Source organism: Cajanus cajan, chromosome 3 (genome assembly GCF_000230855.2).
Source record: "Cajanus cajan strain Asha chromosome 3, NIPB_CcT2T_4, whole genome shotgun sequence".
NCBI classification, from domain to species: domain Eukaryota; kingdom Viridiplantae; phylum Streptophyta; class Magnoliopsida; order Fabales; family Fabaceae; genus Cajanus; species Cajanus cajan.
Genome location: NC_138519.1, coordinates 74,017,048 through 74,076,684, shown reverse-complemented (window position 1 = coordinate 74,076,684; position 59,637 = coordinate 74,017,048). Strand labels below are relative to the sequence as shown.

At 30.2% G+C, this 59,637-nt stretch overlaps 2 protein-coding genes, 1 long non-coding RNA gene and 1 pseudogene across 4 annotated transcripts; 1 reads left to right on the top strand and 3 right to left on the bottom strand.

Moving 5' to 3' along the window:
* Nucleotides 1-10,565: 10,565 nt before the first annotated feature.
* On the top strand, nucleotides 10,566-14,967 carry LOC145956599 (uncharacterized). Its single transcript, XR_014432839.1, has 5 exons — nucleotides 10,566-12,166; nucleotides 12,707-12,749; nucleotides 13,139-13,210; nucleotides 13,308-13,385; nucleotides 14,083-14,967. It is a non-coding gene; the product is annotated as an uncharacterized LOC145956599 (long non-coding RNA).
* A 1,572-nt stretch (nucleotides 14,968-16,539) lies between these two features.
* Nucleotides 16,540-19,405, bottom strand: LOC109791378 (adenosine kinase 2-like; annotated as a pseudogene). The gene is made up of 8 exons (XR_014432642.1): nucleotides 18,435-19,405; nucleotides 18,285-18,349; nucleotides 18,163-18,194; nucleotides 17,923-18,076; nucleotides 17,776-17,846; nucleotides 17,625-17,697; nucleotides 17,361-17,544; nucleotides 16,540-16,927 (listed from the first exon to the last, which is right to left on the bottom strand). The product of XR_014432642.1 is annotated as an adenosine kinase 2-like (transcript).
* Nucleotides 19,406-24,015: 4,610 nt separating this feature from the next.
* Nucleotides 24,016-27,544, bottom strand: LOC109816895 (isoleucine N-monooxygenase 1). Its single transcript, XM_083072152.1, has 2 exons — nucleotides 26,024-27,544; nucleotides 24,016-25,023 (listed from the first exon to the last, which is right to left on the bottom strand). Exons 1-2 carry the CDS (start codon nucleotides 26,978-26,980, stop codon nucleotides 24,391-24,393), a joined length of 1,590 nt encoding a protein of 529 aa, XP_082928278.1. The 5' UTR covers nucleotides 26,981-27,544; the 3' UTR covers nucleotides 24,016-24,390.
* A 27,788-nt stretch (nucleotides 27,545-55,332) lies between these two features.
* LOC109816894 (isoleucine N-monooxygenase 1) lies at nucleotides 55,333-58,761 on the bottom strand. The gene is made up of 2 exons (XM_029275127.2): nucleotides 57,532-58,761; nucleotides 55,333-56,081 (listed from the first exon to the last, which is right to left on the bottom strand). The coding sequence occupies exons 1-2, from the start codon at nucleotides 58,486-58,488 to the stop codon at nucleotides 55,455-55,457; spliced, it is 1,584 nt and encodes a 527-aa protein (XP_029130960.2). The 5' UTR covers nucleotides 58,489-58,761; the 3' UTR covers nucleotides 55,333-55,454.
* Between the last annotated feature and the right edge of the window lie 876 nt (nucleotides 58,762-59,637).

Sequence of the window (59,637 nt, the reverse complement as noted above, 5' to 3'; positions counted from 1 at the left end):
TATAAATGTGGATTTTTTTTGGATCACTATAATTTTAGCACGAATTATATTGGATAATAACTAATTTATGTCATTCACCATAAAAATTAATTCCCTATTTGATTGGTAAGAAATAGGTGAAAAATGGGAAAGAGAGAGTAAAAATAGGATTAATGATTTGTGTAACATCCTAAATTATTCTAAGTTAACCAACTATTTATTTATTTACTCCATCTTATTTGATTCAAATGAATTCTTATTATTATTTATTATTAAAAGGAAAATAAAATAAAATTTAAAATTTAAAATATAATAATAAAAAATCACACTCATAATTATATTATACATTTATTTTTACAATTTACTTACATTACAACTGTTCTTACCGGAAATCTGGTGTAGAGTTGATCCGTCAGGTAAGATCGGTGAGCCTCCTTCACGGGTACGCTGGTGCTCCAAGATGGGGGTGGTACCTGCAAAAGAGACTCCGATGCTAAAGTTAGTGTTTGTGGGAGTATGAGTCTCGTATAAATAATGCACGTACCTTTGTGTGAATTAGGATTGTGTTGGGCCTTGGGCCTGAGATCTGTTATGATCTGATTAGATAGTAGATCTCGTCTGGAGCGAGATCCCCGAGATCAATTGTGATCTGATTAGATTGCGGATCTCATCTGGAGCGAGATCTCCGAGATCATTTATGATCTGATTAGATTGCGGATCTCGCTTAGGCCGAGATCTTCTAGTGCGTGCCCGAGGTTATTCCACGCTGTGATACCGAGCTCGAGCTCGGCATGGTAGTACGGATAGTACATTAGCCCCCCGAGCTCCGAAGACCGTAGGTCTTCGGAGTTAAGTCCGAGCTCGTCAAGTGGCTGTGGCCCTTCGCGTACATCTGCCTGTCGAGATGCCATGTGTCATAGCTGTCACCTCGTTCCCATAACGCGTGGGCGGCGCGACGACAATATTGTATTTTTATTTGTGTTGATGGCGTGGCCTTTTTGGGTCGATGTGGTGTTCCGATGTCCATGTCTCACGGTCGAGCTAAGGAGCTCGGCAATAATGAGCTTACTGCTTGGCTAGGCTGGTAAACCTTTGACCGAGTCAGCAGTTTGGTGAAGGAAAAGTTGATAACTCGGTTGGCCAGTACACTTGCCCCCCAAGCACCGAGTGATGTAAGAGCAAAGGGGCTTCTGAGGAGTTCCCAAGTTTGTTGTTTTGAAGGTTCAAATTCGACCTTGTTAAGTAGATGTGATCTCAAGGTTCGGACTCGACCTTGGCAAAATAAGGTTCGTACTCGACCTTGGTTAAGAAAATGTAATCTCAAGGTTCGGACTCGACCTCGGCATAACAAGGTTCGAATTCGACCTTGGTTAAGAAAATGTAATCTCGAGGTTCGGACTCGACCTCGGCATAACAAGGTTCGAATTCGACCTTGGTTAAGAAAATGCAATCTTGAGGTTCGAACTCGACCTCGCATAAGAAGGTTCGTACTCGACCTTGGTTAAGAAAATGCAATCTCGAGGTTCGGACTTGACCTCGGCATAACAAGGTTCGTACTCGACCTTGGTTAAGAAAATGCAATCTCAAGGTTCAGACTCGACCTCGGCATCACAAGGTTCGTCCTCGACCTTGGTTAAGAAAATGTAATCTCAAGGTTCGGACTCGACCTTGGCATAACAAGGTTCGTACTCAACCTTGGTTAAGAAAACGTAATCTCAAGGTTCGGACTCGACCTTGGCATATCAAGGTTCGAACTCGACCTTGGTTAATAAAATGTGATCTCGAGGTTCGGACTCGACCTCGGAATAACAAGGTTCGAACTTGACCTTGGTTAAGAAAATGTGATCTCGAGGTTCGGACTCGACCTCGGCATAACAAGGTTCGAACTCGACCTCGGTTAATAAAATGAGATCTCAAGGTTCGGACTCGACCTCGGCATAACAAGGTTCGAACTCGACCTTGGTTAATAAAATGTGATCTCGAGGTTCGGACTCGACCTCGGCATAACAAGGTTCGTACTCGACCTTGGTTAAGAAAATGTAATCTCAAGGTTCGGACTTGACCTTGACATATCAAGGTTCGAACTCGACCTTGGTTAATAAAATGTGATCTCGAGGTTCGGACTCGACCTCAGAATAACAAGGTTCGAACTCGACTTTGGTTAAGAAAATGTGATCTTGAGGTTCGGACTCGACCTCGACATAACAAGGTTCGAACTCGACCTTGGTTAATAAAATGAGATCTCAAAGTTCGGACTCGACCTCGGCATAACAAGGTTCGTACTCGACCTTGGTTAAGAAAATGTAATCTCAAGGTTCGGACTCGACCTTGGCATAACAAGGTTCGAAATCGACCTTGGTTAAGAAAATGCAATCTCGAGGTTCAGACTCGACCTAGGCATAACAAGGTTCGTACTCGACCTTGGTTAAGAAAATGTAATCTCAAGGTTCGGACTCGACCTTGGCATAACAAGGTTCGTACTCGATGAAAATGCAATCTCGAGGTTCGGACTCGACCTCGGCATAACAAGGTTCAAATTCGACCTTGGTTAAGAAAATGCAATCTTGAGGTTCGGACTCGACCTCGACAAAACAAGGTTCGTACTCGACCTTGGTTAAGAAAATGCAATCTCGAGGTTCGGACTCGACCTCGGCATAACAAGGTTTGAATTCGACCTTGGTTAAGAAAATGCAATCTCGAGGTTCGGACTCGACCTCGGCATAACAAGGTTCGAATTCGACCTTGGTTAAGAAAATGCAATCTCGAGGTTCGGACTCGACCTCGGTTAATAAAATGGGATCTCGAGGTTCGGACTCGGCCTCGGCAAGTCGTCACGATTAATGTGCCAATACCAAAAATGTATGGGAATAAAGTTGTTTTGTTGATTATTTTTGAGGTGTGCCTCGTTAAAACCTTCCTTGGCCAAAAACCCTTTTCTTTAGTGGGAAAAAAGGCTGAGGAGGAAAAAGAGTACGTCACCTGAATTTACAAGTTAAGAGAAATAAAATTTGAGGTGGGTGACATTCCAAGTTCCGAATTTCCCTTCGGAGGGGTCTATTCTTGCCTCTCTCACCCTACCAAACAAGGTCGCCAACTTTAAATGTTTGTGGCCTGACCTTGGTCTTGCTTTCCTTGTGGTTTGTTGCGAACCTGGTCACGAAAAGCAGAGTGCTCTTCCATCTGTATGTACCCGGCAGCTCGGGCACAGAGTTCGTCCATATCAACGGGAGCTCGGCGACACAGGCTGTCCACAAAAGGTCCCGGCTTGAGCGCCATGAGCATGGCGTGTAGGGCGACCTCGGGATTCAAGTTGCGAATCTTCACCGAGATGCCAGCAAAACGTTCCATGAACGTCCGTAGTGGTTCGTCGTCGCCCTGTCTGAGGCTGGCCAGAGCAGCCGACGTTATGAGGTGAGGTCGACTCATTGCATACTGCGCCGTGAATCGTCTGACCAGAGTGCCGAAGCTGTCAATTGACTCGACAGGTAGCTGGGTATACCAATTGAGTGCGGCCCCTTTGAGCGAGGTCGGGAAAACCCTACACAAGATAGCATCATTGTTAGTGTAGAGGTTTACCTGGGTCGTATACAGGTCAATATGTTCATCGGGGTCCGTCGTGCCATCATAGCGATCAAGGTGGAGAGGCTTCCATCTGCGGGGGAGTGGAGTCTCCATGATGCCATCCACAAAAAAATGACGGCGAAAAGTTTCTTGACCCTCTGTGACATGAGTGGGGGCCCTGCTGACATCCTGAGTCGACTTGTGCGTCGGTGCATGAGACCGATGCGTGGCAGGTCGTGGAGTCGGTGCTCTGGTCGTAGTTCGGGGTTTAGAAACCGAATGCCCTTCGTCATCATTTAGGTTACTCTGCAGAGGGGGTTGATCCGAGGGACGCTGAGGGAGTTGGGCACGAATGCGCTCGTTCTCGGCGCGTAGTGCCGCTAGGTCGACTTCATTAGCGGTGCGCATTGCCGCTAGATCAGTTTCGTGCTTGGCACGCATGCTTTGTAGGTCGGCGGCGTGTTGTTGCCGCATCTGTTCGACCTGGTCGATCAGCCTCCTCAACGTTGCTACGTCACTATCCATGGTAGTTGGGTGATCCAGGTCGTCTGTTGCACGTCTGCTGTGGCTTCTGGTGAAAATCATACAGGTGGCCGATAAGAGCTGTCTTGATCGGTCCCACGGTGGGCGCCAAATGTTCTTACCGGAAATCTGCTATAGAGCTAATCCGCCAGGTAAGATCGGCGAGCCTCCTTCACAGGTACGCTGGTGCTCCAAGATGGGGGTGGTACCTACAAAAGAGACTCCGATGCTAAAGTTAGTGTTTGTGGGAGTATGAGTCTCGTATAAATAATGCACGTACCTTTGTGTGAATTAGGGTTGTGTTAAGCCTTGGGCCTGAGATCTGTTATGATCTGATTAGATAGTAGATCTCGTCTGGAGCGAGATCCCCGAGATCAGTTGTGATCTAATTAGATTGCGGATCTCATCTGGAGCGAGATCTCCGAGATCAGTTATGATCTGATTAGATTGCGGATCTCGCTTAGGCCGAGATCTTCCAGTGCGTGCCCGAGGTTATTCCACGCTGTGATACCGAGCTCGAGCTCGGCATGGCAGTACGGATAGTACAACAACCATTATAGTATTCTACTATCTGGACAGTAAGAAACGAGTTTTTATTTATATACATATTTTCCTATGACATATAGCCATTGAACTTTATATGACTAGTAAATGCAGAAACACCAATGGATTCATATATGTGATTGGTGGGGTAAAGGAAGAAAATGACTATTGTAGGTCATTTTAGAATATATGGTTCTTATTATTGAGAAAAAAGTATAAAGGAAGAAAGTATTTGTTCCCTAAAAGGTCCAACATTATTAACAATATTAATATTCCATCTAGTTCTTGGAAATACATTTTGAATCACTAAAAAAAAATGGGTCTAGTATGTTTGGGGGCATCCATATCTATTAAAATTTGTCATCCATTTTATTTTAAATAAGAAAAAAAAACATAAAAGGAGTGATAACAAAAATCATATAGATTAATAAATAAAATAATCATATAACAATACTTTGATATAATATATATTTCATTTTTTATTATATTTAAAAATTAAATCTTCAAGGTCAAAACTTCCATCTACGACTTATCATGAAATCTTTATACTTATAACATGCTTAACCAATAATAATGACTTACTTATTATAATTTAAGAACAATATCTATTATTATAATAATTACTATTTTAATTATTAATATTAATAATAATATTATTATTATCATAAATCCTTATATATATATATATTATAGCATAGAAAAGGAATGGAAAAATAAAAACTAGATATTATTGGTACATCTTTTTTTAATGTTAAATGTATAAATAATTAATATAGTGTTATAGTCCCTTAGCCTCAATTAACTTAAGAGGGGGTGAATTAAGTTTTCTAAATTTTCTCTTTTAAAAACTTTTCCAATTACTTTCTTATCAAATTTAATTCCTTAAATAAATTTATATGTATAGAATGAATAATGATGCAAACTACACAATTACAATTAATAACAAGAAATTAAAAAGTGTAGGGAAAGAAGAATTGCAAACTTGATTTTATACTGGTTCGGCCAATCCTGCCTACATCTAGTCCTCAAGTCTCCCACTTGAGATTTTCACTACTCTTGTAAACCTTACAAGAATTGAATCCTCCAACACTTCGGAACTCCCTTTCCTTATGTTGAGATTCAAACACCAACAAGGAGAAAAACTCTTTCTCCTTTATAGATCCAATGATCTATTGAGTTTTACAGAATGACTCTCTTGAAGAGTAGATATTACAATTTTATGATCTTAAAGAACTCTTTATAGATTTTGCAAATGACTTTTGGCCAAGTAAATTTTGTAAATGATTTTCACAATAAAGTTCGTCACCTTTCTCTGAAAAATTATAGGTATTTATAGACAATTGTTTCTTAGGTTATGTCTTTTCATGAAGAGTTGTAACTTTCTATAATTTTTCAGAAAATAGGCTCTGGTAATCGATTACAAGACTTGGTAATCAATTACAACGGTTTAAGTTCAAAATGTTTGGAACGTTGTATAATTTAAATTAAAATTTTGAAATTTTATCTTCTTGTAATCGATCATAAGGTCTGGTAATCGATTACCAGAACACATTTTGTATTCAGAATTTGAACTTTGAAGTTTCCTGTTCTGGTAATGGATTACAAGGTCTGGTAATGGATTACCAGAACATATTTTTTTATTGTTTCAAAAACTTTTATGTAGAAAACTTCTTTTCAATAATTTCTTTCACAAATCTCTTTTAAGAAATGATTTGAACTATTCTTTAAAGTTTTTGTTAAGTCTTTTGAAAACATTTTTACTTACTTTCAAAAGATTTAAAACTTGTTTAAATTTAAAGATATTAATTTGAGATTTTTGAAAACCTATTCTCAAGGCCAAGCATACTTGCAATTCTAAAAATAATTCTTTTACATTTTTAGCTAAGTTGATAATACTTATATATGTAACACTTGAGATCTTGTTCTTGCATCAACTTGCTTTAGCTCAACCTTGATTATTCTTCAATGCTTTATAATCACTTTGGCATCATCAAAACATTTGTGCATATTTTCTTCCACATATAGTATAAAATAATTTAAGAGATAATTTAAATAAACTTGGCATTGTTTTGGAAATGAGATTTTAAATAAATCATTTGTAAATAAAAAAATAACATACTAGAATGAATTAAAGGATACATATGTAAATAAGTATAAGATGTTAATAAAATTGGTATTAACATTAGCTAGATAACATAAAATAATAAACAAGATGAGATTAGAGATATCTTACCAAACAATTATGATTATATAATCTTTTAAAAATCATAATAAATAAATGTCTCTTTTTCCTATCCTAATATTTGTTAAAAAAATCTCCATTCTTGATAGCAATTTAGGTGATACAAGCTTTTTTTTCTTAACTGAACCACACTTATTGTAAACAACAAGATGTACATGAACTCCACCTTCATTTACTATTTATAGACATACTAATTAACCCTGTGCACCTTTAAAAAAAAAAAAAAATTCCTCATGTAGTTGTCTCACCTTCTCCAGAGATTATCTTCATTAGTTGTACTACATTCTTTTCAAGTTATCTTCTTATTTTCTTTTATATTATTATTCATTTATATATATATGAGGAGGGTTCAAATGACACCGGTGTAACTTTTACTAAGTGTTACACCGTTCAATAACTTTATATTAAATGTGAATTTTGTAAATCCAATCGTTAGATGGAAAGTTCATATCTCTTAGATCATATATGTCAAATTTTGTTAAAATTGAACAACAACTTGAAGGTAATCAAAGTGTTCATATTTTAGTATATTTTGAAATGTATATATTACGTCAATTTTGTTTTATGAGAATGAAGTATCAAATCATCTTAGATTAATATAAAATTTGATATACATGATCTAAGAGATATGAACTTTCAATCTAACGGTTGGATTTACAAAATTCACATTTAATATAAAGTTATTGAGCGGTGTAACACTTAGTTAAAGTTACACCGGTATCGTTTGAACCCTCCTATATATATATATATATATATATATATATATATATATATATATATATATATATTACTTTATCCATTTGTGAATCCTAGTCATTCTTATCTAGTGTATCAAGTTTTCTTTTCATTTTCTTTAAATAAACATCTATATACTAAATAGATGGTTATGTTATATTTATTTATATGAAAAAATTATCCCATAATACAATTAAATATAATTTATATTAATTCAACTTAATAAAAAATAAAAATTTTATTTATAAAAAATAAAAATTTACAACTGAAAATTTAGAATGTTACACTTTACTTGATAAAAAAAACCTAGGGTGAAAGGGCACAAAAATTAGAATGGCTATCGCGTTGTATTTTGCAGCAATTTTTTTTTCTTTTTTCCTGACAGTTTCAAAGCGAAGCATATCATCAATCATTTGCTTTCGAAAGAAATCCGAATAATTTTTTGTTCGAATCCAGCGAGAGCCACTCGTTACCTTAAAATGATTTATTTAATATATATTTTTAAATGTTTTTGGTGAATTTCAACGGTCACAATTATTATTTTATATATTTTTTAATAAATACGGGAAGTTTTGTAACCGCCATTACCTATTAATGCTTTTTTTAATAATTAACACTCACAAAGCATATATAAGTTACCTAAAAATAATTTTATCATAATTGATATTCCATCAAGTATTAATTATATGAATTTGATATACAAATTTTAATTAAATAATTTTAATTTTTAAATATTATAATTATATAATTTTAGTTTTTTTTCCTTTAAAATCTCATAATTTTAAAATTGTAATATATATAGATATAATATTTTAAAATTATGCAATTATTGACTTATTTAAATTATATGATGGTTGATGTATTCAAATTATGTATTTAAAACTTATAATTTTTAACTTATTTAAATTATAAATATTATAATTTTCATTCATGTATCAAATAATATATATATATATATATATATATTATTACTAAATAAATAAAATTTATAATTAATATTATAATATTATTGATAAATTAATATCAATAATATTATTAACATGTTTATAGATAAGTTGATAATTTTATAAATAGAAATTACTATATATTAATATATGTTTACAAAATATCAATATATTAGATAAGATAAGTTTTAGAATAGTGAGTTTGGGTTTAATTCAATCCTACAAAATCAATTTGTAAGCTAAAAGTTATGCAACTTATATATTTTGTAATTATTTCATCTGTAATTGGTGTGAGAGATTTGAGTTTTTTTTTTCTTCTAATATATCTCTTTACATCTAATATTATTGGGCTACATAAATGATGGATGATCCTTTTTAATGATATATGATATGTAAGTCTTTAATTTATTATTATTATTATTATTATTATATATATATATATATATATAAGTAGAAATTTAATTAGAAATACAAATTATTATGTCACCTGTTAGTGGTACATAAATAAAAATTAGAATTTTAATGAGAAAGATTGAAATTGTATAATTACTATATTTGAGACTAAAATTACTTTATTAAACTTTAGAAGATTAAAATTGCATAACTACAATATTTGATAGAACAAAAACATACATAAACCTATTTTATTATATATATATATATATATATATATATATATATATATATATATTTTGTTTTTTTCCTCTCTATTTCTCAACTATTTCTCTCAAATCAAATAAACAATTAAATTTCTACTTTATTTCTTATCTATTTATACTCAATTACTTCTCAATTTATTTTTAATTTCTTTTCACTCAAACTTTCACATATATTTTTTTTCTCAATCAAACACATGGTAAGGGAAAGAACGTGTGTTAGAAAGGAATCATATTGTAAACATTTTATCTGCCTCCCATTTTCTCTCAGCCTCATGTTTGCTGCCGTTCTCTCTCAGCCTCATGTTTGCTGCCGTTCTCTCTCAGCCTCACGTTAGTTTGTTCAATTTAAGTGTACCGGAACACGGTTCATTATTAGCCAAGTTCGGAGGAATGGGGACCAATTTTAAAAATTAGAGTTTATGACATTAAGTTTTATAAATAATATTCATAAATGTTTTTTTTTAAATTCTATAAAAGTATATAATAGAAATTATATTTACACAAAAAAGCCATACGTTTTTTTTAAAGAATTAAAATTACAATTGTGAATTATTAGTTTCACATGTTACCGAGAATATTTTTGAATTAACATAATAAACGTTGCACTACAAAAAAATACAAAATAGCGACCGGAATTTAGCGTTCACACTATTTTGCGACTGAATTTGCGACCGACTAAAATAGCGACCGAATTTTTTTAGTAGCTATTTTGCGACCGAATTAGCGACCGATTAGAGTGGTAGCGAGAAAATCGGTCGCTGTTTAATTATTTTCATGAAAACATAGTTTGCGACCGAATTAGCGACCAACATTGAAAAAATTACGACCGAATTTAATTCGGTCGCTAATCCTAACTTTTGAATTTTTTTAGCGACCGATTACATTTTGGTAGCAATATATAATTAAAACTTAGCGACCGAATTCAAATCGGTCGCTAAATTTTTTGTATTAAATTAGCTAAATTCTTTGTATTAGATTTTGAACGGATGTGGCTTTCCTTTATGAATATAAATATATTTTCACTAAAAGTACACAACCAGTTTCGAACCCTGGTCATGTGAGTGAAGGGCCAAGCACAATACCACTGCGCAAATTTGATTTCTTTGTTTACTACTGAAAGTAATTTATATATAATATATATATATATATATATATATATATATATATATATATATATATATATATATAAAATACAGAAGCTTATGATTTTTATTATCTTATAATTTAATATTGGATTTTTTTTTATTATAAAATATAGCAAATAAAATCTAAAATTTTTTTTGATAAAAATATTTAATAAATTTTAATATATAATAAATTTAATATCAAAATATTTATCTAGATTTAAGTTATAATTATTATAATACTTTGATTTAATATTAGATATCTTTTGATTATAAAATATAATAAATAAAATCTAAAATCTGTAGCAATTTTTTTTATACAAATATTTAATATCAGAATATTTATTATAATTTTAGTTATGATTTTTATAATCTTTTGATTTAATACTGAATTTCTTTTGATTATAATATTTTAATGTGTTTTATTTGAAATATCAATTAAAATATTTTATTATTTTTTCATTTTGATTTATTGTAAAATAATTAGAATATTTAATTTAGTATCATTAAAAAAATAACCATTATGAGATTTAATTTATTTAATTTTATTATTTATTATAATACTTTTAGTCACTGTATTGATAAAAAAAATAATTTTAATTAAAATATATTTTAAAATTTTAGTTAATTCATTATCATTCACTTAGTTTATTAAAAAGTGATAAAATATAATTTATTTTCAATTGATTTAATAAAATAAAAACTTTAAAATATATATTTAAAATCTATAACAATTTCTTAAATAGAAATATTTAATTAATTATAATATATACTAAATTTAATATCAGAAAATTTATTATAGTTATAATTTTTATTATCTTTTGATTTAATATATCTTTTGATTTGTACCCAAAAAAAATGTTCTTAATTTTTTTTTCAATTTATGTTTTTAGACTAAAATTTTTATTTAGTTTTAGTCTTTGAATTTTTTTTTTAATAAACATGTCAAAATTTAAAATGTTAACAGTAGAAAAAATTAAGTAGTAAAAAATCTATATAATTCCTCTTTTTTCATTATTATCATTAAAATTATTGAGATTGCATTGTTTTTAGTCTCTACCTAATTAATTAATGTATTTCTACTTAAGGTTATTCTTATAAAAGTAATTAATGCCACAAATAATTTGGAAAAGATCTTATAAAAAGGATTAAGAAAGTTTTAGGGGAGGGTTTTCTACAAATAAAGGTTGAAATATATGAATTTTATTTTTAATTCTTATAGTGAAAAATATTTCATTTTAGCACCTAATCATATTATTTTTCAATTCTTTTTAATTTTTATATTATTATAAAATTTATCTTTTATTTCCTATAATAAATAGGTGACAGAGATTAAAAGAAAAAAAAATATGTATAAATGACTAAAATTGTTTTTAATTGTAGAAATTGAAAAATAAAATTTATGAAATTACTAAATAGGTATTTAAATCTTATAAAAGTCATTAGGGTAGTATAACACAATTATGGACAATGAATGAGTGCTTGGGTACAAAGGGGCCATGGGCTTTCGGCCCAAATCAGGGAAAAAAAAAAGGAGTTTCGGTTCGAAATTACACTCGTTTCGCTGCGAGAGTGAAGGAGCCAGAAACTGTTGCTTCTCTTCGAAGCTCAAAACTTAAACCCTAGTTCTCCCTCTCTTTCTCTTTTTGCGTCTTCAACCATGTCCGTGATACTGGTAATCTCTCTCTTTCTCTCTTTCACTCTCTCACTCTGTTAAATCGTTCCCCTTTTCCTCTGTTAAATCGTTCCAACGCTCCCTCGCCGGCCACCACACCTCCTCTGTTAAATCGTTCCCCTTTTCCTCTGGAGATTCCATCGCTTCTCGCCTTTTCCTCTTCGCTTCGCCGGCGTTGGAGGGTCAGTAATGTGCTTTTTCTCTCTCTCCTTTTATTTCTTTACCCTAACTTTTAATTTTGATTAAATGTTTGTTGATATCTTGTATTTGTTGAGTGCAGTACATCATGGTTCTTTTATGCCATGTTCAAACTTGAATGTCAATAAAAGGGAGATTGTAATTATTTTAATTCTATAAAACCTGGTTATTAGATTGTTGATAGCTTTTATCCCAATCAACCTTGTAAATGTATTCAGGTGATAATGCCTCAATTGGACTTAAGCTATATGTCAACATGGGTAACGAGTGGAATAAGAAGTGTGTGGTACTCTGATTCTTTTCTTTTTGTTTTTGAACAATCCATATTTTATTGAAAATATCTGGTAGTTGGTAACCTTACTTTATTCAATTTAATGATTATGGTGCATTTAGTTATATTTGCGTTGCTATTACAAAATAATTGCTGCTTGTGTGAACTCTAAGTTTGCAACTTGTGTTTTACGTACTTGAATTCAAATTATCTACTTATCCTCTTATGATTTGTACGTATGTGTGTTGCACAGGTGGAAGAAATAAAATTAAAGCCTGTGATTGCATTTGATTGTGGTAAGTTCTGTTTTGGCATTTTTTTCATTCAGGTGGAATTGTGCTAAAGACCAAATTTATAAATGGAACTTCAGCTAATGACTTGATGTTTATATGAATTGCTTCTTTTGATTTGTTAAAAGCATAAATGAAGTTGAACTGATAAATGATTGATGGTTATATAACCATAGGTTTACACATAGGCTTCTTTTTATAATAACTACTTTAAACATTATAAAAATTATGACTAGTTAGAAATCTTTATACCGACTGTGTATAAATATTAAAATTTTTAAGCATTGACTAATTAGAAGCCTCGCATACAATACTTATGCCAACTTTCTAGAGAAGCTTACATGACAGCTCCTAATTTCTGTGAATTTCGCCAACAAAGTGTTACTATGTTCCAGGGATTTGTCACACAACGAGTTGGAAGGACCTCTGCCTGAATTTCTGGCAGAATTGCCAAAGTTAAAAGTTCTGTAAGTTTGAATCTTTGTTAGAACTACTAAATTGATAATTAATTTTCCCAGCCAGACACTTGGATAACATATAATTTATGATTTATTGTCTTTGCAGTAATCTGACAGGGAACAAGCTTTCTGGTCCAATTCCTAAGGCTCTCAAGGATAAGGCAGATAAAGCTTTGCAATTAAGGTTTGTAGAATAATATTTTATATTGAAGGAATATTATATGATATCTCCAAAATAATTTATTCAAGTAGATAATCCCGCATGTTGTATGTTCTGTTACATACTTAACAATAAAAAGATAATTTATCTGTCATCATTTCTTAGTTCCTTATATATAATACACTTTGTGTATATATTTTTAAATTAATAGACTAACTTACACATAGCCCAGTTTTTTTTAGTTTGTACGCAGAATTAATATTCATTTTTTTTTATGTCAGTTGATGGTGTTGACTATAGATAATGGAATTGTTTAATATTTGCTTCTGTTCCTGGATGTGATGTGTTTGTTGGTAGTCTTACCTTTGTGTATGTTCAGGGGACTCGTGATTTTGCTAAAGAACAAATGACAATTAGAAAGATATTAGAAATTACTATTTTTTTTTAGTATTGTATCTATAATTTGTGATTCTGATTAGTGGTAAAATTTTAACTAAAATTTATGATTTTGAATCAATAATTAAAATTGTTACAGTGAGTGTTCTCTTCCCAATTAATTTTATAACTCTAAGAAGGGTTTAAATATATCAGTTGTGGATTTTGTTGTCTTAAATTATTTGCTGAATTATTTGCTGCAAAATAACAATTATTTGCTGAATTAAAATCAAAGAATATGTTGTCTTGAAATTTTTGTTGAAATAATATTTTTTTATTTTTTTAGAAGAAATATAAGGAGCATCTAATTGAAGTCAAGCAACAAGCTACACAGGATGACATAGAGGGCTCTGCTTCTACTTGTATTAATGATAATGAAGTTTATTTGCAGGTGGTTAAAAAGAATCAGAAGGGAAACTTGTATGGGCTTGCTGGATTGACCGAATGACATAGCAGAAGACCCTTAATTAAGTTTCTTTATTTTACTTGTTTCAGGATATTTTATTGTATTTCACTATTACTTTGTTGAAGTTTAAACGTTTTATGTTATTATTGTGTTTTTAGCATACTATATTGACATAAATATAAATTTACATCGATGAGATTATGTCTTTTAGTATGTTCTAGTTTATTATTATAAATTGTGTAATATATATATTGTTAATTTCATATTCGTTAACAGGTATAAATTTATAATTCAAAAAGAATTTAAAAATACTGGTTAGTATTAGAGATCGAAATAGCGATCAAAAGAATTTGTAGCTAATTCAAGTTTTTCGCGATCGAAATAGCGACCGAAATAATGCGTAGCTAATTTAAGTTTTAGCGACCGAAATAGCGACCGAAATAATACGTAGCTAATTCAAGTTTTTAGCGATCGAAATAGCGACCGAACTAATTCGTAGCTAATACAGCTTTTAGCGATCGAAATAGTGACCAAAATAATTCGTAGCTATTTTTAATTTTTAGCAACCGAATTTATTCGTAGCTATTTCAGTTTTTTAATAACCGATTTAGAGACTGATTTTTAAAATGTTTTTATTAAATAAATAAAAAAAATTAGCGACGGAAATTGCAACCAAATAATTCGGTCGCAAAATTGGTCTCCAAAAGTTAGGAGACCAAAATTTTAGCGACGGATTTTCAATGTCTAGCGACTGATTTTTTGGTCGCTAAATTGCGACCGAAAAAATTTCGGTCGCTATTTAAAATAGAGACCAGGGTTTTAGCGATAGATTTTTTCGGTCGCTATTTCGGTCGCTGAATGTAATAGCGACTGAATTTACCTAAATAGCGACCGATTTTGGTGGTCGCTAAAACTTGATTTTTTTGTAGTGTTGATATTTTGGTAAATATAGATTTTGACTTTTCTTCCTTGTAAAATATAGGATTTTTTTTTTCTTTTACTTCTTCTAGCTTTTTTTTTATTTAATTTCTTCTCTGTAAATAAAATTGTTCCATTTCCATCCTTATCTTTAGACTATCCGTTAAATCATATGGAAAAAAATTATAACAATTATAGAGGATAAAATTTTGAAAAGACCATAATGAAAATAATTAAAATTAAAACAAGTTTATTTCACCGGGACTAAATATCTATTTAAGTTACATTTATAAAATTTAAACCTTAATTCACATTGATATAGAATATTAAAAAAATAATTTTTGTAATTAGTTAAAAATAATTTTAAAAAACTAAACCTTAAATATAAAACTTCATATAAGTCATATAATAACGCAGTCACCTTTTAAGTTGTGAAAGAAATACAATGTGAGGAGCAGAAAAAATAAAACATAAAGTAAGATACATTTCTCATAATAACACAAGCATGAAATAGTAAAGAGGATTTTGCTTAATGTAATGTATAAGTGACATTTGTGTGATATAGAAACGGTGTTAGTGTAATATTGTGCATTCTTGTTTTTGTTTTTTGTTTTTTTATTTATTATTTCATACTCATTTACTATGATTCCACTACAAGAAAACTTGTCTTTAGAAACTAAATTTTTAGTCTTTAAATTAACAAAATCAGTTACTAAACCAATAAGTGACTAAATTAGATACCAATTGTAGAAAGTAGCTAAACAGCTGGTTGCTAATTTTAGCTACCAATCTAGAGTCTGATTTAAAAACTAATTTAATAACCAATTTTTTATGACCAATTTTGTGACTAATTGTATAATAACCAACTTAGTAACTTATTTTACAATGACCAACTTATTGACCAATTTTTAATGACCATCTCATTGACCAATCTTATAGTGACTGTTTTAATTACCAATATTACAGTAACCAATTTAGATACCACTTTTGATAATAACTAATTTAGTAACCTATTTTATAACAACTTATTTTGTAATAATCAATTTAGTAACTGTTATAATAACCAATTCTAAAGTAACCATTTTAGTGACCAAATTTTAAAATAACTAAATTAGTGACCCATTTTTCAATGACTCAAAGTGACTAATATAATATAAAAAAAAGTAGTCACTAAATTTTTTCCTTATTCATCTTTCTTATTTATGCCATTTTCTTTCATATTTATTATCTTCTTTATTCAAATTCACCACATACCTAACTTCAATTATTTTTCTGCTAAAACATAATAATTATTTGAGTATAGCATTAATTATTTATTTACTTCACATATTTATTCTATGTTAAACTATTATGCAAAAGAATCAACATATGCTATATACTAATATGAAAATTAAGAAATTAAATTTTCTAATTTTTTAAAATTGCACATAATATCCTCCAAACATACAATCCTCGCTAGCTGTATTTATAATACTCAAACAATCACTTTCTATAAAATTTCGTTTGACAATAATTAGTTTTAATATAGCAACAAACTGTCTTTAACACTTCCAGTGAACATCAATCAACCAGATGTCTTTCTTTCTCCCCAAAAAAAGAACAACTTAAGAAAAACACAAAAATTTGGAACATTTTCAACAACGAAGTGCATGAAGTTCTTAAAACTGTCTCAAGAAAAAAAAAACACCTGTGAAAAAAATGAGTGAATAAAAAACTTAACATATATCATGAATGTAACATGTCCTTTATCTTGTGCCTGGAACTTTTCTTGTTCATCACATTCTTTTGTTTCTTCTAAAATAGTCATCTACACAAAAAAGTACAAAATAAACAAATATATAATTAATCAAAACAAAAACATGCTATACAAAATTGGAATGAGTACAGAACTGAATCTTGATGAAATGAATTGAAAGTCCCTTATAGTGTTTCATTCCTATTTTATCATCTCTTTTATATATATATATATATATATATATATCCAAAGGTTGAGAGGTACCTTTCTTCAAGGTAAGGACATAATTATGAGAGATTAAATATATATTTAACCAAAGACATGAAAGCTTATTAGCATTTAGATTACAAAAGAATTATATGTGTGAATTCTCTATTAATTTTATCAAATTCTAAATTTTATAACTTGCACGTATTTTATGAGCACACCAAATTCCCATAAACTCAATTGCACATATAACTTGGTTTAATATTTAAATACTAAAAGCAATAGGGTTGTATTATACCTGCTCCATTCGTGTCAACTAATTTCTCTTTAGGTAATAGTATCACAGGATACAACTTAACTTTCCCATCCTTAGCAAGACAAATAGGATTTGCACCTTGTGTGATAACGGTAATCCTTTTGTGTGTTCCTGATGCCTTTGGCCACTAGGAAATCTTTAAAGCTATTTCCTCGACATTATCAATCTAGTCAATAGGAAAAGAGTCAAAATAGATAACAAATTAAAACTTGAAACCAAAACTACAACCCTACAGATCTGTTATGCAATTCCCTCCCAGCCATGAACTTTAGAAAATGTTCTTGCTTCAATCTCATTTCCAAAAATGTAGTCCATATGTCTGAATCCCGGAATGGATATCGGTAAGATCAACATGTAAATTTTTCCTTATTTGAATTTAACAGAAAAGGATCCTTACGGCAAAAATTTCTCCTGTTCATCCTTGAAGAACTCACAAATAAAGGGAGCAGAAAGGTTCATCATGAAGAACTGCATACAGGAATAAAATACTTGATCTCCAAAACTGCTAGTAAAATGGGAATGCCAAGTTCTATTGATATCAAACCTTGTTATTCTTGGTTGCATGTTCAGCAACTAATTGTATCGAATCAGGAGATACAGTAAGGAAAAAGCCAGAAACTCTTCTTCATCTCTTCCCCAAATTTGTCCTTTCCTATGCAACCTATGTAACTTCTGGCACCAAGTACTTGAAGCATCCACTATTATGAGGAGGAGGCAAATGATTAGCTACTTTCACCACAACTACTCCAGACTCAGCTTACTTCATGTAAAAGAAAGTACATACCTAAGCAACCCTGGTAGAATTATGAGTAGCACCTGCCAATAAGGAAATTATAGAAATCATCATATAAAATATGCATTTCCAACTCTTTCATGTTTAAAGATTATCAATTAGACAAGACAAACTTGGAATTTCCTTGACGAGGCCTTTTGGGATCAGCAAACCGAACAATTAGTGGTTGCTCACAACCCTATGTAGAAAAATACAAGATTAACCAAAATGCTTTCTTAAGGAGAATTATTAAAAGGAAAAAAAAATACATAATTTTTTCTTACTCTCATTGTTTTGGTTCCATTAAGTCCATTAATAACTGCAAGAACCATATCTCTGTGAAAGTATTTAAAAAAATCACATCCTTCAACCAAAATAAGAGAAAATATTATATATTCAGTATTGACATCAAACACACATGTATAGAGACAAAAAAATATTTTTATTTTCGTTTCTCAAGTCAATTTTTTCCTGATTAAAACATGACTTCGTATTTTGATATTTGCTAACACTTCAAAAATTGACTTTGTATACATAAAGAACTAATTGAATCTCACTTATGTTAATCTCTTTATAAAGTCCTTGCAAGCCACAACCACTGCCTGAAGCCCTTCATCGCATATCAAATCAAGCACCTGTACAAGAACAACATCCAAACACCAATCTGCCCCAAATCAAAATTCAAATCCACAAGAATACAATCAAAACACACAATGGCATAATATAATCATTAACCAGTATAGCTCAAATGCGGCGGCATAATCCAGCTCTTGATCGAAAACCAGCGCACCCTCCGTAGCACTGAATGAGTCGGTTCCAAGGTGAGTAAGCTACGGAGCCCGAACCATTAACCAGTAAAGCTGAGCCATGAAGACACATCGGTTCAAACGAAGCTTCTTCAAGGAAGGTGACCTAGCCACCAAAGCCTCGAAATTAATAGGACACTCAACGCAATCGAACACAAGAGACTCCATATTGGTTTGGGTCTTGGGAAAACACAAAATCCAATTGACCTCCTCATCATCCTCTACCTCCACCACAGATTCCACAAGCTCAAACACCCTCAGCGACTTAAACATGAGAGTCGAAATTAGAAGGTAAAGGTGAGGGTGAGGGTTTAAAGATGAACACTCCACACGTGGACAAGAAGAAATCGCGGATGCTCCTATATTTGCTCCTATATTCGACGCGTAGTTTCGTTTCTCGTGGAGGCTCTTCGTCTCAAAACGAAAATGTCTTGGTTCATTTTTTTTTTATTTTTTTTCAAAAGGTTTACCTTTGTTCATTATTATTAAATTATTCAGTAGCCCTTGAAGCCCATCTCTTACACGGCTAGATCTTTGATGCTTTAGGTTCTTAATTTGTTTTTTTGGTATATAATTAATCAGATAATAATGGTATCAATATATATTCATGCCATACACTTTAGAAAATTTTGAGTTTTGATAAGTTAGATAAAATATAAATTTAAAGATTAGGCTTTGATAGTTATAAAACAAAATATTATATAAATAATATTAATATTTTAATTTTTTTAATTTTAATTATATACTTAAAAAAATAGTTTCTAAAATGAGTTAAAAATGACAAAAAAATATCAATTTTTAGTGTATTTTAATTAGAGTCTAATTTATCTAAAATAAATTAACAATGAGTGAAAAATTAGTTGTATATTATATTTTTGTATTAGATACTAAAGAAAATCTAAAATGAGCTTATAGTGAATAAAAAATTAATTATTATTTATTAGTGTATTTTAATTAGAGATCAAATATTTTTGTGTCTAAAATAATTTAACAATGACTGAAATATTAGTTTCTTGTTATATTTTTATTAGAGACCAATACATTAGTTTCTAATATAGAACAATTAGATACTAAAAAATGGTATCTAAATTGAGTTAATAGTGACCAAAAAATTAATCTCTAGTAATATTTAAATTAGAAACTAGAAAATTTAGTCTCTAATTTTAGTGCATCTTAAGACTAAAATATTGGTTTCTAAAGTGTTTTAATAATGACAAAAATTTTTGTCTCAAATTATATTTTAATTAGAGACTAAAAAAGTTGTATCTAATTATAAATAATATTTTTTAAACTATTAACTACTAAAAGTTTGGTCTCTAATTACATTAAAAATATTAATAACAATAGAGATTGAATTAAAGACCAACTACAATCAATCTCTAAAATAGTATTTAAATAAGTTGCTAAAGTGACTATATAAATTTGGTCTCTAAATCAGTCTCTATTTAATGAATCTTGTAGTGTTCAATTTGTTATGTCAATCATATATTATGTAAATAGTTCTTCTACTTGTTATATTTTTTTTTATATTGGGAGGGTAATTGTGTGATTCATGTATGACTTTTATGATGTTATGTTCATTTATTTATATATTTTTTTTATAGTCACCAATGCATTTATTGTAGGTATATTTTTTACTCCATATTATTGTATTTCAATATTTAAAAGTTTTATAAATTTGACTCAAATAGATGTTTAGTCCTTATAAAATATGATTATTTTTGTTTTAATTATCATAATTTTTGTTATTTTTATTTTGATCTTTCCAAATTTTAGTTGTTTTTATATAGGTGCTCAAAATTTTAGTCCCAATATTTTTTTTTTATTTTTCTATTTTTCTCCATATAGTTTTCTAACCTTTTTTCTACTAGACTTAGTGTGTGTGTTTGTTTTTCCATTTGCAATATGCAAACATGGATTCATTTAAATTCATTAAGACACACGTTTTTCTATTTTAGTGCTTTGGTACATGCCAATAAATATAAAAAACATAGCCTTAACAGTCAATATTTTTTTTATCGGTAGAAATTACAATGATAATAATAGAATTTAAACTTTAAACCTATGCATATTATCTACTTCTTATCATTAGACCAATTTTAGTTGTTCATTTAACAGTCAATTTGAAAATACTAACAAAGACAAAAATGAAAAAAGAATTGAAGAACAAAATTGAATTGTTTTTAAAAAGGGGTAAAACCAAAAATCCTTATTTTACATGGACGAAAAAGTTATTTAATCTATTTTTATGGAACAATTTAATTAATTATCTATGTCATAAAATATACTATTTTTTTTACGACAATAGTACTCAACTACTGTTGAAAAATAAAAACTGGATTACCAAGTTATATATACAACATGTATACATGCACTTGATGGTAGAGCCTCACAAAAAACGAAAAAAGGAAGTAGAAACTTTCAAGAGAAAAATCAATTTTGAAATGTTCAAGATAAGTTTCGCATTCTTTCAAATAGGTTGGTTGAGTTTCTGCTTCCTTAATTTTACACTACAATAAATGTTACATATAATGACATGCAAAAAATATCATTAAGTATAATATATGTAAGTATATATTAATTTGACATATATAATTACACACAATTTTAGTGTTGATTTTGAATGAGATTTAACGACATATTGTGTGTCACTATAGCCTATACTCCCATACTTTTTTAACAATATACTAACATATATTATATTTATTATGTAAGTAAAAATAATTTTTAGTGACAATTTCTATGTTACTGTAAGGTATGTATCACTATATAACAATTTTCTATGTTACTGTAAGGTACGTACGTATATTAGTATCATCATTCGGCACACGATACAGGAATATCCCAAGTTTGATCTCGGGGAATACCTAAAGTTGGGTCTCTACATTATAACAAAATTTATTATTACCGATAATTATTTAACGGTAATAAATTAATTGTCTTTATTTTATTATTTAATACAAATATTAATGACTACTAAAAATGTATTTACATCACACCAAACTTTACTAATAGCGACAATTATTTATTGAAAAAAACTTAAGTCCCACAATAACTAGAAATAAAATATTTAAAGAGTATATAAATGGATGATAATTCTCACTTTACAAGTTTGTTTTGTATGGTTGAATTAAACTTATAACTTACTATTCTAAGCTGTATTAGATTACTCACCATTACCAAACTTAATAGGAGATAAGACAATTAAAAAAAAATTAAAGAATATATAAGTAGAAGACAACATTCCTCTTACAAGTTTAGCTCATATCGACTAGAAATAAGATAATTAAAGAGTATATGTATCTTACAAGTCTCACATCGACTAGAAATAAGGTAATTAAAGAGTATTTGTATCTTAGAAGTCTCACATCGACTAGAAATAAGGTGATTAAAGAGTATTTGTACTCATCTTACAAAGTTTCACATCGACTAGAAAATAAAAAAATAGTACAAAAAGTTATATACTTTTTTCGACTATTATAAGGGTTTTTAAAGAATATTAGTAATAATTTTTATTACCACTAAAAATTATATTAAATATCACTAATAAAAACTTATTTTATTGTAGTGCTGGGATTAACAGTTACTGCTCTTTCATCTTATGTAAGCAAAATGTCTATCACGATCTTGTGGGATCGTAGATCATAGGGAGTTTAAGATTTTTTGAAAAAGACAAAAATAGGTATAGGGTATGATTAATGTTATTTTTTTTTAATCAGAATTGAAAATTTATAATACAGATCTTATTAATATATATATTCACATACATTATAAAAAAATTTGTAATTTTGATAAAAAAAAATAATGTCAATCATACATAAGGATTTCTCCTTCCGGAAAAGCTTTCCCTTGACTCAAAGTAGAAGGATTAACATTAAGACTAAGTCCGGAATTTTGATGACTTCTGAAAAAAGTTTATAAGGGTTAGGGTTTTCTCAAACAACGTGTCTATGGTGAAAATGAAAGTTATGATCGGATGATGATTCGTCACTAGTTTCAGGAAACCAAGAGTTCATTCTACGTCCCTAGTTTGGATGAAAATTAACAAGAAGTGACACACTAGGTTCTACAATTGGGTAATAATGAACATCTTCGGGGAGGAACACTGAAACAACAACTAGAGGCCAGTCGATCGTAAAAAGGAGGGCGATTAATTAGGTTTTGAGTCATGACTTATGTTACCAAAACTGGCCTATCATTGCGATTGCGCGATGCCATCTTTTGAAAAGCAGAATTGGGAAAAAGAAGAACAATAACTGCGAGGAAGGAAAATATAAAACCATAATGAAATAGAATAATAGAAGAATATAAGAAAACTTGAAAGACAAATGTGGAGCAAAAAATGAAGAGTTGGGCCAAAAATGGGGGAAAAAGGCAAGGAGTGCTAGCTCAATAAAGAAAACATGTGATTAAACCATTTTTTTTTATAAAAAAATAACTACAAATAAGAAGAGATCGTGTACAGGCAAAATTCCAAATTTCAAAAGAAAATACACGGTGATAATGTCCCAGAAAGAGGTTACACATGTAACAAAGTTGTTGATTAAGATGAATCCTCAATTATTTACGAAGGTTTACTTTGGTACATTATTCTCTTTTAAACTCAGTTTTGATTCATATAAAATTTTATGGAGTTCAAAAACTCTTAAGTTGACATTACTTTTGCAAAATAACACTGACTTGTGTCCGATCTTTCTCCTTTTAAGATATAGCTAGTCTGATTTTAGCTAGGGTTTGTTCCATCTAAAATTAGACTTGAATTTTATGTTAAATGTAAAATACTTGGTACATGTGCATAAGTAATAATGGCGACGGCTACGTGGCATTTCTATATAAAGGTGACCCCTACACTGAGGTACGCATTGACTCTAATTTCAATATACACATCCCAACAAATACTAATCACTTAATTCTTGTAGATGCTATACCACCGGAGCTTGATATTGCTGTCACATTGTCACTGAACCATTGTGGCATCAATGTTGGAAACCGAGTTAAATCCTTTACTCTACTTCACAAAAAGTGAAAATATTATTATTAATTGTTATATATAACTAATGTTAAAATTTTAACAATAAACATTTAACAGATTAAAACTGTGAATTTTATAAAATTGGATGATTAAATTTACACACTTTAAAATTGAGAAATTAAAATGACAAATATTAATATAGAGAGATAAAAAAAATACAATTTAACCTATTTTTAATTATAATAACTAACAAAAAGAAGTTCAAACACATGTTTGTTATACTGTACATTATAGTTACTTGAAATCGACTAATAAACTAACATTTTGCGTCCTTATTTATGCTTCACAGTTCATGATATTGAGTTAATTACATGACCCTCTGATTCGCTGATTCATTCGCCTTATGTGTAAACATCAGTGTTGCTCCATGGCTTTATACATGAGGTTACCTCTAATAAATGTTCACTTGGTGTGGTATAATTCTGCAGGTAATCTTGGTCTTGCTACTGCGACTAGTGGCTGAGCAAGAAACATATCTGCTTTGGACTCAGCAAGATTGATGATTGACACATTAGGAGGTGCAGTCCAAGTGAAGCCATGGAGCAACCTAGCCAACAACATTACAGTTATTGTGGTGCCAAGCATTATTCCAGGACAACCGCGCCTTCCTGTGCTGAATGAAATGAACCTTAAATTTGGCTCTGTCATAACTACATCTGACCCATCACTCTTGAGGTGGCGTTCTGGTTTGAATTTGAGGGGTTCCTGCCACACTTTTGGATTTCTTCCAAGACCACTTCTACTCAGTAGTATATGACTACCCTTTGGGATCAAGTAATCAGCAACCACTGTATCCTCCATACAAACATGAGGAATAGTGAAAGGCACAACGGGATGAAGCCGAAAAGTTTCTTTCACGCAAGCCTTCAAAAAGCTGAGCTTAGGAATATCTGATTCTTGAACTAGTCTCTTTAGACCTACCACGTTGTCCAATTCTTCCATGGCTCGTTCAAGCAATTTTGGCTGGTTTATCATTTCTGCTAGTGCCCATTCAGATGCCTGTGTTGGATTGTCCACCACTGCCATCATCAACTCCTACAACAAGTTTAATTAAGTGTATATACTTTTAATTAATATATTAGACAAAAAATTGCATCTTACACACACGCATACATGTGTATATATATATATATATATATATGGAGGGATCTGTTTATTTTAAGAATAAATCTTCCTAGACTTACTATGTATAATAACTCAAGTTTTATATCAAATTTCAACGATTTAATCGTTGAATTTAAAGTTCTTAATGTATAGATCAAGTTTGTAAATTTTTAAAAAATTTGAAAATCGTTTGATACGTACTTCATTTCATTAATTCAAATTGACAGATAATCCTAAAATTATTTTATACATTGATTTAATTAATGAAATGAAGTATCAAACGATTTTTAAATTTTTTTAAAAATTTAAATATTTGATCTATGTATTAAGAACTTTAAATTCAACGGTTGAATCGTTAAAATTGATGTAAACCAATATATCATGAATTCTACATTTAAATGTGTAAAATACATTTTGTTAAGAAATTTGTGACCGAACATTCCTTATCTAACTGGTTCCGCCACAAATTTCATTGTACATATTTATTAAACGAACTAAATAGAGAACATTATTTATTACTATTGTTGTTTTATATATTCGAAACAGAAAGGATAAATTAGTTAAAAAAAGTTGTGGTTGTTGGAGCATAATCGTAATAGACAAAGGACATACTGTGAAGTATTTATACCTACACATAAAGAAAATATTTCATTTGATAACTTTATTTTTAGTTTTTTTTTTTTCTTAGATATCTTTATAATTTGGTTTCCGTAATTTCTAAGATGATCACTTACTCTCCGTATAAACAAAACACTCACTTTCAATTATTTGTACAGTTACTTTCAAATCTTAATATTTTTTCTTTTTCTCTTGCAACTACCTTTCCAAAACTATTTTGCTAAAAAGTAATAGTTCCTATAATGGGAAAATGCATGTGTTGGTGTGCATGAGTGAAAAATAAAATGAAGAAAGGGAAAGAGTGAAGTATTACTATAATTTGCGCCTTGATTTCCTTGACCGTCAACAATGGATTATCATTGACATCCTTGAGTGAGATCATAACATCCAGCAAGTCCTCTTCAACGGTCTTTGATCCATCTTTCCATTGCTTGATTCTCTCTTCAATGATGGGATCATGATATTTCTTCATGATCTTCATAGCATTCTTCAGCTCGCCCTTATGGCCATCCAAATCAAAGATCCTCAAAAATGGGATATAATCAGAAACGTAAAAGGCATAAACGTGTTTAAGCAAAGTGAAAATGGCATCTACATGCTCTACTTCTTCTAAACCAGCCCCTCCATCTTCCCTACCCTTTCCAAAATACCTTTTATTTAAAATTAATTTCCTAATCACATTACCACCATAATGCTGAGAAGCATTCCTAACATTTACAAGACTACCATCATTCGGATTTTTGCATTTGTTGAAGAGGGAAAACATAAGGTTGTCAGCTTCTTCATTCCTTTTGTCTTGGAGCCACTGATGCCTAAGGGGAGAGAACAAATCATTGACTATGATTTTCTTCATTTTTTTCCATTGTTCACCAAAGGGTACAAGAGCTGTTGTCACATATCCACTAGAGATGATACGCGTGGCTATACTTATTGGTCTTGATGCAAAAGGAGCATCATGTTTTCTTAGAAATTCACGTGCAATGATGGGGCATGTCACTGGGATTACGTGGACATTTCCTAAGCGGATACATGCAATTTCGGTGTCAATTTCTTTCATAAGATTATGTATCCACCTAAATACAGGTTTGTTTGTAAGCATTTCAGGGAGGTTACCAATTATAGGCCAAGGTTTGGGACCTGGGGGCAGTTTTTGTTTCTCAATTATGTGAGATCTTAAGGCTTTGATAGTAGTAAAGCCAGAAATCATAATAAGCAAACAAGACCAAAAGGATACAAGGTGTAACCAGGAAAAACCAAGAGACCAACTCATGGCTAAAACTGTATTTAAATAAAAGAAATGATCGAGTTGGGTTCAAAGACAAAAATGTATGAAGTTGATAAATGAGAAGTACGATGGCAGCCTATTTATAAGTGTGATGAGTGACATGGATGGAAGAAAGATCATCGGGGGAAAAAAACAAAAAATATTTAATTGTATTTTTGTCATATATTTCATAATTTTTTTTTTTGAATTTTCTCACTTAATTTTTGAATGTATTTATTCTGTCATCCTATTTTTAAAATTTATTATTTTATTATACTTATTAGTCCACTATTAAAATGACACATCGATTATTTAGTTATTATATAACACATTATGTCAATCATCAATATGTTATGTTAATGATAATTAATGATATTAGATGATTAATTTATGATTTGATAAAATGTGTAAAATTTTTAAAATTGATTAACAAATATTTAAATTTAAAATTTTGATAACAAAATTTGTGAAATATAAACGACAAAATCCAAAATTAAGCCACCAAAAAAAGGAAAGAGAAAACTAAAAGTTGAGGCGTGAAGATTATAAAATTCTATTATCTTTATATTTCGTCTTTCTAAAATTTTCCAATTGTTTTAGTCCTTTAAATATATATATTTTTTATTTTATGCTGACCCTTATAATTTAATGTTTTTTTGTCTCATTATTATTTATATAACACTTTATAATAAACAATAATATATAAGTAAAATATGAAAAATGTAATACATTTTTTTTAAATTGATTAACATTACATCATTTATTTAATGTAATAAAACATTTATTTCTAATTAAAATATTTATTTTTATGTTATAAATATTTAAATTTTAAAATATTTATATATAACAACTCATATTTTTCCTTTCATCTAGAATTCATGAAATATTACTCATAGACAAGTTCCAAACAATCTAATCCTAAAATTTGGTCTTGGTCTTGAAACTACTTTTCATATATCTTTGATGCCTTATGAAATTCATTTTGAATTTAGCTGGCTGGCGTTCCGGAGAGTATTAAATGAGAATTTAAATTTTGGAAATGTAAATATGTACGAACCGTTCTTCGTATAGATGCACAAGCCTTTGTTTTCAGTCAAATCAAGTTTTACATCCTTTTTAAGGCTTAATTCAGATCATTGCATTTTGTACACTAATATATCGTGCGTTAAAATACAAATGGAATGTTGAATTGCTTAATTTCATTTTATGCCATCTAAATTTTTACTTATTCGCGAATTTCACCCCAAATATTTTTTTTTCGAAATTTGCTCTCAATTTTTAATAATTTTTTGGAATTATAACTCTATGTTAATTAGTCTATACTTAATATGATTGTAAATGATATATTTTTTTTAATTTGTATTAGTATTCATATATGATAGATATTAATAATATAGATATTTTTTTAAATGATATAAATATTACATATATATCATAGATATTAATAATATAGATACAATTTTCTTTTATTAAAAAGAGTGAGAGATATGGGATGACACCACCATGTCTAAGGCAATGAGTTAATGACATATATATTAGCGGATATTTAAACTAAATACCATCGTTTATTTATTAGTAGTTAATTAAAACTTAATATCTAATTTAATTTAAAATTTACTTATAGAACTAAGGGTTAGTAAAGACTCACTAAAAAGATTTTATCTCTAATATTAAGGATTTTTTTAAGTAAATATATTCATTAAAAAAAGATTTTAATAGTCACAAAGAATGTCAAATTCACATAATGAAAAATGCAAATTGAGGCCAATTTTTTTTGAAACATTTGTATCAACAATAACTAATACAACTACAACTTATATGCATATAATTTCATTAATACAAACTCATATGAATACGATATATGAATATGTTAATAAAAATGAGTATGTTAACATTTGGGGTGAAAATAAATAGGCATTGATTAAAAATACATTACCTGAGTTTGGTTTGTTTAATTATTATAGTTTTCTTTTGTTCAAGACATGATGTGGCCTACATATATAAAACTTTGATTTTTGACTTACAATCTTGTTTAGAGTGTAATAATTTGATACCAAGAGAAAAAAAAATAGATATATTAGGTTTTATAAGCATATTTTTATGGTTTAATATATGACATTAATGACGATGAGTTATTTAAAAAAAAAATATACATTTTACAATAAGATATTGAAATAAGACATTATGCTTAATGTTCTTCAAAAAAAAAAGTATGATTTTAATACATTACAATAAATTTGGTATAATAATAGTGAATGTGTTTTCATCTCTTAAGTATATTAATTATCTAATTTTAGTTTATTAAATTTTAATCAAGTAATTTTAGTTTTTTAAGTATCGCAATTGTGCAATTTTGATCTCTTAATTTTAATTTACCACTTTTAGTCATTCAAGATCTACAATATGATTTTAGCCTCTAAGACCCTATAATTTTTATAAATTAGGAAGATAATGATGATTTTATTTTATTTTAACAGTTTTTATTTTATTTATTTTAATAAATTTAATCATTAAGAGGAGAATTAGAAATAATTAAAAATAATGGGTTTATCGGGAGCTATATATTAAAAGAGAGGCAGAGAAAGGATGGTATATTTTATCTTCACGTCCTTTGACGCTCATGTACTTTGAATAGAACACATCTAGAGAGTAAGGAGAAGGGATCATCGGAGAGGAGGTAGAAACTTAAATTTCATACGTTACATCACTCCAGATAAGGGGAGTGAGAACACTCATCTCTCATAATTGGGTGTATGCATGAAGGATAGAGAGATTGATCCCAATCCCATAAATATTATGTTTGATGAAATTTTGTGTACATTTGATGTGGTTTGTCGAGTAGATTTTTGAATATGAATTTTATTTGGTGATCTGATGTTTCTAAGGTAATTAATTGAGTGCTTTATAAAAAAAGGGTTAAAACCCTAAGGGAAAAGAATTGATGAATTTTAGGGATAAGAGTCGTAGACGTTTAATTGGATGAATCCACATTAAACGGTGAATTTTCTAGACTAAAACGAGTTCTGACTATTTAGATTTTTCTATGATCGTTTATCATGATGTTTGTTTGAGATTATTGTTCTAATGATGGTGTGATTCGGTGTTGGATTGCACGGGACACCGAGCTCGAGTGCTTGACGTCGGGCGTGCCTTGCGTGCCTTCATGTGCATGAAGGCATTGCCCAGACATACTGGTGTCAAGCATGAAAATGTCCATGTCGGGTGTGAAGTGATTAGGATGCTTTCTATCTCAGCTTAAAGTCGGGCATGGATTTGTTAAGCCGGATGTGAGAAGATTAGGATGCTCTCTATTTTAATTTAGAGCCAGGCGTAAGTTTCCAAGTATAATATTCTAAATTTCTAATACAATATTATATAATTTTAGTATTCTCAATTTTATTATTATCTTATTCTTAAAATAATAATATAAATTTTTAGTGACCATATTTTAAAATAAAAATTAAGTACAATGCTTTTATATAATTTTAATACATTAAATTTTTTATTACAATATTTTCAATAAATTAAAATGAAAATATATAATATTTAATTATAATATTTTAAAATCTTATTTATAATATTTTTTAGAATAAATTTGTTATTATGAAGTATAAATATTTAAATTGTTAAACATTAAATGTTTAATATAAGTAATAAAATTATTTTAAATTCTTTATAATATAGGTAATTAGAAGGAAGAGGAAAAAAATACTGTAGCAGATAAAATTTGCAACAGTATACGAACCTCTATCCTTAAGTGAAGGACTTTAGCTCTAACAAAGTGAGATTAGAATTGGTCATTCAATTCTAACTAAATGAAAGAAAAAAAATTGGTAATCATTACCAATTTGCCTATAAATAGGCATCGATGGGGGTGGGGGAGATGTTCAAGGGAAATTGAGAAAGGAAGAAGAGAAAGAGCACTTAAGTTATCTCTAATCAATTTTATGTTTCTACTAAGGTATAAGGGGAAGGGACTTTTATCTCTTTTAAATTTTCTATATTATTATATTTATTTATTTTATGTTACATGTAACGTAGTTAGTAGACTGGATCGGGGCGTTCCCAGATTGGAACGGATCGTTCCAAACTACTAAAATAAGGATGATTTAGTAGCCCAGAACGGGTCATTCCCAAATTGGAACGGGCCGTTCCAAACTACTAAATAGGCCTATGAATCTTGGACTGGAACGAGCCGTTCCAAAATGGTCATTGTGAGTTAAATTCAACTCTAGAACGGGCCGTTCTAGACGTGTTAGAATGGGCTGTTCTGGTTTCAGAGCGGGCCGTTCTGCATGTGAATTTTACACATGACGAAGGAGCTTAGAACGGGCCGTTCCAGATTTGGAACGGGCCGTTCTGGCCAGCTTCAGATTTCTATAAATAGAGGTTGTGCAGTTGAGGAGAAGGGGGGTTTTTAGAGAGAAGGACTCTAGATTAGGAAGCTTGTTTTGGGTGGATTGAAGTCTCGGGTTGAGCTTCGGAAAGGGAATTCCGCTTCTTCTCAGTTCTTGACTATTCTGAGCCAATCTTCAGGTGAGGGAAGCTAGAATGTAGGTTATTTAATTTCAGGAGAGTTAGGGAAGCTTTACGCATGGTGTTCTTTTGTTGAAATAGTTGAGTTGTTAGGTGCTTAAGTTGATTTATGCTGTTTATATTGTGTAAGTTGACATGATAGATGAATTTTAAATATATTGTATATTGCTGAAGTTGTTTATAAAGTTGTTAAGTTGCATTAAGTTGATATTGTAATGGCTATAGTTGTTTAATTAAGTTGTTTGCATGTTGTTAAAATTATTAAAGTTGCATAGTTGTATAATTGAATAAGAAGTTGTATAATTACATTGAGATGTATGATGAATAGAAAGTGAAATGAAGAGATGCATGTTGAGTACAGAGTTGTATGTTGCTATAAAGTTGTATGTTGTGCCATGTGTTGAAAATATATTATTTTATGATGATTGAGTCGTAAATTATGAGTTGAGCTAATAAGCTGTTGAGTTGATTGTGTTGTTTAAAGTTGAAATGAGATGTTGTGTTGTTAAAATGTGTTGTTAAACAATTTGTGATGAGTTGTTGTGCTGATAAACTATGTTATTCAAGTTGAATGTTGATTGAGATGATGAGTTAAAAAGTTGTATGTTGTTTAAGTTGTTAAGTTGATTAAGTTGTGATAATGAGTTGTGATCACTAGGACTAGGGGAAATGTTTCCGAAGTTTCTCATCCTATTGTGTGGATTGAGATAATTGCGGTGTTCTGAGAGCCCAATTTGTTGAAAAATCCTCCTTGAGAAGTTGTCCCTTGGAGTAGACGTTGTGTTGTTCTCCTCTAGGACTTAGTTGATCCCGTGTGTGGGCAAAGTCGAGGCACACGTGTACAAAGCGACCACGGTATAGGGGCCAGGCCGAGCTATACCGATTATAAGCGGCCAAATGTTTATTGTTGTAAAGTTGTTATGGTTTCTATTGTTGTAAAGTTGAAAAGTTGGGGACATATGGTGAAGATATATGTCCTATGTTGAGATACATAGTACTAATTAAGGAGATAAGTTGAAAGTTGTTTTAAAGTTGAATCCCTTAGTACTGTGTGGGAGACATGGAAGTAGTCGATCCATGTCATGGTTAAATAACCAATTTGAGTAAGGTATCTAGTTAGAGATGTAGTCTTTGACTAGGTACTAGAGGGTGCGTGGTACTTGGAGGATAGTGGGTGGGCTAACTCCATATGTGGATTGGTGATGCTAGCCAAGGTCGTGGTAGGCTCATACCCAAACCCTTCTGTCCTACAGTAGTACTGGACCTCCGAGTCTAAGTGGCACACCTGAGCAATCGCCTATTGTTGTCTATACTTGGTTCTCTTCGGAGTTCCTAATGTTGTTCTATACCTGACCTGGTTGAGATAGGTCAAACGCTAGATTCGGTAGGGTTTATGCCACCTAGACTCTCAACCTCAGTTGTTGGAGATCTCCGAGTTGAGATGCGTGACGACGTATAAGTTGTTGATGAGTTGATTTGTTGTTGATAAAAGTTGTATCTATGTTGTTATGTTGTTAAGTTGTGATTGTGTTGTATGTTGATCCTGTTGAGGATGATGATAGTGTTGTTATGTTGTAAGTTGCTTAATTGTAATCAAGTTGAAATGATGTTAAGATGTGTAATATATGTATTGATTATCTGTTGTGTCGGATGTGAAGATGATTATATAGCTGTGTTTCATATTTGATATTTATGAGTTATTTATTGTCTCTAGCTTACCCTTGCGTGTTTCCATGTGGTTTGGGCTGCGATGATCATACGTTGGTATGGGAGTAGGGCAGGGATAGGCTGGGAGATAGCTACTAGAGGCCACAAGAGGTGCCTGGAGATGGATATTTTTTTGTAGGCTACCTTATAGTAACATATTTTGTTGTATATAACTGGTTGCTTAATTAGCAACTTGTGTTGTATTTTATTTTATTATACTATTCTAGTATATATTTTTCAGTAGTGTGTTGTGTTGTTTCGTAGTGTGACGGCCACGGTGGGTCATTACATTATATTAATATCTATGTATATTTATTCAGTGAGGTATCCCTAACTTTATCCACTTGTTTAATCTATGATACTTTTAACTCCAAATAACCAATGAAGTATTTATAATTTTTTTTTAATTATTTTATAATATTTATAATTGTCATTTTACTAGTTTAATATTCTTAAATACATCTCATTTCTGTAAACTATGTTGTAGTAAATTCTAAATAATTAAAAATATTATAATTTGTTTAGATTAATTATTTTTATATTATTTTTAACTATAATCTAATTTAGTTAATTGTCCTAAGCGCATCTTATTATTATAGCATCATTCCTTTTAAAGATAAATGTTAATCTATGGTCATAAGAAAAATAAAGATTTGACTTAATTTGTAGTTGGAGGTTTGACCTTGGGGATTTAAATGAGTAGTAAAAGCTTATGGTAAAATATCATTTTGTTATTTGAGATTATGATAAAGCTCATTTATTCTGATTAGTCACTACAAAAATAATTCAAATTTCACTACGACAAGAAAAATCTAAAATACATAATTAATTTAGTTACAAATAATTTTGTACATACTATTTATTTATTTGTATTTATTGGATAATTATTCTCACTCCTTATTTTTGTTTGTTTTAAAATTAATTAATTATAATGCAAAATAGATGGATCTTCCAGCAATTTCAGGTCCTTTTACGGTTGTTATTTCTGTTGTTTTCCCTAGTGGTAATTGGAATGTCGACGCAGTATCTAATTCCATCACTTTCCATGGAATAGGATTGTCCACTTTTATATTTTCCCCAGAACAAGAGGCTCCTACCATTATTGATGGACCTATTATAGTTACTTTTTTTTTTACTACCTACCAATTATACCAATCCTATTGTAACTTTATTTCCACCTCAAATGTAATTTTATAGTAAGAGTATGACATAGTGAAGGTATATGAAGGAAAGATTGTACAAAAATAAGACTTTTTTCCTTTACATAGTTGATCAAGCTAAAATAAGTACGTTATTATATATACTTTGGAATAGTTGGTGATGTATATAATCTAACTATATGTACATTAGTACATGGAATTTTCATACTAATTTTATAAATATTAATTTTATAATTGAATTAATAATCTATGAAAAAATATTTTATACAATTAAGTTTTGAATTATAAAATAGGTGTTACACCAAGCTCGACATAGATTGTCAGGAGGCTCTTTTTTTGTAACGTAGTAAGTTGGTTCAAGGTTTAGTGGATACTAGAGAAAAGAGTATATAAGACTTTCTTTGAGAACAGAGCCTCATAAACTCATTCTCAAAGAAACCTAGAGAGAGGTTTTAGAGAGAATGACCTTAGGTCCATGAGTTCATTTCTCTCCCAAATTTCTCTGTTTGATTCTTCTTTTTCTCTAGATCACTAATTTCTTCTGTCTTTTCTTGAAATTCAGGCTAGGAAGCTTGTTTAGGAGGATTGAAGTCCGCGGGTTGAGCTCCGGGGGAAAATTTTCTTCTTCTTTCTTCCTCTTTATGGTTGTTCGAAGCCAATCTTCAGGTGAGGGAAGCTAGAATGTAGATTAATTGGTTGCATGTGAGTTTAGGAACTCAATTAGTGCATGAATGTTGAGAATCAATGGTTGAATTGAAGAACTTCTCATTTTTTTGGGGTTTTGGAAAAAAAATGAGATTTTTGGTGATTTTGATGTGTCTGTTAGATGCATGTTGAATCTAAGGCTATTTTTGGATGGTGTGAAGCCTATGTGTTGTGTTTCATGGATTGCATGTGGTTGTATCTCCTGATTTTCAGGTTTTTGATGGAATTTTCAAAGTTTGTGGAGGCTTCTGTTTGAATTTGCGCTGAGCGCATGTTCTTGGCGTCAGGCATGCGTTCATCAGGGACAACCATTGCCAAATCACCTTGGGCACGAGGTTAGTTGCGCTAGACATTATTTGAAATGGGAATCTCTGGATGGGTCACATCGAGCGTGGAGAGAGCCATGTCGGGCGTGATATCAGATAGTGGCCCTGAAGTTCAGGTTACTAATGTGGTGTCGGGTGCAGGGTTGGCACGCCGGTCGTGGAGACCCTTAAAGGTCTCTTTCTGATTTGGCGTCGGGTGCAAGATGGGTGCACCGCGCGTAGAGACTCCTAGGAGTCTCTGCCTACCAGGATGCTGGGCGTGATGATACTACGTCGGGCGTGTGAGAGCTTTAGAGCTCTCGGGTTGGGTTCAGGTTGGGCACGAACTGACTTGCACTGGGCGTGAATATTTATGGTTTTATGATTGAGAAATGATGAATATTGTAGTATGATTAAAAGACATAGTTGCGAGTTGAGAGTTGCACGTTGAACCTTAGTTGTGTAGTTGTGTAGAGATGTTATATGTATGAATTGAATGAGTTGTTGTGTTGTTAAAACATGTTGTTAAACAATGTTGAAGAGTTGTTATGCTGATAAACTGTGTTGTTAAAGTTGTGAGTTGACTGTGTTGTTTAAGTTGAAAGTTGATTGAGATGATGAGTCGAAACCTGTGTTGATTGTGTTGTGATGATGAGTTGTTGATCACTAGGACTAGAGGAGAAGTTTTTGAAGTTTTTCATCCCATTGTGTGGATTGAGATAGTTGTGATGCTCTAAGATCCCAGTTTGTTGAAAACATTCCTTGGGAAGTTGCCCATTGGAGTGCATGATGTGTAGTTCTCCTCTAGGACTTAGTTGGTCCCGTGTGTGGGTAAGGACGAGGTATAAGTGTATGAAGCGACCATGGTATAGGGGCTAGGTCGAGCTATACCGATTACAAGCGACCAATTCGAGTAAAGTACGAAGTCAGGAACTTAGTTCTTGACTGAGTATTGGAGGGTTGTAGTATTTGGAGGATAGTTAGTAGGTTAATCCCATAGCTTGCTTAGTTAAGCTAGCTAATGTCGTGGTAGGCCTAAACCCAGCTATCCTATCCTGACATAGTATTATACTTCCTTGTTTAAGTGACAAAGTCTGAGAAACCGTTATCGTGTTATGGATTATTATCCAAATTTGTTGTTTACCTACCAAGCCTAAAAAGGTTATGTGTTCTAGGAGATATCCGAGTTGTAATGTGTGATGACGCATAAGTTATTGATGAGTTGATTCTATGTTGATGTAAGTTGAATATATGTTGTTGAGTTGTGTGTTCTTATCTGTTGTATGTTGAACTATTGAGGATGATGATAGTGTTGTTGTGTTGTAAGTTGTTTATATATATATATATATATATATATATATATATATATATATATATATGTTGATTCTTTTCACTAGCGTACCCTTCTGTTTCCATACGGTGTAGACTGCAATGATCAAACTATGTATGGGAGCAGTGTAACACCCCAATTTCCTTAAAAGGATATTTTTATTAGTAATGGCATTTTCGTAATTATTGATGGCATTTTCGTAATTTTATAAAGGTATTAGGGGCATTTGAGTAACTCGGAACGGGCTGTTCCGAAAGTGGAACGGGCCGTTCTGAGCATTTAAAATAAGCTAAAATTTTAGGTTGGGAACGGGCCCAGAACGGGCCGTTCCAACAAGGAGAACGGGCCGTTCCGGAGGGAGAACGGGCCGTTCTGCTGGGTTTGAGAACGGGCCGTTCTGGTTTCAGAACGGGCCGTTTTACTTTTTGAGAACGGGTCGTTCCGGTTTTGGAATGGGCCGTTCCAGTTGAGAAATTTGCCCACGTTTGAAGGATCCGGAAAGGGCCGTTCCGAAATCAGTACGGTCGTTCCGGTTGCGCCAGGAGGCCTATAAATAGGGGCAGGGGGTGAAAATTTTATATTCAGTAAGAAAGTGAAATCCTAGAGAGAGAAAGAGAAGAGAGAGAGAGAGAGAGAGAGAGAGAGAGAAAGAAGGAAAGAAAGAGAGAGAAAAGGAAAAGAAAGAGGGGATCCAGAGGAGGAGGTCCTGCCCAAGTTCCAACTCCGCCTATCCAGGTAAGGGGGGGAGTGAGAACCTCGTTCAAGGGTGTGGGGATAATTGTTGGATAGTTGTTTGTCGGATTGACCCCCAATCCTTTGTCGTTATTCTGTTTAATTTCTATTTACTCTACTTTGCTTTTTGTTGAAGGTGCCGTTGTTCTGTCCGATTTTCTATTTATTCTACTTTGTTTTTGTTGAAAGTGCCGTTGTTCTGTCTGATTTTCTATTTACTCTACCTTGTTCTTTGTTGAAAGTAATAAATGAATATGAAATTAATGTTAATAATAAATAAGTTTTAATATGAATAAGAATTCTCTCTGGATCTCTGTGAATACCTATGCGGACCTTAAGAGGAGTATTTATGACATGACCTTGTGAAATATGGACAAATGACATGAGACATATGAATGGACTATTGAGACATGTGATTATGAGACTATGACAAATGAGGACATGGTGTAATAAATGAAATTATGTAACAAGTTAAATATTGAGTCAATGAGATTATGATGGTATGGCATGCATCATACGCATATATTATTCTAGGTGTGCCGCTGAGGCCGCATACCAGTGATGTAACATGCTAACAAGGTGTACCTTAGGGTCACCAGTGATGTAACATGCTAACAAGGTGTACCTTAGGGTCACCAGTGATGTAACTTGTAACCAGGTGTACCTTAGGGTCACCAGTGATGTAACCAGGTGTACCTTAGGGTCACCAGTGATGTAACCAGGTGTACCTTAGGGTCACCAGTGATGTAACCAGGTGTACCTTTGGGTCACCAGTGATGATATGTGAAACTTCCGTATGGCGCCACATGCATGCATTTATGTGTTGAGTCCATGACATCATAGCATGATAAATGAATATATATGTGATATTTGATTATTTATGTATGTTATTTACATGTGACTTATATTTGTCGTGTGTGTGTGGGCTATTTAACCTTTATTTCTGCACCTGAAACTGAGTGAGATGTTTCTCACTCCCTTGTTGTTTTTGTATATGTTTTAAATTGTGTTGCAGATGATCAACATCATGAGGATGTTGGTGATGAGGCTTAAAGGCTTCAGTGGGGTATGCTCTGATAGGGTGTGACATCGGGGCATAGTTATTTTTAGTTTAATATGTTATTGTTTTATAACTTTAGTTTCTCTTCTTTTGTAATTTCTAACGAAGAGATAACGTAGATAACATGTATAATTCAAGGAAAATATATGTTAAGAATTGTAATTTGAACGTTCTTGATAAAAGACCAAGATGTACATTTTTGTTATATTTTTATTATATGATTTGGGAGTATAAATTAATTCCTAACCAGGAGGCACTGCCACCTTTACTGGAGTTAATTTATATTTCCTTTATTATTATTTGTATATATATGATTTCTTGTTTTACACTAAATTGTATTGAAAATCTTAACTTCTTTTCTTTTATAATTTTTACACTGGAGTTATGATTTATGAGTTACGAATGTGAATCTTCTACCTTATAATATTTGAAACAATTGTTTTATACATGAAAGATGTTATTAAACTATGAAAGATTTTATTTACCCAATAAGAAGAAAAGAACTATTTTATTGTTACATTTGTTGTATATTAATAATGGGGTAGAGGGTGTCACATTTAGTGGTATCAGAGCAGGTCGATCTAATCGGCCATGACTTATCGAGATTCTGTTGTGTACTCTGACATTGTTTTGTTTGTTGTATACTTTGGTGATGCTTTGCTTTGATGATGTTTTGCTTTGATAATAATGATGGTGATGTTCTCCTTGTGTTGATATTGTAAAGTTTGATATTGTTAAGTTATTTTTTTTTTAATTAGAGGAATGATAGTCATGATAGTGTCAGCTAATACCATTATGACCTTTCTTCTTCATTCTTATGATTGTTTAATTGTTTGATACTTACGTAAGAAGTGGTGGTTGAGTAATATCGCTTGTGTTGCAAGCATATGTGCGAGTAGTGGTAGACGAAATGTGTTGTTAATATTGTGGAAACTATTGAGGCCTTAGATTTGGGTAAGACATTGATTTATTTTAAAGTGTATTAAGAATTTATGATTGGTGAAATTTTTGAAAGCTATAGTTGTAGCAATTGAATCCAAAGATGAGGTATGTTCAGAATTGGAGTTTTGGTATTCTTAAGGAGAGATTGAAGTGTTGATGATTTTTAGAGTTTGATGGTTGCATGAAAATTTTATTTTCTAAGCCTTTTGTACTGAATAGGTGAGTTATTTGGTTTAGATTTGTAGTGGGAAACTTTGATATGAATTTCAGGTGGAAAGGAGTAAGTTTGGAAGGATTAAGGTATTTTGTGGCATAGATGCTGATGCGTTAGTGTGTAGAGAATGTTTGCACTCCCGTTACAGCAACTTTGGTGATCAAAGGTCTAGTGGTAAGCATTGAATATATCTATGGTGATTTTTGAATTTTTTTTAGCTAAGAAAGTGATTTTTTAAAATCTCATGTCTCACTAAGAGTTGTAGCCTATTCACTTAGTGATAGGTTGATATCACGTGGATGAGTAGAACTCTTTATGTGTTGTTTTCTTTGATAGTTGTTAAAAATAGAAGTTAGTCTGTATAATAATGTTTTCGGGTTAGTAGGCAATGCAGGGATAAGAATTGACATGTTTTGAGGTGTTTTTGTGTAGATTGAGAGGTTGTTTAAGGTTATATGATGCTATGTGGTAAAGGTTGTTCATGTACATGCTTATGGATGATATATATGAAGGTTTAAAGTAGGCATTCTAATATGACTTGATGTGTATGTATGTCGATATGTGAATAGAAGACCTTAGGGATCAAATGGTGAATGTTGTATGGTTAGTGATATTGATCTTAGGATGTGATATGATCATATTGTAGTTGAAGGTGAAGATATATCCAAGACGGTTGTATGTTAAGTTTTCTAGTCCCTGTAAATTTCAGTTAAGGTGAACATGAATCTGTCTTAGGTAGAAGTTATGTTTAAGCAAAGAGATATCTAAGCAAGTTAGCGAGAATAAAAGTTTTATGAGGCTTACTATAGGAGATTTATTGAAAGAATTTCTAGGATAGCATTGCCCTTGACTACATTCACTATGAGGGGTATTGTCTTTATGTGAGATAGTAAGTATAAGAGTAGTTCTAACTCTTATGGCAAGATTGACTAGTGATAATATTACCTGACTCTTGTAAGTCTTATGTGGGATATAGTGATGACTTTGAAGACAGGTTTGGGTGGATTATTGATGCAAAGGTAGTAACTTATGTTTTTAAGCATATAGGAAATAGAAAATTCATGAGAGAAATTACCTTGAATTAGAAGTTGTAATAGTTACGCTTGAGATTTTAGAAACATTATTGAGATATTTAGTGATTATAAGGATCTTAAATATCTGTTTGATCCGAAGGAATTGAATATGAGATAGAAGAGATAGTTGGAAATTGTAAGGATTAAGATTTTAATCTTAGTTGTTATCTGGGTAAACCTATAGCAGTCGATGCTTTGAATAGGAAATATCTATATTTATCTTTCTTTATGGTCAAAGAGATATATCTTTTGGCTCAAGTTAGGAATTTAAGTTTGATTTGTGAAATTACTCTTAGTAGTAAGGGACTATGTATGACTCGATTAACGAATGGATTATTCAAAGGATATTGAATAAGCATATTAGTCGATTCATTTTGGTGGCCAGGTATGAGATTATAGGACAAGGTAGTGAATAAGAGTTTTCTTGGAGTATAAATAAAGTGGTAAGACTTGAAGACCGAGTATGAGTACATAGTGAACTTACAATTAGGTGCCTAATCATTGGAGAAGATTATACAAGTTAAACTAATATGGTGACAAATGTCCTGAGTAGGATGAACATTTATCTATCATTTTGATGATATAAGGGTTGAGTTTGATTGAGTAGATTAGAAACTTAAGCATGATGTGTGAGCTCACCCTTAGGAACATTGAATTGAATATGTTGAAAGGATTAATAATGAGATTAGAAGACTCAGGAGTTAGATTCTTTCTTAGTGACCCAAATGAAAAAGATTGGTAGGAATATAAATAGCCTTTTACAAGTGGAAGTTGATGGTGTTTCGGGATACAAGGATATAATCTATGTGCCTAGTAAACCCAAAATTAAGGAAGATGATCTTAGAGAAAGGACATAAGAATATTTTTAGCATTTATTTAAGAGTTACTGAAATGTATCAGAGTGGCGCAGCGGAAACATGATGGTCTAAAGAGAAGTAGAGAAGTTGAATCAAGGTGTAGAAAGTAAGTTTAAATTTGGAGTGGATGGAGTGTTGAGATTTAAGGATGGGTTGTATATTCCAAATGTGCCAGAACTTAAGAGAGCAATCTTGGAAGAAGATCATAAGAGCAGTCTTAGTATTCATCTAGGAGTTACTAAGATGTATCAATATCTTAAGAAGATGTTTTGGTGGCCTAAGATGACGGAGGAAGTGGAGGAATTTGTGTATGCTTGCTTAGTATGTTAGAAAGCTAAGGTCGAACACCAAAAACTTTCAGATTTAATACAACCTTTAGACGTTCTAATTTGAAAATAAGATTCTGTATCTATGGATTTAGTTGTAGTTATGTATGATATTCTTAAGAAATTTGATCTTATTTGGATTAATGGATAGGCTTACCAGGTCTGCTCACCTTGAACTTATTAACATTAGACATTTCTTGGAGAGATTGATAGAGTTGTACATCAATAAGGAAATTTTGAAGAAAGTGCTACATGGGAGTTAGAAAGCAAGACGCGAGAAACTTATCTATTTTTGTTTTCAGGTAAATTTCGGGGACGAAATTTCTAAAAGGAGGGGAGAATTGTAACACCCCAATTTCCTTAAAAGGATATTTTTATTAGTAATGGCATTTTCGTAATTATTGATGGCATTTTCGTAATTTTATAAAGGTATTAGGGGCATTTGAGTAACTCGGAACGGGTTGTTCCGAAAGTGGAACGGGCCGTTCTGAGCATTTAAAATAAGCTAAAATTTTAGGTTGGGAACGGGCCCAGAACGGGCCGTTCCAACAAGGAGAACGGGCCGTTCCGGAGGGAGAACGGGCCGTTCTGCTGGGTTTGAGAACGGGCCGTTCTGGTTTCAGAACGGGCCGTTTTGCTTTTTGAGAACGGGCCGTTCCGGTTTTGGAACGGGCCGTTCCAGTTGAGAAATTTGCCCACGTTTGAAGGATCCGGAACGGGCCGTTCCGAAATCAGTACGGCCGTTCCGGTTGCGCCAGGAGGCCTATAAATAGGGGCAAGGGGTGAAAATTTTATATTCAGTAAGAAAGTGAAATCCTAGAGAGAGAAAGAGAAGAGAGAGAGAGAGAGAGAGAGAGAGAGAAAGAAAGAAAGAAAGAGAGAGAAAAGGAAAAGAAAGAGGGGATCCAGAGGAGGAGGTCCTGCCCAAGTTCCAACTCCGCCTATCCAGGTAAGGGGGGGAGTGAGAACCTCGCTCAAGGGTGTGGGGATAATTGTTGGATAGTTGTTTGTCGGATTGACCCCCAATCCTTTGTCGTTATTCTGTTTAATTTCTATTTACTCTACTTTGCTTTTTGTTGAAGGTGCCGTTGTTCTGTCTAAATTTCTATTTACTTTACTTTGCTTTTTGTTGAAGGTGCCGTTGTTCTGTCCGATTTTCTATTTATTCTACTTTGTTTTTGTTGAAAGTGTCGTTGTTCTGTCTGATTTTCTATTTACTCTACCTTGTTCTTTGTTGAAAGTAATAAATGAATATGAAATTAATGTTAATAATAAATAAGTTTTAATATGAATAAGAATGCTCTCTGGATCTCTGTGAATACCTATGCGGACCTTAAGAGGAGTATTTATGACATGACCTTGTGAAATATGGACAAATGACATGAGACATATGAATGGACTATTGAGACATGTGATTATGAGACTATGACAAATGAGGACATGGTGTAATAAATGAAATTATGTAACAAGTTAAATATTGAGTCAATGAGATTATGATGGTATGGCATGCATCATACGCATATATTATTCCAGGTGTGCCGCTGAGGCCGCATACCAGTGATGTAACATGCTAACAAGGTGTACCTTAGGGTCACCAGTGATGTAACATGCTAACAAGGTGTACCTTAGGGTCACCAGTGATGTAACTTGTAACCAGGTGTACCTTAGGGTCACCAGTGATGTAACCAGGTGTACCTTAGGGTCACCAGTGATGTAACCAGGTGTACCTTAGGGTCACCAGTGATGTAACCAGGTGTACCTTTGGGTCACCAGTGATGATATGTGAAACTTCCGTATGGCGCCACATGCATGCATTTATGAGTTGAGTCCATGACATCATAGCATGATAAATGAATATATATGTGATATTTGATTATTTATGTATGTTATTTACATGTGACTTATATTTGTCGTGTGTGTGTGGACTATTTAACCTTTATTTCTGCACCTGAAACTGAGTGAGATGTTTCTCACTCCTTGTTGTTTTTGTATATGTTTTAAATTGTGTTGCAGATGATCAACATCATGAGGATGTTGGTGATGAGGCTTAAAGGCTTCAGTGGGGCATGCTCTGATAGGGTGTGACATCGGGGCATAGTTATTTTTAGTTTAATATGTTATTGTTTTATAACTTTAGTTTCTCTTCTTTTGTAATTTCTAACGAAGAGATAACGTAGATAACATGTATAATTCAAGGAAAATATATGTTAAGAATTGTAATTTGAACGTTCTTGATAAAAGACCAAGATGTACATTTTTGTTATATTTTTATTATATGATTTGGGAGTATAAATTAATTCCTAACCAGGAGGCACTGCCACCTTTACTGGAGTTAATTTATATTTCCTTTATTATTATTTGTATATATATGATTTCTTGTTTTACACTAAATTATATTGAAAATCTTAACTTCTTTTCTTTTATAATTTTTACACTGGAGTTATGATTTATGAGTTACGAATGTGAATCTTCTACCTTATAATATTTGAAACAATTGTTTTATACATGAAAGATGTTATTAAACTATGAAAGATTTTATTTACCCAATAAGAAGAAAAGAACTATTTTATTGTTACATTTGTTGTATATTAATAATGGGGTAGAGGGTGTCACAAGCAGAGCAGGGATAGGCTAGAGAATAGCAATAGAGCCACAGGTGGTGCTTGGAGTTGAATTTTGTTTTGTAGACTACCGGTTGTGGGTAAATACTTTTGTGTAGATATCTATATATAGTTGCTGGACAAGCAACATAGTTGTACATATTCATGAGATGCATTTATGCTTATATTATGTTACTGTTTTAGTATTGGTATATGCCTAGTTAGTTGTGTGTTGTGAAGTGTGTTGGTCATGGCGGGTCGTTACATTTGTGATGTTTTAAATGATGATATTATGATGTTAATGATTGATTATATGATGAATGCATATATATATATATATATATATATATATATATATACACACACACACACATATATATATATACACACTCTGTGAATGGTGATTATTATCTGGATCAATGACAATTGATGTGGATGAATATAGAAGTTGATGAACGATGGATGATTTGATGATCATGACGTAATTATATAGAAGCATTTGCATGGTTGTAACATGCATCATATTTGCATGATTATGTGGTTTTGGTGGGAACTTGTTTATGTGGTTCTAGTGGGAATCGGTTTGTATTATGGTGGGAAGATTTTTGTGTTGGTAGCTTACGGTTAACTCAGTACTTAATTACCAACTATATATTCTCAATGATGACGGTCGGGTACCCCATGCATTTATATGTAAGTGCACACTACATTGCATTACTCATGTGTATGTGTTTGTGAGTGTATTGATGGTGTTTAAAATTGAAATTGATGTATTAATTCTTGTTATTATATTTGTTATCATGAAGAGATGAAATGCCGAGGGTTGTGACTCATTTCCTATAGAGTGAGATTGTTCTTACTCCCTGTTTGTTTGTTGATTTTTTTTTGTATGTTTTGCAGACGAGAGTCCTCAGTATTTAGAGAAGTAGGAAGAGATCTAGGTGTGTGTGAAAACTTTGATATTAATGCAACACCGAGACCTGGGAGTAGTTAGAAATTTTGTTATCTCTTTGTTTAGCCTAATATATATATATATATATATATATATATATATATATATATATATATATATATATATATATATATATATTCAAGTTATAATTTGATTCAATTACTTCGTTAATTATTTTTTCAAATGAATTGGGTTTACTTTATTTATAACTTTAATGAGGATGAATTGAGATTTTATGAACTATTTATATCTTTAACTGGTATTAATTATGCAATTTTAGTCAAGTAATTTTAGTCTTTTAAGTATTGTAGTTGTACAACTTTGATCTCTTAATTTTTAGTTTACCACTTTTAGTCACCCAAGTTCTACAATATATAATTTTAGCCTCTAAAATATCACAATTATACAAATATTTATCTATTTAAATTATATATATTAGTGTTAATAAATATATATAATTTAATACATGAATTGAAATTATAATATGTGTAACTTAAATAGGTGAAAAAAAATTTTAATTACAATATTTGATGGACTATAACCATACAATTTCAATACTTGAGGAACTAAAATTACTTAATTAAAATTTGAGGAACCAAAATATCACAATTGTAATATTTGATAAATTAAAATTATTTAATTAAAATTTTAGGAACCAAAACTACACAATTATAATACTAATAAGAGAAAATATAATTAATAATAATAATAAATATTTGTTTTTATTTAAATAAACGTGTTTCTTTAGGCCTAAATTGCCTTTTTAAATGGGCTAGAGCTTGACATTTTAAATAAACAATATTAAATAAAATTTTTGATTCAACCTATTTTCTATAAAAGTATGAATTGCCTGGCACGGATTTAATGAAGGTTAAATCATAGACCCTCTTGAACAGTTGAACCTATTTTTTTATGTCTAATTAACATTAGATATCAAACAACTCCTTCAATACACTTCTCAAATATTAAAATCATATATATATATATATATATAGTGTAATGTAGTATATAAAAATATATGTGATATTTATATTAATATACTGAATTATCTGAATTTATCAAAATTTAAAAAGCCAGATTCGTGAAAGAATTGATCAAGGGCTAAATTTTCACAATATAAAATGCAATTAAGCTTAATGTGACGTCAATATTTCGTTTGTATTTTGACAATATATATTTATCAGAGGGGGTAATATTTATAGTATACTCAAAATTTGACAGCAAAATTCACAAAAATAAAATTGCCAGTAAAATTTGCCATAAAGTAAAAGTTAACATAAAATGTAATTAATGTTTTTAAGAAAATTAAAACTGCTATTTAGTATGAAAGCAACTTGCACTAATTGTATGAAATACACGTGTTCATTGTTTTAATCGAGCATCAAATAATTAATTGTTTTGACAGAAATTAAATAGTGATTAAATAAAACATTAGGACTGTGTTAAAATATTTTATTGTCGTCGTTAAAAATATTTCCCACCATAAAAAGAGATGGTGATTGGCTAAAGGTTAACCGATAAAAATGTTTCGTATACTTTTCTGCCTTCCACTCTTCATAACAAATAGCATCACTGGTTACTGATCTTTTGTTACAAAAAGATTAACAATTTTAATACGATTCATAGAAATCCACACTAATAATATTTGACTAATGCTATAAGTATAATAAAAATTCTACAACAATTTATACAATATATCTTTATCTCTATTTTTTTTCATCATTATTAATAAACCTCTATAATAAATAAAATAATAATAAAAATAATTATATAAATTATTGTGTAATTTTTGTTATTCATATAACATTACTCCAACTATTTCAACACAATTAGAATTAATACCTCTATGACTTACTCTTTCACCTTCAAAGGAACAACACCATAAATGTTTCAATGCCCTTTCATCTTAAGGGTGAGAGGAACTAATCAACTTATTACTGTAATTAAATATTATATTATGTTTTTATGTATTAAAAAAATATAATCAATGGAATTTAGATTAAAAAAAAATGAATATGATGATACTATGTATCATCGGCCTAGGTGGCAAAATTTTATCTCATGTTGTATAATAAAAAAGTTATAAAACTAGTGTAATAATTCATATCATACACATGTATTTAATTTATAATTTAATATTACTAATATATCTCGATTATTTTTTATTTTTATATAAATATGTGTCTATATATAAATTATGAATATTAATATACATATATATATGGTTTTATATTTATACATTTTATATCAGTTTAATTTGTATAGAAAATAATTATGTCTTTTTATACTCTTGAATATATAAATATAATGTTCATATATTATGATTTTTTTTTATGTTGTTTTACTCTTGAATGTTAAAAAAATAAATAATTCTATTAAGTCTATATGAAATGATTATTCATTATATATATATATATATATATATATATATATATATTATATTCTATTAATAAAAATTTTAAAACCTTATTTGTATTACTATAGGTAAAATCATAATTTATTTATCAACTAATTTTATTTATAAAGAAAAAAATTATTATAGTTTAACTAAGAGTCTCAAATTTGATTCCTAATTATATCAAATACTTAGATTGAGAAGTTTGTTCCTCACACTAATTAATATTATCTAACTTGAGTAAAATTGTCTTTAGTCAATGATATATGTAGTTTAAATCATTTTTTTAATATTAAAATTATTTTAACTATATGTTTAAATTTAGTTTACTAAAGGTCATGGTTGAATAAAAATACATTGCAAATATAAGCTTGAAATAAATTATTTCATCATTGTTGTTGTTTAAGTATGTTTTGTTGAATTTGTATCTTATATTTATAGTAATTATATATTATTCATATTATTTATTTTCATTCTAATTTTGTTACTTATGTTTCACGATTTGATGAATTTTGTCATTCAACTTTCGAAATTTTATATTTTGTTTTCCAAATTTTTAAAGTTTTCTAGATTTTGTCACCTTATTAGTTTTATTATTAGTTCACAAATTAATATAAGAGACGATTAATATTATGTAATACTCCATTTTTTTATAAAATATAATATAAGTATTTAATTAATATTTTTTATATTTTATTTTAATTAATAAGAATTAATTAATATTTTATTTTAATTATTTGATATGCTTTGAAATATAATATAAGGTGTTTTAACTAAATGTTTTATCTAATTAATTGACAGGAATGAAATTAGTATTTGCAGTTTTATGTTTTATGGTTAAGTTTTAAAAAGAGCAGTTTTTCCTGATCACTTTTAACGATTTTTTCTTATACATACGTGCTTACGCTTCAAAGCTCGGAAAACTTTAAGGAAAAAGAAACTACATTGAAGTCTTGCATCCATTATCTAATACTTATCAAGGTGAGAGAGAGTGAAAAACTTCACTCTAGGTGTGAGATCGTATGCTGGATAATGAAATTAGTCCCAATCTTGTCTTTATTGTATGATGGATAATGATATTTTAATTTTTTTTATATGTTCTACTACTTATTTAGGATTATATATAAATCCTAAATTATTAAGTTTGAGGTTTAATAAAATGAGTGGTTACTTTGAAAGATATTAAACAAAAATGTATCAATTAAATATGAGTTTTTCTATTATGTTTAATGAATTACAAAACTCTTCTAATAATAATGATCCTCTATTACTGTAAAAACAAGGTTTTGTTTAGGGGTGGGTATGCGGACCGGTCCGGCCCGTTTAAGGCCCGGTCCGTGAAGTCCGCATTTTTAACGGGCCGGATAAATCCGGTCCGCGAAATAAATGGACTTAAATCTTCAAGTCTGTATCCAGCCCGTGAAGCCCGCGGATAAACGGATAAGTCCGCGGGCCCAATTAAATCTAAATTGTTTAAATGAATATTGACTCAGATTTTAAATTTTTTTTCCTTTATTTAACCTATGAAAACATGAGGAAAAAAAAACATATAAAATAATATAAATATATTTCTAATAATAACATCAAACATTGTAAATAATAAATCAAAGTCTTAAATAACAAAGTTTACACATTCTAAATTTCTAATAGAAATATTTAAGTCTCAATGCCTTTAAAATTTAAAGTCCAAGCATATCAACTATTAACCAAATATTAAAGCCTTACTACCTTAAAACTTTAAAAGTCTTAATACACAACCAAACAAATATAAAACATTTGTAAGTCCAAGTACATCAAAGTCTAAATACCTTAAAACATCAAAGTCTTAATTAATATCTTAAAAACAAACATAAAATATTTGTAAGTCCAATTACATCTATCAAATATAATCAAGCATATTCAATAATAAAATTTGAGTCCACATTTAAACGGATAATCCGCGGGCTCGCGGATTAAATCCGCAAAATCCGCGGACTAAACGGGCCGGGCCTAAAAAGTCCGTATGATTATACGGATTAAAAAAAATGAGTCCGTTATCCATTAAGTCCGCGGACTTACGGACCCAAATTTTTTTCTTTCTTCACTTGTCCTCAACTATTTTGACAATTGTTAACTGACGTTCATTTTCAATAATGCTTCAAACCATTATTGTTTCGTAGAAATGAGTTTCATATCTCACACAAATTAGTTTTGCTAATGAAATGGAATAAGTCAATAAGAGTGGATAAGAAAAAATAAGTCATTTAAATGTCACTTCAATTATTTTAAAATTAAATTCAAAATTAAAACCTTATTTTATCACGAGTTTAAATTTACTTAATTTATAATTATTGCATGTCAATTAGAAGAAAAAATACATATTAACATGATAATTAACTATTAAGTAGTCATAAGATTGACAAAGTTAACAAATAAATATAATAAAAAGATTAGCTTGTATAACAAAATTAAAATTTAAGGAATAAAATGTCAAAAACAAATCTGTAAAAAAATTATCGACAAACTCTACAATCTTTCCGAATTAAATTGAGTATTTCTTTCATGTTGGACCACATTCATATTGTCGTTGATGTAAGACAACGTATAATGCTTTGTATTAACTTAACTCTTAATTCAAAATAAAATAAAAAGTAACCTATGTTAAAACTCTTCGTAATGAAAAAAAAAAAAAAAACAAACACACACACACTAAAGTCCTGTTTCGCGTGTTTTAATTTTTTGAATTTTAAATGTACTCGAAGGTTCATCTCATTATCCACAATATTTTCTTTCTCATAAATACCAAAAGAAGATTAGCATTCATTCAAAGCCACATACATTGTCATTGACGTAGACAACTTACATTTAGTACTTGATAGTTTATCATAATTCAAGGATTAAATAAAAAATATAATGAAAATAAAAATACTCAAGAGAAACTAACACCTATGAGATATAAAATTAAACGCATAATAAATCGGCAAAAAATAATTAAAAAGTAACCTAGGTTAAAACTCTACGCAAAGGAAAAATCAAGAAAACACTTGAGTCTTGTTCAGAGTGGTTGCATGTTTTTTTTTTTTTTTTTTTTTTTTTTTTTTTTTCTGTTTTTAAATGTACTCTAGAAGGTTCATCTTTTTATATATTATTATTATTATTATTATTATTATTATTATTATTATTATTATTATAGTTAGAATAGAAGGCTCATCTAGTTATTCACTATACTGTCTTTCATCTTGTAAATACCATTAATTAGAAGATTAACCTTCATTCTGTACCACATACATTGTCATTGACGCAAGACAACATGCACCTATAGTAAGTACTTGATAGTTAGTTAACCTTTTGAGAAACTTGATATTTAACTTTAGTCAATTCAAAAAGTTAAATAAAAAATATAAAGAAAGTAAAAATAATCAAAGAAATTAACACCTATTAAAAAAAAATTAAATAAATAATAAATCGAAATTATAAAAAGGAAAAATCAAGAAAAAACTAAGGTCGTCGGGATGTGAGTTTTTAATTATTTGGTTTTTAAATGTACAGTCTACTTGAAGGTTCATCTCGTTATATCCACTACATTTCATCTGTTAAATATCAATCAAAAGTTCACCTTCATCTTGCACCACATACATTGTCATTGATGTATGATAACGTATAATATTTGATTGTCATTACATTAACTTAACTCATTCAACAAATTAAATAAAAAATATAAAGAAAATAAAAAATAATCAAGAGAAAACCTATTCAATAAAAAATGAAACGCATGAAAAACGCATGAAAAATTGAAAATAAATAAATAAATAAAAAGTAACCTATGTTAAAACTTTCTTAATGGAAAAATGAAGAAAATAGACACAAACCCTTTTCAGGTAGTTTGGGTTTTGTTTTTTTTTTTTTAAATGCAATTTTTTAAAATTGTGTTCGATTAAATAGAGCTGAAATTATTTTTAACTAATTTCACAACATTTTTACTTTCTATTTCAATACTTGGATTTTTTTTATTTTAAATTTGGTTTAGTTATAAAAAAAAAACTTATTATTTTTGACATGATATTATCATCACCATTATCATCAATCACTACTAGAATTTCTCTTATTACATGCGGTTTTTCCTGCGAATTTTTCATAAAAATTTGCAGGAAACGTTGTTCCTGCAAATTTTTTTGCAAAATTTTATTTACAGGTAATACCTTCGTGGATAATATATTTTTGCGAATTTTAAAATTCGTAGGAAATATTCCTGCAAAATTTCTTGCGAAAAAAATTCGCAGGAAAGTTTCCTGCAAAAAAAAATTTGCAGGAAATTTTCCTGCAAAAAAAAGTTCGTAGAAAAATTCGCAGGAAACTTTCTTGCAAATTTTTTTGCAAGAAATTCTACAAGAATATTTTTTACGAAAAAAATTAAAAAAAATTACTATAAATTCTATATTTTAAAAATTCATAATCTTTTATTTTCATGCCTCATACATAATCTTTTAAATTCTAAGATTGTAGATTATAAGCCTAACATTCAACCATACAATTTAACTTGTAAGGTAAGTGTTACTCCAACTTATATACTCTTTAATTGTTTTATTTTCAATCGATGTGGGACTTGAAGATTTTTAAAATATTAAACTTATGAATTTAAATATATTTTTTTATTTTTCCTGCGAATTAAAATTTGCAGGAAAATCCGCAGGAAAAGTTACCTGCAAAATTTTTCTACCATTTAGTAAACATTACTTGCGAATTTATTTTTGCAAGAAAATATGCAAGAAACAAAATAAAATTCTTAGAGTATTTTCTGCAAATTTTTACCATGGAAAATTTTTTCCCATGATTATTAAAATTGTAGCAAAATTTGTAAGAAATATCTGTAAATTATTTTTTGCAGGAAAATTTGCAAAAAATTTCTGCGAATATTTTTTTACAGTAAAATTCGCAAAAAATTTCTGCAAATATTTTTTTGCAGGAAAATTCGCAAAAACTTTCTACGAATATTTTTTTGCAAGAAAATTTGCAAAAAAATAACACTTTTTTAGTAGTGAATATTATTATTATCACCGACATTACTGGAACTTCCATCATGACATATTATTAATATCACGTTCACCACACAATTAATACATATGCTTATATTAATTTTTACATGCATGATATGAAACTTTAGAAAATAAACTAAAAACTAGAAGAAAAAGACGACACAAAATTCTGAAGACATAAATTTATTGTAGTTTTACAAATTTTAAAACTAAAAATTTAAAATCATCCTCAACGACCCTAAGTTACACATGATCGAAAGAATATGGATTGGTATAACATCATTTTAAAAACTAGTAAATAACATGATCGAACCACAATTTCTCTACATTTTCCTTGTCATGGGTTTTACTTGTGCTAACTATAGAATAAGTGAAACAATAGTTTGTATAGTAAGGTAAAAAAAGACACAAAAAAGAGCTAGAGGTGAAATTATCTAATAAGAGAATAAACAAATAAAGAGAGAAGTATTCAGTAGAGAATAAACAAATAAAGAGAGAGGTATTAAGAAGGCAAAAGTTATACTTTTGGCAAGCATGGCAATTGTATCGTAAGTAATAAAATGGTCAAACGTTTAAGTATTAAATCTACAAGAATTTTGTGTAACAATTAATTTAATTTAATACTAATTAAGAAAAAGAAAAGGATAGATTTAATTATTTGAAGAACATAATAAAAATAAAGAACATATTTTTAAGATTTAGAATAATAAAAGATTGAAAAAATAATTGAAAATTTTAAAGTAAAAGATATCAAGGATTGATTTGACTAATCTTCTTCACATGTATCATTCTCAATTATTATTCAATTTCAGTAATTATAAATTAATAACTAATAAAAATATTTTAACCATAATTCTTTAGGTCATGAAATTCTAAGTTCTTTAAGAGAAATCATAATTTCTTGGTGAAGTCTGTGAAGCAACCATCATTAAGATTAATGGTTTAAAATGTTGACTAATAAGAATAAGCATTCTTAGTGTATTCTCTATATCATAATTTTAAAAGAATTTTTCAATCTCAATTAAATATATGGGATCATGTATAGGGTGGTCAAGACAAAACACACTTTAAGAGAAGAAAAAGAAGAACAACAACAATTAATTGAATAAAAATATTAATTGAATACAAACATGAGAAATTACATGGAATAGGGTAACTACGTCTTTCTATTATCTTTAAACCCAACTTTTATAAGATTTAAATGGGCTTTTTCCAATTGAGATTGTGATGTCCACTTGTTAAGAGCGCTTAGATTAACAGGATAACTTTTGAGTTAGCTCCTTAGAATACTCAGATGGCTTGCTTTGAGTGAACATAAACTTGTTTAGAGTACGTTTCCCTCTCTCTTTAAACAAATGTTCCCAATGTTTAGCTTGTTTAGTATTAATTAACTCCCTCCTTCCTATATCTCAAAATTTAAAAAAAAATAATTAAAAAAACACCTAAAACTATTAGAACTCTACTAATTAGTGAGATAAAATTAAAATATTAAATTTTGACATAAATAGGACTCTAAAACATAAGATACATATTAGATAATTACTTAAATTAGATAAAAGACATTAATATATTTAACAATTATCAGTAAATAAAAACATTGACTTTGCAATTATATTTTTTTTATTTTCATCATCAATGGTGAATCATTTTAGAATAAAAAAATTATATATATATATATATATCAAGGGGAGGTTGTATAACACTATTTTACTCCAAAATACTTTTCTCTCGTTATCATTAAATTGCAAAGTTTTGATTAAATTAAAAAATTAAAAAATTTTCGGATAAAAGTTGAAAGAGAAAGAAACACACAAAAGAAAGTTGAATGTGTGTGAAAAGAATTTTCAAAAACCTTTTCCCCTAATGAATAAAGAAGTTATAAGTTATTAAAATGTTTTGCAAAGGTGCAAACACAGGAAAAAGGAAACATAAATATTTTTATATTGATATTTGCTTAAACATAAATTACGTTCAGTTATCTTCAATTTAAAAGAGTTTCACTAACACGAAAAACTTACAAGTATTTTGACCGCCACTTTTCACTTACAAGTATTCGCAAACCACTACTAGTCCAATTATCTCTCTTATAAGCCTCATAACCTCAAAGGAACCTCACTTCATTCATTATTATAAATCTGAATAATACCCATAGTGTGGTCGTAATCACCTTGATGTGGCTTGGACTTTGGAGTGGAGAAATATTTTTCTCAGTATTTCATTATTATTGTTTTTTTTTAAAATGTAATTTATTTTCTTCTATAAAGATATAATCCATGTAATATATTAAATCTAACAATTACTTATATTTATGGAAGATGATTTTTATTAATCAAATATTATTTTTCTATAAACAAACCTAGTAGTACTTTTTTATTTCCATTTATTTATAAAAGAGTTGTAGTAGCATACTATCTTTCACTCTTTTCCAAACACATCTCTTGTCATCAGTTAATATTCATGCATGTGTAGATTCCAATAAAATGAGAATGGGTTTCACATATATACTAAAACTCACATGGATTTTACCAAATAGAAGTGTTTAAAAAAAAAGTGCATTATCATTATTTCTCTTATTTACTTGTACAACGCTGCTGCTAATCTTGGCTTTGCTACTAACACAAGTGGCTCCTTAAGCAAAACACCATTTTCAGACTTGGCAAGGTTGATGGTTGATACATTTGGAGGTGCAGACCAAGTGAAGGCATGGAGCAACCTAGCTAATAGCATGACGGTCATTGTTGTGCCAAGTATGACCGCAGGACAACCTCTTCTTCCAGTGCCAAATGATATTAACTTTAGATCTGGTTCTGACAAAGCGATCAAAGGTTCATCATTCTTTAGGTGGCGTTCTGGCTTGAACTCATGAGGCTCATACCACACTTTTGGGTTTCGGCCAAGCCCTTGTCTGCTCAATAGTACATGGCTACCCTTTGGGATAAAATAATTGCCAACCATTGTGTCATTGACTGAGACATGGGGAGGATTAAAAGGCACAACAGGATGAAGGCGAAAAGCTTCTCTTACACAAGCCTTCACATAATTCAGATTAGGAACATCTGACTCTTGTACCAGTTTTTCCTTACCAACAACATTATCCACTTCTTCAGTGGCTCTTTGAAGCATTTCTGGATGATTTGCCATTTCCGCAAGTGCACATTCCACTGCATTTGATGGATTGTCTGCTCCTCCAAGCATGAGTTCCTACATGTTCCATTTTCTCTGATTATTTATTCAACATGAATACATGTACCATTTGTACGTAATTGCTTGTGATAGTTTTGATGCATGTATATACAAATTACAATAGAAGCAAGAACAAATGTGAAGAAGTACTATAGTATGTGATGTCAACAAAATCATTTGGAGAGATTAAGAGATATCAACAGCGTCCTTTGTGTCAGTAGTTTTCATCCCTCATTCCATTTTTAACACTCTTTCAATGGTGAAATCATGATTTTTCTTCGTCAATCGTGTTCCTCAAGTTCCTCAAGCATTATATATACCTCGGTCTTATGGCCAAACAAATCAAGTTCCTCAAGCACAACATATATGCATATTCAAAAACTGGAAAGGCATAAATTTAATTAGACAATGTGGAAATGACGTCAACATATTTAGCATTCCTACACGACTAAAGGAAATCACACGCTAGCCAAAAAAAGTATTAGCATGCAATTAAGTTTTTCTTTTCGGTATTATAAATTTTCTCTAACAAAACTATTATGTTAGTACTGGCGGAAAAAGACATTATGAGTCTCTATTATGAAAAAAAAAAAAGGATACTTAATTATTTGAAAGTGTATATCTCTCGTTTAAAAAAATTAAAACAAAAATAATAGTAAAATGAGATAATTATTTGAAATATGTGGGTAGTTTATAATCTATGAATGAGTAATTTAAAGAAAAAATTAGAATTAAAATGTGTATGAAAAAAATATTTATTTCTTTTATTATAGTCATAGATTATTGATAAATATTACTCCACACCAACCATTATGATTATAAAAAAAATGTATGGAGTATGACAATTTAACTACTTCAACCAACCAAAAAATTTGAGTTGGCCTTCTAAAATTTGAAAACTTGAATTTGCTCAACCTAACCCTTCCCAAAATTTGCCAAATTGATATAATTATTTAGCTGGATTTGTCGTACTTAAGGTTTGAGTTCAACCACTACGTGCAATAAGAAGTGTTTTCAGTAACATTAATATTAAGAAATATTCAAGTCACACATTCAAGATAATGTAAACAAAGAAGTTATAAGAAGGGTATCCTTATCACTTGAATTGAAAGAGGGAAAAATAATTGAAGAAATCAAGAAGAAAGAAGAACTGTTCTGTTGAGAAAATTTTATCCATGCTTTCCCTATTTCTCTTTCTATCTCTGGATTTTCAGTTTCTTTTTTCTGAATTTCTTCATTATCGATTTTACTTGAATGTTGTCTTCACTATTAGTTTTACGTTTTTAAGAAAGTATTTGTTATGTTTCAACAGTAATCAATACTTTTTTAGTTAATTTTTATTCTATTGTTTCTAAATTAAAAATATTGATCATACTTCCTTAATCTTAAAATAATGATGATTATCAAAAAGGTGATGATGAATGCTCATGCAAGTGACAGTTAATGAAAGGAGAGAAGTGTGTAGTACTATTGTTAGAGCCTTGATTTCCTTTGATGTCAATGTTGGATTATTATTGACATCTTTCAATGAGATCAGAACATCCAGCAAGTCCTCTTCAATGGTCTTTGAGCCATCTTTCCATTGTTTGATTCTCTCTTCAACGATTGGATCATGATACTTCTTCATCATCTTCAAACCATTCTTTACCTTTCTCTTATGGCCATCTAAATCAAGCATCCCTAACCAAGGGATATAATCAGAAACTGAAAAGGCATAAACATGTTTAAGCAACACGAAAATAATATTCACATGTTCTTCTTCCTCTAAACCAGGCCCTCCATCCTCCCTACCCTTTCCAAAGTACCTTGTATTAAAAATCAATTTCCTAGCTACATTACAACAATAATGTTGTGCAACATTTCTAACATTCACAAGAGCATCATCACTCGGATTTTTGCATTTGTGGTAAACATAAAACATAATGTTATCGGCTTCTTCATTTCTTTTGTCTTGAAGCCATTGATGCCTAAGTGGGGAGAACAAGTCATTGACAAAGATTCTCCTCATTTTCTTCCATTGTTCCCCAAAGGGTACAATAGCTATTGTCACATAACCACTAGAGATGATACCAGTGGCCATGGTTAGTGGTCTAGATGCAAAATCAACATCATGCTTTCTCAAAAATTCACAAGCAATTGTAGGACAAGTCACTGGGATTATGTTAACATTTCCTAGGCGGATACAAGCGATTTCAGTGTTCATTTCTTTCATAAGTTTATGTATCCACCGAAATACAGGCTTGTTAACAAGCATTTCGGGAAGGTTACCAACTAGAAGCCATGGTTTGGGACCTGGGGGCAATTTGAACTTCTTAACTAAATGATATCCCAAGACTTTGATAATGGTGAAGCCAAAAATCATAATAAGCAAATAAATTAGAAATAATTTAAGGTGCAACCATGAAAAATAGAGGGCATAACCCATAACGACTGGGAAAAGGGTGTTCAAACAAAATGGCGTTGGGTTTTAACTTTGAAGACAAGTGTATGAAATATTGCTAAACTCTGGTGATCACTTCGAAAGTTGGGTGCCAATTTATAATGGTCGATAAAGACAAAGTAAATTATGGCTAACAATGAATCAGAGATCTATATTATGTTATTTATGTAAAAGATTTAAAGGTATTTCTTATACCTCATCAATATATAATTTTTTGCTGTTCAAAAATATATAATGGTTGATAAAGCGCTCTACCTATACACCCCTGGTTCTAGCCTTAGGTGAACCTTCAAAAATCAAAATCGAGATGTGACATGTATACACCTGAAGACAAATGCTTGAGCTCCACAAGTGAAAAATCTGTGCACTACGCTACAAACTATATACAACGTGGACAAAGTAGTAATAAATTTTTTTTAATATATAGAAGAATCGTAATACTTTTATTTTTAAATATAAGTTCTAACTATCTAATTCATTATAAGTTAAAAAAAATAGTGAATTTAATATATAATAATAAATTTATTTTATTTATATTTTTTTCAAAAATTATTCCTATACTATATTTTTTCATTAATACTGTTATATTATCTAATCAATTTGACTATACGACTTATACTTTTTTAATTAATACTCTTATTTTTCTAATTAATTAAGATGTATTTTTTTAAAAAAAAATATTTTATCAAATTAAGAAAATATAGTTACATGCGAGATAAATAAAAGGGGAAAGCTATAGGACCGTGCGAAAATGAAATCAATTTTTGGCCATCGGTGTAATTTTTACTAAGTTTTATACCACTTAATAACTTTATATTAAATGTGAATTTTATAAATCCAACCGTTAAATTAAAAGTTCATATCACTTTATATGTGTATATCAAATTTTGTTAAAATTGAACAACAACTTAAAGGTAATTTAAGTGTTCATATTTTAGTATATTTTGAAATTAATATATTACATCAATTTTGTTTTATAATAATGAAGTATCAAATTATCTTGGATTAATATAAAATTTTGTATATATGATCTAAGAGTAAGAAACTTTCAATCTAATGATTGGATTTACAAAATTCACATTTAATATAAAGTTATTGAGCAATGTAATATTTAGTAAAAGTTACATTACTCAA

Coding starts and splice junctions, on each gene's coding strand:
- LOC109816894 (XM_029275127.2), bottom strand. CDS start 58,488: ATGGGTTATGCCCTCTATTTTTCATGGTTGCACCTTAAATTATTTCTA. Junction 56,082..57,531: donor AAATCAAGGCTCTAACAATA/GTACTACACACT, acceptor TGGAACATGTAG/GAACTCATGCTTGGAGGAGC.
- LOC109816895 (XM_083072152.1), bottom strand. CDS start 26,980: ATGAGTTGGTCTCTTGGTTTTTCCTGGTTACACCTTGTATCCTTTTGG. Junction 25,024..26,023: donor AAATCAAGGCGCAAATTATA/GTAATACTTCAC, acceptor AACTTGTTGTAG/GAGTTGATGATGGCAGTGGT.